At 39.2% G+C, this 58,103-nt stretch overlaps 2 protein-coding genes across 2 annotated transcripts; one reads left to right on the top strand and one right to left on the bottom strand.

Annotated features, from left to right (window-relative positions):
- Positions 1–9,580: 9,580 nt before the first annotated feature.
- On the bottom strand, positions 9,581–10,206 carry LOC109213257 (auxin-induced protein 15A-like). The gene has a single exon (XM_019377040.1). The coding sequence runs from the start codon at positions 10,086–10,088 to the stop codon at positions 9,780–9,782; it is 309 nt and encodes a 102-aa protein (XP_019232585.1). The 5' UTR covers positions 10,089–10,206; the 3' UTR covers positions 9,581–9,779.
- Positions 10,207–11,879: 1,673 nt separating this feature from the next.
- Positions 11,880–13,736, top strand: LOC109213251. The gene is made up of 2 exons (XM_019377033.1): positions 11,880–12,182; positions 12,228–13,736. The coding sequence occupies exons 1-2, from the start codon at positions 11,880–11,882 to the stop codon at positions 13,734–13,736; spliced, it is 1,812 nt and encodes a 603-aa protein (XP_019232578.1).
- Positions 13,737–58,103: the final 44,367 nt, after the last annotated feature.

Here is a 58,103-nt window from a genome sequence, read left to right as displayed (position 1 = left end):
ACTTCGGACTCATACACTCTTCGTCTAGGGGGGTCTCTCTTCAAATCAGGTCCTTCCTCCTCATCCTCTGCATCACCATCCTCACGAGCAAAGGGTGTCTCATCCCCGGATTCATCCGCATTGTTATCGTAATCACTGTTCTGTTCCTGACTCTGTGCATCTGCCAGGTCCCGATGTAATACATCATTTTCGGGCAATTGAGTGAGTTCAACTTGCTCGTTTTCACTGCACAACCAACAAAAATATAAGCTACTAAATTAATAAATAATTTTCATATTTTGCGTAAATCACTTCACTTACAAGTCGTAATGTGATAAAATTTCATGATGGACGTTATCAATTAGGTGATGACTACCGGATGGGCCACTTGTAAAATTCATATCCGGCTGGTACCCCCTATTAAATATGTGAGTGTTAAGACAAATTCAATACAACAAAAATATACATAATTAACACAAATGAAAATTAAAATTTACCACTCGTCTTGTGAGTTATGGAAAGCAGGGTATAAATTATTTTCTCGCTGCTCATTCACCGGCGGTGATAAGTTTAAATCAAAGATAACTCTTTCATCCGGAACTTGTCCGGCAAAAACTGTTCCAGAATAACCCCCCGATGACTGGGGGTTATCTCTACTACGCACAACCTCATTTTTTGGAACGTCTTCGACCTTCACGTACATCTCCAACGTTGTGATTTCAAGAAAATCCCGACATTCGTCCGGAGTCCTCAAAAAATCACTCAAAGTTTCATCATCGTCGATGTTAAACTCCGAGTAAAAAGCAACCCCTTGCGGAGTGACGGAATAAGGATATCTTCCGGTTACTGTAAATATCACCGAACGTTTCCTCACACTCATTTTTTTGCATAACAACGATATCAATGTATCGTACTCCATTGTCAGTGGCAATTTAACATGACACTTAGCAGGTAAACTGTAGCCCACGGAGTTATTCTCCATCACAACCTCACCCCCCAATATAATGAAACTCTTATCCTACGCTCTTCAGACATAATAAAAAAATGCTGGAGAATTTAACAACAACAGACGTTTCAACAAGAGTTAAAAAAATTTTTGAATGCATTTCGATGCGATTCTAACCTCTTTATATAGAAAATGGGGAGCCGGGAAGTTTTTTTTTTACATATATAGCGCCAAATAAGTTGGCGCTTTATTTTGAATTATTGTACTGGTCAGGAAAAAAAGGATATAACGCCACTATTTCTGGTGCTATATCACTGTCAGTGTATAACGCCACTATTTCTGGCGCTATATCACTCTGACAGTGTATAACGCCAGATATAGTGGCGCTATATATTAACGGTGCTGTTACCGTTAATATATAGCGCCACTATTTCTGGCGTTATATGTATTATGATTACCTTTTTTTTTACACCTATTTATGTGTTTTGAATCCAAAATAGCAACATTTTGGTTCCGGACTTCATAGTTGAAGTTGCCTAAACCTAGCGCTTGTAAGGTTTTTCACCTTCTCACATAGTTTAACTGTCAGACTTTTAGTACAAACGTCGGTGCTATGTGATTTCCTCTTTCAAGTCACATCATCTCTGCAACTTGTGTTAATATTAAATGACTTTTCTCATTATAAACTAGTCGTTGTCAAAGTTTCATAAACATAAAGGTGAATTCGCCATCAATTGGCGCGGCTTCATAAACTATCAGATGGAAAGCAGACATTAGTCTCTTTATTGCATGGGCTAGCCACTATTTGGATATGCATTTAAGGTTTAGCCAAGTTTTCAAATGTTTTGTAAAAGTAGCATTATTTGAATTAGATTTGACACTGGGAGCATGCTCAAATATGTACTGTTGTCTTTTTTCTCAGTATTTTTGTCTAGATAATAATTCATTTAATACCAATTGGCTAGATTTCAATGGGCTCTATATATTTGAGTCGTAGTACTGGAATGTAAGGTCGAATTTCTGTTGCGCCCAAGTTTCCTGTATATTGGGCTTCACCAGTTGACTGCTGTTTCCATTTGATGCCACTACACAATTAGTACAGTGACACATCTCTATGATAACATCCCTATATAACAGTCACTCACTATAAAAATCAAGTTTTTCTCATAACCGATTTATTAAATTATATTTTATCTCTCTATAACAGCTTTTTAACTATAACATCAACAATCATATTTATAGCAGAAGCTCTTTGTAAAATTCCACATCTATAACATTCATATAGAATCTTTAAGATTACTCTCTTTCCATTAAATAAAGTTTCTATCTTGCATAAGATATAAGATTTGAAGATTTGCACATGATATTTTTTTTATTGGACAAATTCCAAAAAATGTTTAGATTGAAAATTTAACTGTTAAGCTCTTAGATTGTCTTCAACGGAAAATTATTGGATACCTTTTTGCTGAAAATTTGGACATGAATCTTCGCCAATTCAAGCGTTATATCGCTAGTAAGAGAATGAAATCTACGAAACAAGCTACGATTACAAAGTTCTTCCATCAATCTTAAAAAATATAGTTTTTAGGTACCTTTAAAATGTCTGCCTTAGAGTTTCAATCTTTATACTTTTAGTTAAGAATTTATTAGTAATGTATTTGCTTTCTCAATATTTAACTAGTAAAATATGCATATCTTTTGAGATTATAAATTTGAATAATTTTCTTATTTTTTATACGTAACATTAAAAAAGAAAATATAATTAATTTTGGATAATTTTTATCTATAATAACCAAAAAATATTTAAACGTCAAATGTTGTTATAGGTGTATAAGCTCTCACTATAAAGCCAAAAAATATCGGAACAAACGAGATTGTTATAAAGAGGGTTGATTGTATATCATAGTATACCAAGCTCGATTGCACTTTTTCAATCAGCTTCAGATTAATGTTGATAGAAGCAAGACAAATTCATACCAAACATCCCCTCACTCAATCGCTTAAACTAAAAATAGCTATCGGGTGTATAATATATGTATAATCCATATACAATATATGTATAATCATGTATAATCTATTATAATCTATGTATACTGGCTGGAAAAAGTAAACAATGAATTTAGCCTGGTATTTGTATAAGAATCCCTAACTTAATAAGTAATACTAAAGTTGGTAAAATAATGACTCAAAGCATGATTCAACTTTTTCCATTACTAGCACGATTACTACATTTGCTCTGACTTGGGAAATGTGCCCCATTTCTCTTTCTGAATTTCTGTCCGGCGAACATGTCCGGCATCAATTCCAGTTTTAAATATGGGGAAAAAAGTTTTCTTTATTTCAGGAGATAAATCTTTTGAGCTTGTTAATATCGGAGATGTCCAGATTAAATGGTTTTCTCTTAGAGAGTGTGGCAGGCGATTCACAACTAGCATTACCATTGACAAAAACAATCTCATATGGGTTTTGCGATGCTATGAAACAAGCATCAAGGGGGAGAGGAGATATATAAAGAAGATGGGGGAGGAAACAAGAACAATATCTTTACAGGGTATATCAAAATTACAACATATAGGGCATTTTATTCCTTCAAGTCCCACAGCTCTAAATGTGCCTATTCCTTCGACACCTTTCCATGAAAACATGGGGAAAATGGCTTATTCCGCATCAACCTAAGCCGGCTTATTTCGACTAAGTGATCCATTGGCAAAAAGAGGTCCTTCCTCCTTCTTGCTTGATGGCAGATACTTAAGAATAGAAGTCTGGGAGGAAGACAAGAAAAAGTGGTGATTGTCCCGGAAGCAGAATACAACGGCGGATGGGTGGAGATAGCAGAAAAAATCCTACACTTTGTTAGGAAGAACAGAAGAACCATTCTTATACAACCACCACCACAGGACACGTCTTACTATGATGCAGCCAGAATTTCTAACTGGCCAGATCTCCCCACGGTCACTTCGACTCCCATCATCGGTCGAGATCAATCATCCATTAGCCAGAAGCTTAGTTGAATTTTTAATGATCCTTTCAACTTCAGCCCAGATCGTGAGACCATCCAAAAGTGGTTCATAACTAGATGGAGAACTGCAGCCTGTCTCAAAGTCACTCCCATGGAGCATAACAAATTTCTTTTTGAACTACCTTCAAGACAGGAAGCGACAAGGATTAAAGTAGGTGAATGGTTCTGGAACGACAGACACTTATTTCTCGATTGGTGGTCACCAACAACGGGCACACTCTCAGAATGAAGCAGACCGGAAAACCTCTGGGTCAAAGTCTTTGGGATCCCTCTGCATGCTTGGACATTAGACACCTTTAAAACATAGGAGAACGGTGTGGTAGATTTGTCGGAATAGACGAAGAAACAAAAAATAGAACACGCTTCTATTGGGCTCGAATCTGTATTAGCGGCAAGAAGCCACCGGCGACTATGTTCATCAAAGTTGGGGATTGGAGCTTTGAAATTTCAATCCTTCAATATACCCGGTCACACCCAAAACCCACCAGTCAAAACCAGAGTTAGGTACAACATCTTTTGCAAAAAAGTCGATCTCTGCAGTTGCCTGTGACGTTGCATCCACTAGTCAGTCAATGAGGGCCAACGTGAAGGGGACAAGTTTTAATTCAAAAAATTTGGATCATCCATCTACAGACGGGGCAAACCGGCCCAACACAAGCCAAATAAAAGGAAGGGAGAAAAAAGGGAAGCAAAAGTTGCGCATGAATATTGGGTATTATGCAAAAAGCCCAAAATTGTCCAAGAATAAAATATACTCAAGGCCGAAGCCAGCTACTTATTGGGGAGAAGTCGGCTACGCATACGATCCTTGTCTTCACAAATCTTCAACAGTGCATCTGACGAATCAATTCGATCCACTCTCAGAGGAAAAACAAGCGCTTAAACCATATCGCCTCTGACAAAACTCTCCACTCCAATCTGATGCTGATGATGAAGCAGAAAGAATTAGCCCTAATTTATCATAATTGCTCATGCAAACAGTATCCCCAAGGGTCAGCGGCTCGGAATCAGGATTTTCTTCTAAGTCTTTCAACAATTTCCTACCTTTCCGTGGGGGATAGATATTCTATGCTTACAAGAAACAAAAATAGATGAGTGGAGAAATTTCTTGATTAGTCAAATATGGGGGGGAATAGATGGGTGGCATGGGCTGAACTGAAGGCGTATGATAGCAAAGGGGGATCCTAATTATATGAGATAAAAGGAATTGGAATTGTGTAGACCCTGAAGTGGGGAACTTTTCAATCTCCTGCAGATTCAAAAGTTTATTAGAAGATTTCAATTGGGTATTCACAGGAGTGTAACCCTTAAATAACTGTTCTTTGGCACGCACTTGCACCAATCAGGGGGTTGTGGTCTGACAAATGGGTAATTGGTGGAGATTTTAATGTATGCAGATTTGAAATTGAGAGATTAAATTGCATAAAAAGATCCAGGGCTATGTTGGGCTTCTCAGACACAATCCAAGAGTTAGGTCTGATTAATCCACCACTTCAGGGAGCTTTATACACATAGTCAAGAGTTGAGGCTTCTCTACAAGCATCAAGGATAGATTTCTATTCTCAACTGAATGGAATGAAATGTTCAATAATGTGTACCAAATTGCTATGCCCAGAGTAATTTCATATCATAAGCCAATCCTTTTAGAGAGTGGAGATTGGAAAACTACACCTTCTTATTTCAAATCTGAAAATATGTGGCTCAAATCAGAGGGGTTTCTGGACAAGATAAAGGGATGGTGGCAATCTTATTCAGTTACCGGCAACCCAGATTTCATCCTTATCCAGAAACTAAGGAGCCTAAAGAAGGATCTTACTAGATGGAACAAAGAAGTCTTCGGTAACATGGAAACCAAAAGGAACAAAGCTCTTGCTGATTTGCAATTACTAGAGCAAACAGCAGAACATAGAGTTCAAACACTAGAGGAAAAGATGAAATCATTCAACTTGAAATTGGAACTTGAACAGTTGGCAATTGCTGAGGAAACCTCCTGGAGGCAAAAGTCCAGGTGTCTGTGGCTGAAGGAAGGACACAGAAACACAAAGTACTTTCAAAAAATGGCAAACTCAAGAAGAAGGGGTAACTGTATTGATAGACTCAAAGTGGGAGAAGAGATAATTGAAGATAACGGATTGATCAAGTAGGAAACTCTGAGCTACTATCAGAATTTGTACATAGAGAAGGAAGCATGGAGACCTTCAGTAGAATTTACAAGGTTACACACAGTCAGCTCAAACGACAGAGAGGACCTGAAAATCTCCTTTTGAGGAACCAGAGGTCCTTGCAGCCTTAAATTCCTGTACCCCAGACAAAGCACTAGGCCCAGATGGTTACACCATGGCATTTTTTCAAAAAATGTTGGGAGGTTCTCAAGTCAGACTTCATGAGAGCCCTTAACCATACCACCAACATGGTCATATGGTTATATCTTGTAATGCTTCATTCATAGCGCTCATCCCAAAGAAGAAATGTGAAATTGAGCTTAAGGATTTCAGACCAATTAGTCTAATAGGCAATATCTACAAATTAATGGCGAAGATCCTTGCTGAAAGAATGAAAAGAGTTATTGGGAAGCTGGTCTCTGGTCAACAAAGTGCCTTCGTCAAAAATAGGAAATCACATATGCATCCTTGATTGCAAATGAAGTTTTGGATTGGGGAATCAAAAATGGGGGAAACTGGCTTACTGTGCAAACTCAATATTGAGAAGGCTTTTGATCAATTAAACTGGTCATACCTTATCAACATGCTGAAGATGATGGGATTTGGTGACAGATGGATTAGGTGGATTTATTTCAACATTTCTTCAGTGAAGTATTTTGTGCTGTGAATAGGAGTCCGGTAGGTTTTTTCTCCCCACAAAAGGGCCTCAAGCAAGGAGATCTTCTTTCTCCATCCCTCTTTTTACTGTCCATGGAGGGCCTTACACAAATGCTGGTCAGAGCCAAGGAGATGAATTGGATACAGGGGTTTCAAGTGGGCAGAAATCCAGCTAATTGAGTCACTGTCTCCCATTTGCTATATGCAGATGACACACTGATCTTTTGTGGAGCAGAGAGACTCCAAGTATCTCATCTCAATCTCACTTTGCTCATCTTTGAAGCCATTTCTGGATTACACATCAACATGCTTAAAAGCACCATATACCCAGTCAATGAAGTCTCCAACCTAGAAGAATTAGCAGAGATCTTGTGTTGTAAAATAGGATCTCTCCCCATTACATACCTAGGTTTACCTTTGGGTGCTAAATACAAATCAATCGGAGTATGGAGTGATGTTGTAGAAAAAGTGGAAAAGAGACTCACAACTTGGCAAATGCAGTATCTCTCAATGGGTGGCAGACTCACTTTAATTAGCAGTGTTCTTGACAACATCCCTACTTACTGTATATCCTTATACCCTATGCCAAGCTTAGTTCTGAAACAGCTAGACAGATTGAGAAGGAGGTTTCTATGGGAGGGCAACAACACAACTCACAAATTCCCTTTGGTGAAATGGGCCAAAGTTATTCAGCCTAAATCTGATGGGGGAATGAGACTCGGGAACCTAAAGCTCCATAACAAAAGCATGTTAATGAAGTGGTTATGGAGGTATGGGTGGTGCACTAAAGAAAACAATGCCCCACATGGGTGGAAACATATCAGGTCTCTTCATACTGATTTTCTCCAAAAAATAACATACAGAGTTGGCAATGGCTCTCATGTAAAATTCTGAGAGGACATATGGATTGGTAACACAACACTGAGAGAATCATATCCTGGATTGTATTAGATAGCTAGTCGTCAGAATTCATTGGTTGCTCACAATAGGGAGGGGAACATTTGGAATCCTCTATTCAGAAGAAACTTCCAAGACTGGGAAATTAATGATCTGCTTCTACTATTTTCCACATTGGAAGAATGCAAAATTGAAGAGCATCAACCTGACAGACTCATCCGGGGCAACTCAACAGGAGGAAAGTACACAATCAAGGCCAACTATAACCTCCTATGTTCACAGAATGGGATGCTTGAGGACTGGCCTTGGAAACATGTCTGGAAGGACTAGACAACCACTCAAAGTATCTTGCTTCACTCTCAGAGAAGCTTGCTTAACACAAAATAACCTAAGAGGAAGAGGTATTGTACTAGCTAACAGATGCTATCTATGCCAGCAAATTCAGAGAGTGTCAACCATTTGTCTCTTCATTGCGCAATAGCAGGTGACATCTGGAATTTCTTCTACTCTATTTTTGGCTAAGCATGGGTGATGCCTTTCCACATCAAAGATGCATATGTTAGCTAGATTTTTTGGAGAGTTGATAAAGCCATCAAGAGGATATGGAGAATGATCCCTGTTACAATTTTGGTGCTTATGGAATGAAAGGAACCGCAGATGTTTTGATGGAATCTCAACTCCATTACACTCTTTAAAAGCTATCTTTTTAGTTAGCCTGTTTAGTTGGAACTTCCATACTCCTGTTAATAGTGTGGATACTTTTTTGGATTTTGTTAGCTCCCTGATCTTAGCTTAAACATTGTACATGAGCTAATTCAGTGTCTTCTTAGACACTGTGCACTTTTGTCATTGTAATTTGCGTCTTCTGGATGCCTTATTAATACAATCTCTTACTTTATCAAAAAAAAAAAAAACACTTTTTTCACTACTAAAAACTTATTCTATTTCCAGCATTCTTGTTGTCAACATGAATTTAGCTCATTTTTCTCTAATCCCTTTGACATCTATAACCAAAAATTAAGCATAAATTAATGAATCCAAATAGATCTCTGTTTCAAGTCTAAAGATAAAAAATTGAATTATTTACGATCCGTAGACTCAGCTATATCTAAATGTCAGAATGTGCCATTGGATCAACTGTCATATCTTTTCGAAGATTTTGCCAGTGATAGTTAAGTTACACTTTCCTTTCTTTTGTTGTCTTACTCTTACACCTAAGATACCAAATGAATTTTTTTTCCCTTTTTATCTTTCTACCCAGTGGCGGATCCAGAAATTTTAAGTGATGGGTGCTCGCGGATAAAAAATCCGAAAAAAGAGGGAAAAGGAGTTTAGTTGTGGGTGCTCACTCTATATTTATCTAACTATTTTTATAATTGTCTATGCAAATTTACTAAATCTGGTTAAAAGTAATGGGTGCTCAAGCACCCATAAGTGTCCATGTACATCCGCCACTGTTTCTGCCTTGAAGGAAACCTTGGAGTAACGGTAAATTTGTTTTCGTGTGTTTATAGGTTACAGGTTCGAGCCGTGAAAGCAGCACTAACATTTGCATTAGAGTACGTAAATACGGAATACCTTGTGTACCGGACTGCTGTTTTTGCCATTCTAATTCGCGTATGCTTTTCTCCATCATCCCTATCCAGTTAAAAACCACAGGTTATACAAGCAGAATAGCAAACAATAAATAATACATACACTTCAATCTCAAGTAAATTGCAATTGATTATATGAATTATCACCATTTGTGTCGTCCATTTAAGCTTGTCAAAGTCTAATATTATATTATAAGAAACTAGGTTATCTAACACTAGAATTTCTCTACATATACAACTGGTCTATAAATCTCTAACAAGACTAAAAGATCTCTAACCAATATTTGACCTCACGTAAATGTACTAACGTAACTGCCTAGCAAAGTAAGACAAGAGAACATTTTATTTAGAAGAATATTTGTATGTACAAATTACAACGAAGATGTATACGAGACAAACTTGACACCAGCCAATATTTCAAAATTATATTGAAGAGAGTTAACTTAGTCATTTCTCTTTCAGCCATATATATTTTCCCATATAGAAAGCATAAAAAAAAGAGAAAAATAAAATCACTGTTATGCCTATGATGACTTTAGTAGGGAAGTGAGACTAATGAAGTAATCTTCACTGCATGGAATTGTGAGACCACCCATTGGATGGTTATATCCAAACTCTTCTTTAGCCCAATGTAACAAATCTTGAAATAAAGGTTGGTTCAAATATGCTATTGGAACAACAAATCTCCTACATGTTTCACCAACATACACTGCAAAATGCCCCTTTGGAACTTGATTAGTTGTTGCTAACATGCTTCCATTTCTATGTGAAATCGATTTTCGAATTCGAAGCTTGTCTTTGGCATGAACTATACCAATTAAACTTCTTCCCATCTTTGCAAACAGAAACAACAACAACAACAATAACAAACTCAGTATAATCTCACAAGTGGGGTTTGAGTAGTGTGTATGACTGACTGTACGCAGACCTTATCCTTACCTTATGAAAATAGAGAGGTTGTTTTTGAAGCTGTGAAAAAAGAAAGTGAATTGGAAATTTTGAAGTGTTTGCAATGGTAGCTTTGAGAAGTAGAGTTATTATATATAGAGACACTCAATTCATCAAATTGTGAATAAAGAAGAGTAAGTGAATTTGGTAAACATATGGGTAGATATTAGCAAAAGATCACATGGTATTGTTAATATATTATAAGACAACATGTGCTACCACTTTAGGGTACAAAGAAGAATAATAAGAAGATTTCACTACTTAAAAAATGTGATATGCTGATATTTGTATCTGGCTCTATACAAATAGTTCACTCACTACATTTCAAAATTTACGATTGTTTGTTGATATACCTAATGGTTTTTCTCTATAAGTGAGGATCCCAAAGAGGTTGTTCTCTATTATAGGAGCATTGAATTTGGACTTGCATTATTTTAGTCGCAAATTTACAAGAAAAAAATGAGTGGGGTCATTGGGTTAATTATGCAGATTCTTGAAACTAGAACCTCACCTCAGCTTGTACATTTTTTCCTATTAAATTTGGTTAGTTACGTTGATCAAGAGTTGTGCTTATACGTTGCTGTGTTCAAGAATAAGAGGCCGTTTGGCCATGAAATTTTTTTCACTTTTTTTGCAAAAAAAAAAAAAAAAAATCACTTTTTTTTTTTAAAGCAGTGTTTAGTCATAAAATTTTCAATTTTCACTTGGAGATGAATTTTGGAATTTTTCAAAAATTTAAAAAATTCCAAAAAGCTGTTTTTCAAAATTTTCACTCACAAAACTACAAAAACAACCCAAAATTATATTCATGTCCAAACAAAACTCTAATTTTCAAAGATCATTTTCACTTGAAAAAAGAAATTCACTTTTTTCGGATTTTTACAATTTTTTTGTCCAAACGCCCACTGAATGCCTTAATTGACAAAAATTTATGCTCAAGAATTGGATTTTAACTTTTGAAATTTGAAATTTGAATTTTGAACCTGTTTAATTTGTTTCTGAAGTGGATTTATTGTTATGATTCCTAAAAATAGAATTCTTCTTCGGCTAAATTTAGTACATGACTTAAAAATCATTGTTTCGTTTTCACTTGTATATTCAAGTACACGTTGAGGAAACTGTATATGTTTTTTCTGGTACATTAAAAAGATGTTAGGATTGGGAAAGTTGGTCTGAGAAATGAAATAAGAGACTAGGGTATTAATAAAAATGAGACACGTGGCAATACAAGGGAGATTCAAGATTAGATCAAAGGTCTGGATTAGAAGCTAAATCAACGGTAGAGATTAGAAGCTCAATTCCATCCAAGGGTCCAGAAAATAAGAGCAGTTACAAATTGGGTTGTTATAACCAAATTTGGGTTGGCCCAGCATTTCAGTTTTGGACTGGTATTCTTCTCTCTTCTCTCTCGTTCCTACTCTCTTCTTCTTCATTTCTTTTCCTCATTCTTCTTCTTCCTATCCTAATTCTTTTCTTCATTTCAGGTTGAAGTCATCAATGGAGTTGCAGATTAACTCAGATTAACTATTAGATTTGTAATTCCATTGTAATTCAATTGATTGCTACTGAATTCTAATAAAATCCTTCGACCATTTCCATTTATTCTTTGATTACAATTCTAAAAATAGTAGAGTCCATTACAATTGGTATCAGAGCCCCTTCCTGGCCCATTAACGATGACAGGAGCAGAAACACGATCGAAATCTACAGACGAATCAATTAAGAAGTTGGAAACCCAATTGCAGAATTACATGTTATCTAATGATTCAAAAATTGATGAATTAGGTAACAAAATCGAGAAATTGATGGAGAAGATCATTGTGCCTCAAGGAGGAATTCTGGGTAGTGCACCAGCTGAAGGAATGCAAATCATGGGATCTGGTGGTCGAACTAGAGCTGGAGAAAGTGGTGAAACCTCATTTGGTCGATCCCAAGGGAATTATCTTCATTCCAAGTGGGAAATTCCCTATTTTGACGGGGTGGATCCTTGTGCTTGGTTGTGAAAATGTGAGAGGTACTTCCAGTACAATCACATAATTGATCCACAGCAGAAACTGGAGGAAGTTGTACTTCACCTTAATGGTAAGGCAGAGTCTTGGTTATTTTCCTATCATGTTAGCAAGGGTATTGTTAGATGGGCAGATTTTACAACAGAAATCTGTAACAAATACGAAGGTGCAACTAACAGTAAACTCAATCTAACTGGGAAATTTAAAAACATAGAACAAAAAGGTATTGCTAATGAATATTTGGAGCAATTTGAAGATTTAAAGGCTTGGGTGCTGATTCGAAATCCCACTATACCTGAGGATTTTTTCTTAGAGTTTTTCATTGAAGGACTCAAGGAAGAAATCAGACACCCTGTTAAACTACTAGAACCATACTCATTTAGTAAGGCTGTGGAGAAAGCTAGGCATCAGGAGAATATGATGGAGTACCTAAACAAGAAGGAAGGGACACAAAGAAATAAGGGCTTAACTACCAACTACTCTACTCAGATCACTAGAGCACCTAACAATTCAGTGAGTGGCCAAGGCAATAAACTGTTTGAGAATAGAAGAGCTCAAGGACTGTGTTACAAGTGTGGAGAGAAGTATTATCCTGGGCACCAGTGCAAACAGAGACAACTAAATGCTATCTTTGCTAGCACTGATCAGGAGAACATTGAAACAGAGGGCACAGGAATTGAAGAAATAGAGCCTTACTTCCAGGAAGAGGAAGTAGTAGATGAAGCCATTAGCTTAAATGCCTTATCAGGAACTGAGGTTCCTAATACTATCAGACTGAGGGGTGAATCTAAGAAAAATAGTATGTCAATTCTGTTGGACTCGGGGAGTACACACAGCTTTCTAGATATAGAAACTGCTAAAAAAATGGGATGTACTATCAAGGATACCTCCCCTATGAGAGTGACTGTGGCTAATGGAAACCATGTGATGAGTTATCACACTTGTCCACTCTTTAAGTGGAAGATCCAAGGGGTAGAATTTGAAGATTCAGTGAGGTTGATTAGATTGGGAGGGAATGAGATAATTTTAGGAGGGGACTGGATGAAGAAACACAAGCCTGTACTTTTGGATTTTATAGAGTACAAGGTGGAGGTGACTCATAGAGGAAAAAGAGTGGAGTTGAAAGGGATTTACAGCCAAGGGGAACTAAAAAGTATGTCTGCCTATGGGGTGAAACAGTTACTCAAGAAAGGGAAGACAGTTTGGGCTCACCTATTCACTATTTCAGCTACAGAAGAGCAAGAGGAAAGGGAGATACATGCAGCAATCAGCACACTCCTCAATCAGTTTGTAGATGTATTTGTTGAGCCTACTTCCTTACCACCCAAGAGGAATCATGATCATCACATTCCCCTGAAGACAGATGCTAATCCAGTCAGTATTAGACCATACAGGTACAATTTTTTTCAAAAGAATGAAATAGAGAAGCAAGTAAATGAGATGCTACATAATGGACTGATACAACCCAGTCATTCTCCTTTTTCTTCCCCTGTACTTTTGGTCAAAAAGAAGGATGGTAGTTGAGGTTTTGTATTGATTATAGAGAATTAAATAACATGACCATTAAGGATAAGTTTCCAATTCCTCTAGTGGAAGATTTAATGGATGAGCTATGTGGATCAAGTGTATATTCTAAGATTGATTTGAGAGCAGGCTATCACCAAATCAGTGGAGCCTTTTCTTTCCAAAATCCCGGAACAAAAATCGAGGATCTCCCAGAACAAAACCGTAGGGCTTTTCTTTCCAAATCCCGGAACAAAAAACTCGAGGAATCTCCCGGAACAAAACCGTGGAGCTTTTTCTTTCCAAATCCCGGAACAAACACCGAGGATCTCCCGGAACAAAAACCGTGGAGCTTTTTCTTTCCAAATCCCGGAACAAAAACCGTGGAGCTTTTTCTTTCCAAATCCCGGAACAAAAACCGAGGATCTCCCGGAACAAAAACCGTGGAGCTTTTTCTTTCCAAATCCCGGAACAAAAACCGAGGATCTCCCGGAACAAAAACCGTGGAGCCTTTTCTTTCCAAAATCCCGGAACAAAAACCGAGGATCTCCCAGAACAAAAACCGTAGAGCCTTTTCTTTCCAAATCCCGGAACAAAAACCTGAGGATCTCCCGAACAAAAACCGTGGAGCTTTTTCTTTCCAAATCCCGGAAACAAAACGAGGATCTCCCAGAACAAAAACCGTGGAGCTTTTTCTTTCCAAATCCCGGAACAAAAACCGAGGATCTCCCGGAACAAAAACCGTGGAGCCTTTTCTTTCCAAAATCCCGGAACAAAAACCGAGGATCTCCCAGAACAAAAACCATAGAGCATTTTCTTTCCAAATCCCGGAACAAAAACTGAGGATCTCCCGGAACAAAAACCGTGGAGCTTTTTCTTTCCAAATCCCGGAAACAAAACCGAGAATCTCCCGGAATAAAAATCGTGGAGCTTTTTCCTTCAAAAATCCCGGAACAAAGACCGAGGATCTCTCTACACATGCCTGATTCGATTGTTTAGATCCATGTCACAGCTAACTCACGAAATTTTCCTAGTGAAAACTTGGGCAGAAAATTTCGTTCGTTTGTTTGTTTTGGTATCATAAGCAGGTTAACCTCAAGACGCAAGGTGTGAGATGATCAATGGAATAAATCTCAATCCGGAATCAAGAAAAGGAGAAAAGAACAAAAGATAAACTCAAATGTGAAGCAAGCAAGGGCGCGGATTGCTCAAAATTTGATTGAAGTCACAAGCTCCTTTGGCCCTGTTTTGACTCAATGCTGCGAAAAGAAACAACATCACAACTTGCGAGCATCAGGATTCAGATCGGAGTCCACAGCAAAATCAGCTAAGGCTCAAGATCAAAGATTCAAGAGATCTATAAATAGGAATCTTGTAACCCATAGTTGATAGGCTTAGCTAGCTTAGCTTTTGATTTTCTTTTGGTGTAATAAGGAGGTCAGTAAGCAGTAGCAGCAGCAACAACAGTGAGATCACAGCTCCTGGTAGTCCCAGCTACCAAATTTTCCCGAACTACACTGACCTGATTCCTGTTTAGCCAAGGATATGTAGGCAATCTCAGAAGCAGGGTGCGGTCAACTCTTTCAAGATGCTTCACATGGAATATGCAAACTGGCAAAAATCGCTCATTTCCGCTCACTTGTCTTTGCACGAAAACCCTTCATGTTTCCGGGCAAAGAGGGGCAGCTGTGAGCACGTGATTTTTGCCCTAAGCAATTAATCCAAAGTTCAATATGATTCCTATATTTACAATTTTTTGTGATTTTTTGTTAAATTTTTGTGTTAATTGGTTGCATTTTTCATATGAAAATACAGAAAAAATATGCACATGCATTTAGGGATTTAATTTCACAATTTTAGTATTAATTAGGTATTAATTAGATTTAGAATAAAGTTTAAAGAAAAATTGCAAAAATAGTCTTGTTGCACTCTTAATTGTTAATTGTTGCGTTTTATTTCTAAATAGAGTTTTAAGTAATTTTAGGAAGTTTAAATAGTTTAATTGAGTCTTTGTTTTGTTTTAGCATTTTTTTTATAAAATTAAGAAAAATAAATAAATACAAAAATACAAAAAAAAAATACAAAAATAAAATACAAAAGAAAGGCAAAGAAGGCTGCCAAAATTGGGCCCAAATGGCTAAGCCCGAACAAAATAGGCACCAACCCGTCCCAAACCCGGTCCAACCTCACCCGGTCCAATCCCCCAGTTCATTTGAAACGATGTCGTTTGGACTCGTTCAATCAGGACCGTCGAGGTTCCTTGATCGAACGGTCCTGAAGCTAGGTTTAATTAGTATATATATGTCCAAACACACCCCCCCTACCCCCCAAACCACCGTCTCTCATACCCCGCTGATTCCGGCGTAACGCCGCCCATCACCACCGTCCCCCACCGTCTGCCGCGGGCCGGAAATCGCCTCCGCCGGCGGCGATCGTCCAAATGACCCCGTTTTCACACCCCAGAATCCCCTTTACCTCCCCGTTTCAAATCTCTGAACCCCAGCCTTTAAATCCTAGCCAGTGTCCTCGAATTTTCAATCGAAAAATCAACCAAAACCCTACTTTGTCCGATAGCCCTAAAATTAACACCATAGCCTCACCTTTATCTTTTCAATCCAAACGTCCAAACATCCTCCCTCGAATATGCCTGGAATTCGTCGAATAATAAATTTTAAACCAAGAACCCTAGCGCCGACACAAGATCCCCTGGTGGCGGCGCAGTCCCAAACCACCATAGAACCATACCCTGGACCCGTATCACCCGTTCTTCACTAATCTATGCTTAAATTGTTTCCAAAAAAGCCCCAATCGTTCTGGACCGTGGACTTAGGGTTCTTACCACCAAGACTGGTTTCCCTCAGGGTCAATCAACATTCGAGGGGTCTTGAAATCGTGTTAGGTGTTTGTTCTGGTTAGGAACACACACGTAATACTATTTCAAGACCAACTTCGAGAATAAGCGAATTCTGTGGTCTCAAAAATTAGTAAGTTCTCTTTTCTTGGCTTGGTTTTCTTCTTATTTTGCACATAATAATTTCATTTAGAACTTGTAGGGTTCTAGTTGATTTTGTTCAGATTAATTCTTCTTGGTGTTGTGTAATGTGGTTCTGTTTGGATAATTCAGTGTTTGCTTTCAATTAGACGAACCATGAATGTTCTTTTTAGTCTCAATCCTCTTGGTTGCTGTTAAATATTTGTGCATCACTGGATTAATTAGTCTGGCTTGTTTCTTTTTGGAATAATAAGGAAAACAATAGGATCCTTAGTTCAATAATTCACATTGTTTGGATATAGCTGATTTAACCTAGCAGTTTTGGTTTAACCATAGTTAACCCCAACCAAAGTAATAGGACCAGGTTTAAAATGGTATAGGCCAGTAATTATGGTACAATTAAAGGGTAATCTGGGCATAGAAAAGGGTAGTTTTATTAGGAATAGTAATTGTAAAAGTAGGGGAAGGGTAGTGTAGGAATTGCAATAGGTGTAGGACCTTCTAGAATAGACTTTAGTGTAGTTTTTAATAAAATAAGTGTTGTTACTTGGGTAATAAGTCTTAAAAATAAGGGACTGAAAACTAAATAGGAGAGGGACTAAAAAGAAAACTAAAATCTGAAGGTAACTTTAGGTTTTGCCTATAAAAGGCACCTACATTGCCTTGTGCAGCAAGTTTTGGAGACCCTTGGAAAATTCCCTGGAAGTTTTGGAAAGACCAAAAATTTTTTCCTCAGAAAGTCCCCTCTGTTTTCAGATCTGATTTAGAGATTTAAAACCTTCAAAAATCCAAAAAAAAAAAAGAGAAAACCCAGTAGAAAAGTTAAAATTACTGTTTCATTAGAAATCTGAGCTTAATTTTCATTTTTAGGAATGAATTACGTTCTTCTAGCTTAGTTTCCATCCGCTGAAGTTCCAAAGGTTTATTAGACTTAATTTCACATGGATCTTTGAGTGTAATTGAGTCAATTTTGGATCAAATTGAATGCTGTCTTGCTGTGCCATGGTGCTGGGTCATTTTTTGTGAAAATTTTGGTTCAAATCACTCTTGTTGCTGCTGAGAGTTCACTGCCGTGTTGCTATTACTCAAGCTGACTTCAATTTTCTTTCTCTTTCAATAAATTCCAGGTATTCTTCAACCTCACTGAAGTATGAAGGATTAAATCTGCTAGTGTATCCGAGCCGTTGAATCAATAACAAATATCAGTTTCATGTCTAGTTTGTTTGCGTACATGTTAGCTTACATGATAGATTACGTAGTAGTAGCATTTGAAGCATCGACTATCTGGACTTTTGATAAATTGTAATAATTGGACTGTTAAATTAGCGTGTATTTATTCAGTAATTTAGTTCTAGCATAGGTTAATTCAGAAGTTTATTTAGATTTAACCTCACGCTGAAGTATTTGTATTTGTAACTGATTTTGAGACCATTACATATTTGTGTCCATGTAACTGTGGATTAATAGGCCTGAAGAATAGTCTACACGGACCGCATTTGAGGATTAATTTTACATTTATACCGCGAATTAACTTCTGATGGCGATTGTAGCTTTAAAACACTAATGTCTTATTAGAAACAGGATTTTTGTTGTAAGAAAAGGACACTCAGTTTAGTTGTGAATGCCTGGGCTGTTAGAGCCATGAAGAGCAATTTAACAGGCCCAAAATCAATTTGGAATCGGTCCTTTAGGTCTGTCACAGGCCCAGGCTGCCCAGCTTTGGTGAATAAACTTGGGCTTATGCCATGGCTTGGTATTGGGCAGCCTTGCAGCCAGGCTTATGCCCCAAGGACATAAGAAGCCCAAAGCTGGGCTAATCTTAAAATTAAGCTGGGAGTTAATTCACAAATATAAATACGGGTTTCAAATTAGGTGGTGGGTTCAAATTAAGAGGGTCTTCCCTTTTGTTTGAATTCAGACTTGAATTTGAGGCCCTGATTTATAAATGCGAATCAATTAGGGCCTGTTTAGGGACAACACTGTAATAGAAATCATAGTTTTCTTTTAAGATGTTTTTTTTTAAATAAGGCATGAGACGAGCCTCGCCGCATAAAACATATAAACTGCGGGGCCCTCATTAAATACTATAGTAAAATATTTTAGAAATTGGGTGTGCCATTTAGCGAATTTCCATGGCTCCCGCAAAGTTAATAACACGTTAGTCGCTTTAGGAGCATTCTTTAATAATATTACTTTCCTAAAGTCGGGTGTGCATTTCATGTGACCCAAATCCAAATCCCAAAACGTTGAATAAGAGGTGTTGAGGATCCGGGTGCATTTTATGTGACGTGATCCAAAAACACGCTCTTAAACGGTGTTCACTTTCGTAAAAAGTAAATAAAAGCGGTAAATAATTTATAAAATTGCACTATAGGTTTGAACTTGTATAAAAATCAGATTTTTAGCCATTTGTAATAATTTAAGCGACCGTGCTAGAACCACGGGATCCGGGGGTGCCTAACACCTTCCCTCGGGTCAACAGAATTCCTTACACAGAATCTCTGGTTCGCAGACTCCAATTGGGAAGTCGAAATATTCCTCGATCTGGGATGTAAATTAAATCGGTGACTTGGGACACCAAAAGCCCGTCCTATCCCAAGTGGCGACTCTAAAAAATCAAATAAATAATCCCATTTCGAATAATGTCACTTTAAATGGAAAAACTCCCTTATATATTTATCCTTCGGGGTGGGTGTGTAAAAAAGGAGGTGTGACAAACAGCGGTGTGAATGTTACCTGTTGGGAGAGGAGCGGGAGCAGGTTGCTCGTTGGCGGTTGTTGTGGATGCTCGTACGGCGCTTCTACTCGCCCCTGGAATGGGTTTGTCGAGTATGTTGTTTAGAGTACTTGTCAACCACGTCTCCAGTATTTTTTTCACTGCCGGTGGCACTTCCTCAGTTATGGACGTGGAGGCTATCCTTTCGCGTGAAGCGGTTACACTTCCATGAGGGGGAGGTGAGTCACTCCGCCTGGGTGTAGCACTCAGCGTCACATTCTCCTCGTCTTCTCTGTCAACCTCGTTGATGGTGTTCAAAAGGTTGGCAGTGACGCCCACTACTGCTTTTAGTCTTTCATCTCCTTTTCCTGCCATTGTTAGTCCGTGCAAACGAGAAAAAGATAGCTGTTGTCGTATATTTTTTTGATCTAGAAGAAACTAAAATTTTAACTAGAAGTCCCCACACGCGGCGCCAAATTGTTTGACCAAAAAGTATTAAGCTTTTTGTTAAACTAATTAAGTATTATGATAGTGGGCAAATCCTAGTTAAACGTAATAAATTCTATATCTAAAACTTTGGTACATCAGTGATATGGGACCGAGTTCAAGAATAATAAATATCAAGTATATGCTCAATGATTGTCAATGAATATGAGTATAATGGCATGCAATAGATGTGACAAATGGCACTAAATGTAAATAGAAGGGATTTATCACCCAAATATTGAATGAGGTGGATGATTCCTTCTTCTGACAGCAACATGTGACAATAAACTATGAAGATGGACAAAGTGTTCTTGGATCTAGTGAGTGGAAAAATAGAACAAACAATGAAATCGAACAGGAGCGACAAGACAAGCTTTTGTATATATTCTTGATAGTCAACTTCTTACAAATCTGTTCTTATCCGAATAGTGAAGATCCTTTGTTCTTTATCTCTTCCTATTTATTGGGGATATTCCTAAAAACCCCTAAAAAGTGTTAGGTGTTTGCCATAATTTTCTTACCATATTTCGTTTTCCTATTTGTTGAAGAAAAGGGCAACATGTTTACCTTAATTGGGTTTTCCTTCTTGTAGAAGGAAATTACAAATATGCTATATTTGGCTAGTCCTTTTTCTTGTAGGAAAAGGTTTGGACTTCTATAAATTGAGGATCCTTCCTTCTCATTCAGTAGCATCCACAATGTAGCCATATGGGGCTTGAGAGTCTTGTTTAGGGGGAGATCTTTACGGGACAAGTGCTAGTGTGTCACTTGTGTTTGCTTCTTCGTGAGGTTGTTCTCTCGATATTTTGTACTCTCTTTTATTATAGTGGATTGCTCATCTCCGTCGTGGACGTAGGTCAATTGACCGAACCACGTTAAATGTTTGTGTCTCTTTTGGTATATTTCTCTTTTGTTGTAGGACTTATCGTCGTTCAAGGTTTGCTTTGCTAGATTCCGCATGCCACCTGATTTTTTCGGTCCTAACAAGAAGTACAGCAGAAGGAATATCCAATGGAATATTTCTTTCTATTCTAAACTTATTCTATCATGACTTCCGTACAATTTCAACTTGAGCTCGGCGCTAATCCTTCTTAAGATGACTCCTCGTCATTGTGCCGTGGTCGGCTTAATCCTCGGCCATGCTCTTTTGCAGTTATTAAGTCGTCCAAATTTTAACCAATACAGTTACTCCCTCCGCTTGTTGAGGTCGTGATCTTGGACGTCCTCGATGAGCCGACTCTGTGCAACCGTTCAGGGGAAATTTGGTCGTGTTGATTGAATTGAATCGACCGAGGTCGAACTGGCGGCATTGTCAACGGGGCTGCGGTTGGTGTGGCTAGCGTAGGATGACGTCATGGCCGGGCGTCATCATTACGCGTCTGCCCAATGCAGTGTCTGTGCTTCTGTCACTTCGATTTTGGTGCCATTGAAGATTCTTTACCTCGATTCTGGTGTCACCCAACCCTATAAATAGAGGAGAGGGGCTTCATTTTCGAAACTTTCAGCATTTCCCATTTTGTATGCATATTGTTCTTCTTCGATCTTCTTCTCTGATCTCCACTTCTGATTTCTTGCAGCTTCTTCAATTCCAGTCCCCGATTTCTTTCCCAGTTGATATCTTCTTTTTCTGACTTTGCTGTACACATTTTCACAACGGAAATATGTCAAATTTCCCTTATATTCACGACGGAGTCTCCGATGCCACTCCTTTATCGGTGGCCATTCCTCCCGGCAGTGAGGAGTTCACAGTTGAGGAGGAAGAAAGCTTTCCCACCGGGGAGGAGGTGATTCCTAAGAATCCTTTGGTTAGAAATGATTTCCCAAAGGAACCTGCTACCGCTCCTGCTCAGGAGCTTTCTGAGACGGGACCGCATCAAATAGCCGACCTCCCGTCCAAAATCAAGTCGTTCAATTTTTGACCAATACACCATGCATATTTATTCTTCCTTCCGCCCCACATCAGTTATCGGACAATGCCCAATGCATGTGGCATGCACTTTGAGAAACAGAGCATGTTACATTAACTTTTTCCTTCCAAAAATTTCAAGGATCGGCACGGTTGTTAGGAATGTTTGTCGTCCACTTTTTGTTTTGCTTTTGAGAGATAGGGAAACCAATTCAACAAGCATATTTCAATTTTGTCAGCTAACGAAGTCAGCATGTTTTGTTGACAAAAATATAAGACACATGCAGCTCCCGGCCTTGGTTGTGAAATTGGTACTATATGAATATCAAACACATGACTAGTTTGTCACCCTTAGAATGATTCCGGCCAGGCCAAGCAAGAAAGCTTGAATTCAAGACAACATTAAGAAACCTTAATAAGTGTGAAGAACCGAATCCAGCGCTCATCTGATTACCTATCCTTTTCAATCTCACCGTCTCATCACCGACCAAAAATTTCCAAGTCAAAAAAGTCCAACCAAACCAAAACCAGCTCTTATATAAGCTCCAACTAAAGTATATATTTGCCACAACCACGCCATTCCAAATACCAGCTTTCTACTCCTAATTTCCTGCAACATTTTATTCCAACAGATTAACACAGAGCTTATACCCACTTTCACCTCATTTAATCTCTCTGTTATACTAGCTCGTCAACTCCTATAGAGCTTTTCATCCCTCCTTTAATTTCTGGTTAGCTGGAAAATTTGCTGAAACCATGAAGTGCTCTTCTTTTCTGGTGATATTTCTGATGTTGCTGATTCGCATCACCCTTTGGAGTCTGGTTGAATGTAGAGTTCACCTATATGCCCCTGCGACTAAGGATAACAAAAAGGTGGAGAGCTCCGAAGTCTATCACGGTGCCGGAACTGCAATAAATGACGCTAATTTGTCTAAATCGTACACTAGTACAAGAACGAAAAACATAAGCAATAATAATACGAGGAATCAAAGACTGTACACGTTAGCTTCTGGCCCCAGCAGTAAGGGCATCGGCCATTAATTAGTGAAAAGCTTAATTTTCAAGTTCTTGCACCTTGTCTGACATGCATGCATTGTATGCAATACAGTGGTAGGCTAGCTAGCTAGGGCAGTTTGACAACTTTACATATATAATACCTCAATTCTTTTGTGCGTTTCTAATGTGGGAATTTTTGATGGGGGAAAGTTTTTAACACCATTTCATCACATGATCACAAGTTCACGAACTACCGTGTTAGTTTGAGTGCCGTATGAATTACCAAAAAAATCTTGGTTCTTTACCGTATTCCTTAAGCGTAAAGTAAACAAGCAATAAAATGATCACATTAATTTTTACATAGAAAATCACCCGACTCAAAAGGTGCAAAAATCACGACCTACCACGTTGGATTTTCAACTCCAACTCCACTAGAACAATGAGCCAAAATATATCAATTACAAGACTGTAATTCAATACTCTCCAGTACTCCTACTACTCCTATTTGATTCATAAGTTACTCTAACTTGTAAAACAAAATACTTTCTCCAACACACTACTTGTTTATAACACTTGATTACAACTCGATTTTCTAAATACATTTACTAGACTGACTCAGGAAGAATACAAAAAAAGTAATCAACATGAGTGAAAAACTTCTGACGCTTTAGTTGATGTGTCAGAGGATATTTTGGAAGTCCAAAGTCGATCCTATTTAAAACGCACTTGAGATCTTCTAGGAGTCCTATTCATAGTCAGCTTCCTCTTTGATAGGACTCCTTCTGTTCCAAGGATTCCACAAGCTTTGGGACTTTTGTCTCCGACTGAATTATCCGCATCTCTTGAGCAACGACCCTTAACACTTATAGCAGCCATCTTCCACCAAACTCGGACCTGGGTAACTTTGAGATAAAGTTACTGTGTTGTATATACGTACAAGTATCAATCATGAGGAGCTGATCCTTTATGCTGAGGAGCTCGTTCTTCACAACAGTTAAGCAACTACATTGAGGACCTGGTTCTTTGAGCATTTAATCACACTTTGTTAATCATTAAAATTTTAATACTCAACAAATTTCCCCTTTCTGATGATGACAAACTTTGTACACAGAGCTAGGTAATCACATTAAAGAACCAGATCACAACAAGTACTAGTGACAGACATGTATGTTCACAACCCACAACCTCCAACCTTATCTTCCTCCTTTTGGAATCATCGAAAACACAAAAAAAGTCAGACATTAAGAACAGATAATGCAAGATTCAAGGCCAAACAGGCGATAACACAAGCATAAAAAAAGGCAAATAAACTAGGACGATGGTCCAATAGAGTACAAAGCAGTAAAACAAAGTGATAGGAGACAATAAGTAGTGCCAAAAGAAGCCCAGGGCCTTGTCTTTATCATTAGAACAAAATAAACTAAGCATACTGCATACTACTCAGACTAAGACAAAAGAAACAAGAGATAAGGCATCACTAGAAAGCAAAAAGAACTAAGGACACTAGGAAGGAACATGTTCAAGGGAGAGGCAGAGGGGGTCGAAGCTTTCACAAGGGTAGAAATATGCTGAGAATGGGCCTCCCTGTCTCTTCGGAGCTCTTCCCTGAGTTGCTTTGTTTCCTTTCTCGGCTCATTATTGTCTTCACGAAGCTTGGCATTCTCTTCCACAACCAACTCCAACCTCTTGCTGAGTTCTGCAACCCTACTGCTCCCAAGAAGAAGTCAGATCATGTGGTCCTCTAGCCTTGATCTCCTCATAGCCACATTGATTGAGGGTAACAATATCCAAAACATCATTGTGGTTTCCAAACTTAAGCTCAGGCAAGACAATGTTGAGCTTTTCAAATAACTCAATATGAAACCATATGGCATAACATGCTTTGGTTTGGAGATATCTACAGCTCTTGCCATGTGTTGAATCATCAGGCTAGGAATATTTATAGGTCGACCAATGTCAAGCAGCTCCATCACTGCCATGTCCAGCAGAGTAGCTTTATGCCTTCTCTCAGACCTTTGAAGAATGTAGGAGTTCACAAAATGAAACAGTAGCTTGTAAAATAGAGTCATATCAGTCTTGTAGACTTTCTGGGGAGCATCTAGTTCAAAATTTTGGGAGAACTTCCTGGTGACCACAATGCCAGTGTCAACATCATTGTCTATGGCTGGCCACTTCTTCTTCAAATAATTGTCAAATCCCAAAGAAGGATATTCAGAAGCAGCCCCAGTTCCTCAACATCAAACTCCATGTCGAAGCCCCCTACTTTACTTTTGACTACCTTCCCATCAAAAGTCAAATTTGTGTAGAACTCTACCATAACAGAATTACATACTCGGGGGGGGGGGGGGGGGGGGGGGGCTTTGACGAACATGTGCTTCCACCCCTGTAGCTCAAGTTTCTTAACCAGTTGAGCCATCCCCTTCTCATTAGTGTTCGCAAAAATCTTTCCATTTAGCACTTTTCTGTTCCTGAACTCTGTGAGTCGATCAACTGCAGCTGGCACATCCTTTCTTGTCTTAGCCCTACTTGCTCTTGCAGAAGAGGTAGCAAGTTTGGTGAATTTGGCACCCCTTTTCTTTGGAGTAGCAGACTTCGCTAGCAAGGTAGAGTCAGATTCATATTCTCCATCTACTTCAATAACAGGTTCGAACATTTCAACCTTCTTCTTTGGCTTCTTTGTACTTCTGGACTCCTTCATGATTTTTTCATCAACAGCCTTTCTTTTACTCCTTGTGAGGGGAGTTCTAGCAGGAGAAACCACTACTTTCCTTGTTGGAACCGCTGATTTGGTAGCTTTCACAGTAGTCTTCTTGAATTTTTTCCCTACCTCAGATAGAGGCATATTATCTTCATCATACTAACTTCTTCATCTCCAGTGAAAGGAGTTAATAGAGACCCAGTTTCTTGAGTCCTTATCTCTTCACTAATTTCTTCTGAAGGTGCTATGACAGTGTTTCCAAACGTTAAGGAACCTTCAGATTCCTCACTCACATTCCCTCTTTTTCCTCACTTTCGTCATTACCTCCTTCACTCGCACTTATCTCTTCCGGACCCTCACCCTAACTTTCAAAAACCTCCTCTTCTTCACTCTGATTCTCTTCTTCTGCAGAATCATTAGCCTTTTCACCTGTCTTATCCTCTGTATCACTCTCCTTCTCATCTCCAGATACTCTCTCATTCTCACTTTTTACTTCTTCATTGGGTATGTTTGAGCATCATGTTCCTCATGACTATTCACATTTTGTTGTTCTTTTTCACCTTCATCACCTTCCTAATCCTTAGTCCAACTAAAATCAAGGCCATCAGAAGCCTCCTTTTGCACTGGTTCTTTACGTCCTTCCCCCTCAATCACAGGCTCCACAGCCATTGTATCTACCTGCTTTCCCAGGTCCCCTGCACTCTTTTCTACCATAAATATCTCCACTGGTGCCTTCTCATTCGTGGGTGAAAGTATATCTAGGGTGAAACATCTATAGCAAAAACCAAAACATCTAACATGGAAGTAGAATGTTGTACCTGATCAGTAGTGACCAAAACTAATTCCCCCTGAATTCCAGGTTTCTTGACTCCAGTGTCACCCTGCTTAGCAGACTCAGCCACTTTCTTGATAAATTTTCTTGGAGTTGCTTTAACCTTTGTCGACTCATGAGTAGTTGTTTTTGAAGGAGGAGATACAGTGGAGGTGGGAATGATAGGAACCTCATGAGCAGTAGGAACATGTGAGGATGAGGTAGGTATGGTAGAGGATATTGAAGGAGAAGGAGCAGGTGTGGGTGTGGGTTATCTTGAACGCTTGTCATTTTTCTTCGATTTGGGCTTCAAGATTTTGGTTTTTGCTTAAGCTTTGGTTGATGATTTAGCTTTAGAGGGTTTTTTACTGGCTTTAGGCATGGTGATCAGATGAGAGACTCGAAGAAGAGAAAGAATAGATTAGTTCTTGATAATTGATTTTGATTTTTGCTTAGAGTTTGAGACGAACAGTGAGGTTAGGGAAGCTGTTCATAAGAGCCTTTTAAAGATGTTACTCCTGATTTGACTAGAAGAGAGAAGGTAACTGAATTTGAGTTCTAATGGGACTTTTATAACGGTTACTTTGACTAGAAGGTTTTTGAGAAGTAATTGATCACTAATTGTACAAGGATTCCCCCTTAGTCTTTGACTAAAAGACTATTAGAAGTGATGCCAATGGAATTAAGAGTCTGAGTATAACAATAATTTTAGAATATAAAGTCCTAGTGATTTAAGATAGTATGGCACATACCTGAGTCAAAGAACCAACTCCTTAGCAACTCCTTATTCGATTCTACAATAAAGCTTCAACACTTTATATTAGTATCATGCAATACAATTATCAACCAGATTTTCTAAGCAAGTGTGTGAGTTTAATACAAGCACAAAGCTGAATAAATCATATTGTACTTAATTGTCTACATCTTGTTAAGCCTTTTATAACCAATTGCTGGGAGTCAACTTAGTGGGGGGATTGATTAGACCTAGTTCTAGTCTGTTCCTTTCAAAGTGGTCCCTACTCAGAGCTTTAGTAAAAATATCAGCAATTTGATCTTCAGTTTTACAAAAATTAATTGAGATATTCCCTTTTCAACATTGTCTCTGAGAAAGTGATGTCTAATGTTAATATGGTTGGTTCCTCTAGTGCTGATATGGATTCTTAGCAATGTTTATGGCACTGGTGTTATCACAGAAAATGGGAACACAATCAACAAATATACCATAGTCTCTTAGTTGTTGTCTTATCCATAGTAACTAAGTACAGCAGGATGCTGCTGCCACATATTCAGCCTCAGTTGTAGATAAGGCCACTGAGTTTTGCTTCTTGGTTTCCCATGAACCTAGAAAATGAGCTGTTCCTGAAGTGCTTTTCCTGTCAACATGAAAACATGCATAGTCAGCATCAACATAACTAACTAGATCAAAGTTATATCCTCTGGGATACCATAGACAGAGGATAGGGGTCCCCTTGAGATATCTTCGTATTCGTTTGACAGCCTTCAGGTGAGATTCCTTGGGATTTACCTGCAATCTTGCACATAATCCCACACTAAACACTATATCAGGCCTGCTTGTTGTGAGGTACAATAGTGACCCAATCATTTCTCTATATTATGAGCAGTAGGAACATGGGGGGATGAGGTAGGTATGGTAGAGGATATTGAAGGAGAAGGAGCAGGTGTGGGTGTGGGTTATCTTGAAGGCTTGTCATTTTTCTTCGATTTGGGCTTCAAGATTTTGGGCTTTGCTTCAGCTTTGGTTGATGATTTAGCTTTTGAGGGTGTTTGACTGGCTTTAGGCATGGTGATCAGATGGGAGACTCGAAGAAGAGAAAGAATAGATTAGTTCTTGATAATTGCTTTTAATTTTTGCTTAGGGTTTGAGACGAACAGTGAGGTTAGGGAAGTTGTTCATAAGAGCCTTTTAAAGGCGTTACTCCTGATTTGACTAGAAGAGAGAAGGTTACGGAATTTGAGTTCTAACGGGACTTTTATAACGGTTACTTTGACTGGAAGGTTTTTCAGAAGTAATTGATCTCTAATTGTACAAGGATTCCCCCTTAGTCTTTGACTAGAAGACAACTAGAAGTGATGCCAATGGAATTAAGAGTCTGAGTATAACAATAATTTTAGAATATAAAGTCCTAGTGATTTAAGATAATATGGCACATACCTGAGTCAAAGAACCAACTCCTTAGCAACTCCTTATTCGATTATGCAATAAAGCTTCAACACTTTATATTAGTATCATGCAATACAATTATCAGCCAGATTTTCTAAGCAAGTGTGTGAGCTTAATACAAAGTTGAATAAATCATATTGTACCTAATTGTCTACATCTTGTTAAGCCTTTTATAACCAATTACTGGGAGTCAACTTAGTGAGGGGATTGATTAGACCTAGTTCTAGTCTATTCCTTTCAAAGTGGTCCCTACTCAGAGCTTTAGTAAAAATATCAGCAATTTGATCTTCAGTTTTACAAAAGTTTATTGCGATATTCCCCTTTTCAACATTGTCTCTGAGAAAGTGATGTCTAATGTCAATATGCTTGGTTCTCTAGTGCTGACATGGATTTTTAGTAATGTTTACGGAACTGGTGTTATCATAGAAAATGGGAACACAATCAACAAATTTACCATAGTCTCTTAGTTATTGTCTTATCCATAGTAACTAAGTACAGCAGGATGCTGCTGCCACATATTCAGCCTCAGTTGTAGATAAGGCCACTAAGATTTGTTTCTTGGTTCCCCATGAACCTAGAAAATGAGCTGTTCCTGAAGTGCTTTTCCTATCAACATGAAAACATGCATAGTCAGCATCAACATAACTAACTAGATCAAAGTTATATCCTCTGGGATACCATAGACAGAGGATAGGGGTCCCCTTGAGATATCTTCGTATTCGTTTGACAGCCTTCAGGTGAGATTCCTTGGGATTTGCCTGCAATCTTGCACATAATCCCACACTAAACACTATATCAGGCCTGCTTATTGTGAGGTACAACAGTGACCCAATCATTTCTCTATATAGCTTCTGTTCCACACTTCTCCCTTCTTCATCAAGGTCCAACTTTGTTGCAATGGTAATTGGGGTATCAATAGACTTAGAGGAGTCCATGTTGAATTTCCTCAGTAACTCTTTGATATATTTCTGCTGATGTATCATGGTTCCAGTAGGTGTTTGCGTGATTTTCAGCCCCAGAAAGAAGTTCAATTAACCCATCATGCTCATTTCAAACTCATTTCCCATCATCTCAGCAAATTCCTTGCACATTGCTTCATTGGTGGCCCCGAAGATAATATCATCTACATACACTTGCCCAATCAGAATATTCTTCCCTTTGCTCTTCAGAAATAGAGTGTTGTCCACCTTTCCTCTTACAAAGTTGTTGGTTAAGAGGAATTTTGAGAGCCTTTCATACCAAGCTCTAGGGGCCTGTTTCAGACCATAAAGAGCTTTATCCAGTTTGAACACATAGTCAGAAAATTCTTCACTTTCAAATCTAGGAGGGTGGTTGACAAACACTTCCTCCTTCAGGTACCCATTCAAAAATGCACTCTTTACATCCATCTGGTATAAAGTGAATTCCATGTGGGCAACAAAGGCTATCAACATTCTTATAGCCTCCATTCTAGCTACATGTTTAAATGTCTCATCATAGTCAATGCCCTCCTTTTGATTGTATCCATGAACTACCAGTCTGCCTTGTTCCTTGTGATATTTCCTTGTTCATCCAACTTGTTTCTGAACACCTACATGGTACCTTCTGTTCTTGGGTTTCTGTACCAGGTGCCAGACCTTGCTTCTCTCAAACTAATTTAGCTCCTCTTACATGGCTATGATCCAGTCTGGATCCTTTAGAGCTTCTTTGATGGTCTTAGGTTCAACCTGTGAGCGGAATGCTGTGAGTGCATATAGATTTCTTAGAGAAGACCTAGTTTGCACCCCTGCATTTGGATCAGAGATGATATTCTCAAGAGGATGTGAGCTTTGATGCTTCCATGGTATGATCTGTATACCCAGAGAAGATTCACCGATGAGTGACCCAAAGGAGCAGGTTTAGTAGGTGTGGCTTCATTATTCTAATCAGTAGTTAGAGTAGTTCTTTCTTCTTCTGTTTCCTCATGATCACTTGTCAATTTCTTTGTGGTTTTCAGATCCATCTTCATCATATTTCTTTGTATCTCCATCACCAGTGAATCCTCTGTCATAATCTTCATCCTGCAGACCTTTCTCACCCAAATTGTTAGATTCATCAAAAATAACATGAATATTTTCTTCCACACACATAGTCCTTTTATTAAAAACCTTATAGGCCTTACTATGTGAAGAGTAACCCAAGAAAATTCCCTCATCACTTCTGTCAACAAACTTACCTGGAGCTTCTTTCCCATTATTGTGCACAAAACATTTGCACCTAAAGGCTCTCAGGTGAGTGATGTTGGGTTTTCTTTCTCGAAGTAATTCATAGGGAGTTTTCTCAAGAATGGGTCTGACCATGCATCTATTTAGCAGATAACAAGCAGTATTGATTGCCTCAGCCCAGAAATTCTTAGGCAGTCCATTAGAAATCAACATGGTCCTCCCTATGTTTTCTAAGGATCTATTCTTTCTTTCGACAACCCCATTTTGTTGTGGAGTTCTAGGTGCAGAGAAATTATAGTCAATTCTATGTGAGCCACAGAACTCAAGGAATTTTGAATTTTCAAACTCAGTTCCATGGTCAATTCTTTTACTTAAAACAATACATCCTAGCTTTTGTTGAATCATTCTGACAAAAACACAGAAAACATCAAAGGTTTCATCTTTGGATACCAAAATAAGAGTCCAGGTATACCTGGAGAAGTCATCAACAATCACAAACACATACCTCTTACCTCCTCTGCTCCTTATTCACATTGGTTGACAAGCGCAAAACACACACTTAAATATGCTCGCTAGTCGAATATAGTATAATATAATATCGTATCAACAAGGATTAGAGTTAAAAAGTATTATCGTAGTTTGAAGCTAGATTGTTATCCAAGATGATCAACAATTTAGAGTTTTGTGATTAATACTAAAATTAACTAAGAATCTAGAGCTAATTGACTAATGACAATCGAAGCAATGAATAAGCAAAGGAAGATATCAATTGTCACGACCCATTTTCTGAACAAGCCGGGACCGGCACTCGATCACTAAACATGACCGAGCGAACCATCTTTGCTTATTAAATCTATTATAACTCCAACCTTATGTGCAACAAGGCAATACTCTAACCAAAAACTTTTGATTAGTTTAAATATTTAAATAAATCAACTCCAAAACTTTATTCGTAGTAACTACTGAATTACTGTTAAGTTGTTATCAAAAACATCTGAATCTTAACCCAACGACTATGTCAATGAAGCCTCTACTGATAAACTGACGCACTGCTCAGGACATGAGATTTCCTGGCCAGTTCTCTAAGTAAACAAAAAATAACTAAATAAAGATGACTTAAAGGAATACTCCACGAACAACAGCGGAGCTCACCAATAACACTGGAAGAGAAGGAAGTCCTAACCCGTAGCCTGCTCGCTTGCAAAACTGGTTCCTACGTTGTACCGCAGACCAACGTAGGTTCCCAAAAGAGAACGTCAGTACCATCCATGGTACTCAGTGAGTCTCAACAACAGCTGGCGAAACTTTAATAACATATACATTACGAGCCAAGGTCCTAAATGCATGTAAAACGTAAAGCTTATAAGAATAATTCTAAAATAATTGCATAATAGCAGTTTATGAATATTCTAAAAGAATTCTTTTCTTTTTCTTTCTTTAAAAAAAATACTTCACTTTATACTTTGGGAGTTCCAACTATCCTAACTTAATTCTGTCTCAGTCACCGTGTAATCGGCACGGGTTCGATCCCAACCTGATCGAATAGGCCCAATCCACGAGGTGCCACTCGCTTCATGGTTCTCAGCGCTCATGCCTCATACCTTAGCATGGATAAGTAAATTCTCAACAACGAGACCCTCGGCTCGTGTGCTCCCTACTTTGGCACAAGTAGTTTTAGGAAGTCAACGCCATGGTCAGGACCCTAGGCCTGGACGATGACCCCTTCTCATAATAAAGGATACTCCCAAAAATCTTTTCTTTCTAAAACTTCTTCTTGTGACTTTTCAAGTCTAAATCTTTTATACATACTCATACCAGTATCCTTAAATGTAAGGCATGGCATGAGAATGAAATAAACATTCAAAAGTATTTATAAAGATTCTTGATCCTTCATGAATTTTCAACATGAAAATGGCATATAAGAATAACATAAAAATCTGAAATTTATGCACATATATCCAAATAATCATCTAAACTTTAGCTAGAAAATAGTTCTAAGCAAATAGGTACTTACTACTCCCATTAAGTATATATTAACTCTTTTATGCTATTCATCAAACACCTTGTGTGCGTGCTTTTGTGAGTTAAACCGCTTTAGTAAAGGGTAATATCAACTTACCTCAAAACTTCTCGAGCCAATACGTAGGCCCCAGTCGAATTGACACCAGTCAAACAACCGATTCTACAACAACCAATGCATTTTAATTAATTTTAAGGTTTCACACCTAAACATGGAAATTATTGTTGCTATAGAGGAAGAAGAGAATTAACCATTCACTTCTTACCAATTTCCACTGTAGGGTAATTGACAATAAGGAATTTTACATACCTGAGTTCAAGAATAAGTGAGTTGTGAAGAACCCTAGAATTTTCCGTGCGTGAGAATTTTCTGCTGCTGCCGTTCGTAAGGTTGCGTTTTCTATGTTTTGTGCCGTGACTGTTCTGTATTGCTTTTAAGGCCTTAAGCCTTTTCTCTTTTGAATGGAGAGGCTTAAGGCTTTTAAGGCTTTAAGCCTTTTCTCTTTTGTGCCGTGACTAAAACAGAACAACACAGTTGTTCTATATTGTTTCTTACCTTTTCCAAGGCTTTAGGCCTTTATTTTTATTCTATGTTTTATTTTTATTTTTATTTTTATTATTATTATTATTATTATTATTTATCTTGTTTTGTTTTCGCTTAACTAATAATTAATGATACCTACTTTTACTAATTAATAGTATTAAAATCATTAATATTCTCCTAATTATATATCCAATTATTTATAAATAGAGAAGTAACACAAAATCAATCACAAGGGTTTAAATCCGTAATAGAAGTATAATTTAAGATTATAAAAATGAAATTCTTTATTTAGCGTGTCTTGAAACTTTCATAGATTTGAGGAGTGTTACAATCTTCCCTCCTTAAAAAAAATATTCGTCCTCGAATGTTGCTAGGGCCTTATTCTTAAGCTAACAATCATTCCTTAGGTCCTTGAACCTCTTAAGTTTTCTTAGCATTACTCACTCCTCCAAGGGATTCAAAATTTTGGCTAACTCCCTAAATTTTCAAAAAATTTTGGCAGAGTTTCCCTTGTAAATTGGACTATCCAAAAAAATATCCCTGTCACAAATACCACAACTACACCAACAACAACCAAATATACCATAACAGGCCATTCATAAGCACCATACACCGCTCATAAACTAGTTACACACACTCCTGCAAGGAGGTACCACAATAACCAACCAAATTCTAAAGCACAACACTTTACAAAAAAGTAAATAACTTTAATGAATTAAATATACTCTGATGAAAACTAAATTACTTCAACAACTAAGTATAATCTAGCAAGGACATAAACACATGCTAACTTGTATTTAAAAAATAAAATATATGTCAAACCAAACCTAGGTTCACATACCTTTTTCCTCAAATAAATATGGATATTTCTTCCTCATATCTTCCTCGACCTCCCACGTAGCCTCTTTTGAATCATGATTACCCCACAAAACTTTTACCGATGTTATATCTTTTGTTCTTAACTTTCTTACTTGCCTATCGAGGATTTCTATAGGTACCTCTTTATAAGTCAAGCCTTCTTTAATTTCTATGGTATCAGCAGGTATTATATGCGACTCATCATGGATGTACTTTCTAAGCATAGACACATGAAAGACAGGATGAACGGAGAACAACTCAACGGGTAGCGCTAGCTCATAAGCCACATTTCCTTTCTTTTCTAGAATTTCATAAGGTCCGATAAATCTAGGGCTAAGTTTCCCTTTCTTACCAAACCTCATAACTCCTTTCATTGGTGAAACTTTCAAAAATACCTTATCACCAACCATGAACTCCAACTCACGATGCCTCTTGTCAGAATAAGACTTTTGACGACTCTGATCTGCTTTCAGTCTTTCTCTAATTAGCTGAACTTTCTCCAAGGCCTCACAAACAAACTCTGGACCAATCAACGACACCTCTGTTGGTTCAAACCAACCCATTAGCTGTTATTGTAAGCAAATTCTATAAGTGGCAAGTGATCATCCCAATTACCTCCAAAATCTATAACACGCGCACGTAGCATATCTTCGAGAGTCTGAATGGTCCTTTCTGCCTGGCCATCGGTCTATGGATGAAAAGCGGTGCTTAAATTGACCTTGGTACCTAATCTTTTCTGAAATGCCTGCCAAAATGCGCCGTGAACTGAGGGCCTCTGTCAGATATGATTGAAACTGGAGTACCATGCAATCGGACTATTTCTTTGATGTACAACTGCGCATACTGCTCAGCGGAATCTGTCATCTTTACTGGTAGGAAATGCGCGGACTTTGTCAGTCGGTCTACAATAACCCAAATCGAATCATGTTTACGGTACGTGCGAGGTAGACCTTCTATGAAATCCATATTAATCATCTCCCACTTTCACTGTGGTATCTTTATATCTTGAGCTAGGCCACCAGGCCTCTGATGCTCGGCTTTGACTTGCTGGCAATTCAAACATTTAGCCACATGATCTGCTACTTGCTTCTTCATGCCTTTCCACCAATATAACTCTTTCAAATCTAGATACATTTTGGTAGCACCTGGGTGGATAGAGTACCTCGAACTGTGAGCTTCTTCCATTATGGCCTTCCTAAGACCATCTACATCAGGCACACATAACCGATCATTCAACTTCAAAACTCCGTCACTTCCTAGAGTGAAAGCAGTGATTTCTTTGTTTCTGACTCCTTCTTTTAATTTCACTAAGTACGGATCTTCTCTTGCTTAGCCTTAACATGCGCAACATGGGAGGATTGTGCTAAGGCATAAGCAGTTATATCTCCTTCTTCGGTCTCATCCAATCTAATTCCATCATTTGCTAGTTTTTGAATTTCTGGACCTAAAGATCGCCTTTGTACTGCAAGATGGGCTAAGACACCCATTGACTTCCTACTAAGTGCATCTGCTACCACATTAGCTTTGCCCGGGTGATAAAGGATATTGATGTCATAATCTTTCAATAGCTCGAGCCACTTCTATGTCTCAATTTAATCTTTTTGCTTGAAATGTACTGGAGGCTTTGTGATCTGTAAACACTTCAGAATGCTCGCCATAAAGGTAGTGTTGCCATATCTTTAATGCAAACACCACTGCTGCAAGCTCCAAGTCGTGTGTGGGATAGTTCTTTTCATGATTCTTTAACTGCCTGGAAGCATAAGCAATAACTTTTCCATTTTGCATAAGCACACAACCGAGACCAACCTTGGAGGCATCACAATACACTGTGAACCCACCCGAACCTGTCGGTAAGGTTAATACAGGTGCAGTGGTCAAACTCTTCTTTAACTCTTGAAAACTCTGCTCACAAGCGTCTGACCACTGGAACTTAACTGCTTTCTGAGTCAACTTAGTTAATGGAGTTGCAAGTGAGGAAAACCCCTCTACAAACCTTCTATAGTAGCCAGCTAACCCCAAGAAACTCCTGATTTCAGTTGGCGTTGTCGGCCTAGGCCAGTTCTTGACTGCTTCTGTCTTCTGAGGGTCTACTTTTATTCCTTCACTAGATACCACGTGGCCTAAGAATGCCATTGACTGCAACCAGAACTCACATTTTGAAAATTTGGCATAAAGCTCATTCTCCTTCAAAGCTTCGTCTGTTATTTTTCCGGCCCCAGGGGAGTTTATTCGACCCATTCCCCAGTCTCCTTCAAGGTCTNCTTTGCAAACACACGGATGTAACGACCCGACCGGTCGTTTTGAGTTTTTGCACTTTGCTCGCCAGTTCTCAGGCATGACTTGCCCCGTGTAGTATGTTATGACTTATGTAAACCGTTGGTTTTGGTTTTCAGGGTAATCGGAATGAATTTGGAAGAACAGTTCTCAGTTTGAAGCTTGAAATTTGAAAGGTTTGACCAAGATTTGACTTGTTTGTATATGATTTCGGATCGGAAATTTTATGAATTGGTTAGCTCCGTTAGGTGATTTGAGACTTGGGAGTGTGATCGGAATGCATTTTGGAAGTCCGTGGAAGATTTAGGCTTGAATTGGCGAAGTTGATATTTTGGCGATTTCGGTTGATAGGCGGAATTTTGATATAGGGGTCGGAATGGAATTCTGAGAGTTGCAGCAGCTTCGTTATGCGATCTGGATGTGTGTGCAAAATTGCAGGTTATTCTGACGTGGTATGGTTGGGTTTTTGATCAAAAACAGAATTTGGAAGTTTTTAGAAACTTAGGCTTGAATCCGGGGTGTTTTCGTTGATTTAGTGTTGTTTGAAGTGTTTTGATGAATGGAACAAGTTTGAATAAGGTTTTTGGATATGTTGGTGCCTTTGGTTGAGGTCCCGGGGGCCTCGGGTGAGTTTCGGGTGGTCAATCGGACTATTTGAAGTTTAGAAGCTGCTGAAGTTTTGCTGTTGCTGGTGTTTTCGCACCTGCGGTTTAGGGACCGCAGGTGCGGTACCGCACGTGCGGAAGAATAATCGCAGAAGCGGAAAAGAGGTCAGGCGAGCAGAGACCGCAGAAGCGGTAAGATTAATCGCATCTGCGATGCCGCAGATGCGGGAAAGCAGCCGCAGATGCGGCCTATGTGAAGACCTTCAGGAACCGCAGAAGCGGTGTCGTGGGCGCACCTGCGGTAGCGCAGGTGCGAGTGTAAAACCATAGATGCGAGAATTGTCATTTTAATGAAGACCGCAGATGCGGTAGAAAAGTAGCAGAAGCGGGACCGCAAAAGCGGTAATGGAACCGCAGGTGCGGGAATACCTGGGCCAGTAAGTATATAATGTTCCTTCGTGAAATTCTGCTAAGTTCTCCATTTTTGAAGATGGGAAGCGAGCTAGGGCAGTGAATTCAAGGGAGAATCAAAGAGAAACAGTTGGGTAAGTTCTCTAAGCCTCATTACTCATGTTTATGATCATTTTTCCATTGTTTAATCATGGCATTAGTGGAAATTAAGGAAGAAATTGAGGGACTAGGGCTTTGGATTAAGAGACCATTGAGTGGGAATTTGAGGGGCCATTTGAGGTCCGATTTCGATGTTCTTGATATGTATAAACTCGTGTGAGGATGAGGATTCTATTGATGTAAAAATTTCTAAGTTTCGAGAAGTGGGCCCGAGACTCGGGTTTTGCTAATTTCGGGATTAGTGCCCGTTATTGATTGTTTTTGCTTGGGCTTTGTTCCCTTGGCATATTTTGACATCCTCGTTCTGATTTTGGATAGATTCGACGCGCGTGGAGGCCGATTCGAGGGGCAAAGGCGTCACGAGCTAGAGATGTAGCCGGTTTGAGGTGAGTAATGGTTGTAAATGATGTTCTGAGGGTTTGAAACCCCGGATTGCACATTGTAGTGCTATATTGAGGTGAGGCACATGCTTGATGACGAGCGTGGGGTTGTGCACTATTGGGTACTGTGACTTGGTCCGTCTCGATTGATGATTTTATCGTGTATTTGACTGAACTCTATTTGTTATCATCATTATTTGAGCTGCATGCCATATTTGGGCTTCATGCCAACTAGTTGAACCCTTCGGGGATTTTTGTTGATATTTCCTCACCGTTTTTACTTTAAACTTGAACTCAGTCATGTTATTTTCCACTGCTTTCAAAACTCAGCCATTTTCACTCAGTTTTAATACTCAAATGATATTTAAATGATGTTTTGGGCTGAGAAACACTTTTTTACTGTTGCCCGAGAGGCTTATGTGATTTTTGACTGAATAAGGCTGAGAGCCTGTGTTGTGAGGATATCTTTTGGGTCGGGCTGCACGCCGCGGCGGTGATACACTGATACTGATCATGAGGCTGAGGGCCTAAGATTGTACGCCACGAGGTGGCTTGATAGTGATATGAGGTCGAGGACCTGTTTATGATGCCACGAGATGGCTTGATATTGCGCTTGGGACGTAAGGGACCCCTCCAGGAGTCTGCACACCCCCAGTGAGCACGGGTACCCAGTGTGATGTGAGATATAGCCCGAGGGGCTGGTATTGTTCTATGTGATTACCCGAGGGGCTGGTACTGTTCTGAGATATTGCCCGAGGGGCGGATTTGTTGACATTGTGCCCGAGGGGCGAACCTTATGTGCTTATCTTTCTTATTTGCCTGTCATTTACTTGCTTAATTGTGTATTTGTGCCCGAGGGGCGGATTTCTCTGCTTATCTGCTCTAGTTGTTATGCATTCATTTGCGTAACTGTTGAAAAAGTCATTTTTAAAGTGTTTTAAACTAAGCTACGATGTTTTAAGGGATTTTACAGCTTCATTGCTTTCTTAGTGGTTTTGTACCACTTCTATACAGCATGTTGATGCACTTTTCGTGATTTCTTATCACTCAGTCTTTATTTATGATTATTACTCACTGAGTTGGAGTACTCACTTTACTCCCTGCACCATGTGTGCAGATTCAGGTATTCTACACCCGGTAGCGGGTTTTAGCTGATCGGAGGCAGAGTTATCGGAGTTTAGCAAGGTAGCTGCCGGCGTTCGCAGCACTGCTTTTCTCCCTCCTTATTTTATTAGTTTGTACTTAGTACATTCCAGAATTTGTCAGTTGTATTTAGACTTAGTAGATGCTCAAGACTAGTGACACCCCGGTTTGGGCTGTATTTGGGGTTGTACTTCCGCATTGTTATGATGTTATCCGTTGTTTAGCGTTATTAAATCATGTTTAGCCTGTTGTATTGCTGCTTAGCTGTTTAACTTCAAATTGGAAATGTGTCGGCTGGCCTTGTCTTCACGAGAGGCGACATCACGACCGGGTCTGGGTTTAGGGTCGTGACAAGTTGGTATCAGAGCCTAGGTTACATAGGTCTCACGAGTCATGAGCAGGTTTAGTAGAGTCTCGCGGATCGGTACGGAGACGTCTGTATTTATCCTCAAGAGGCTGCAGAACCTTTAGGAAAACTCCATATTCTTGAAATTCTTATGGTGCGTCCTTTATTCTGCTTGGAAAGTAACTCTTGAAATTCCTTCCACGCATTCGTATGCGCGAACGAGCGCTCAGTATCAGATGTGCATTGATGGCTTGTGATTCCCTAATTGAGGGGCGAGATGTGATCTTTATGTGCTGATGTTGGGCCATTCTGGAGGACTCGAGGCTGGATTTTGCCTATAGCTGGAGCACCGAGGTACTGATTATGTGAGCACGTGTTTCTGGATCTATATGTTCTGTTGAGTCCCTATTAAGGGAAGTAATGACTGGTTAGTACATGACGAGGGTGATGCGACTGCGAGATGTGATCATATGATTTGGAAGCGACGAGAAGGGTCTGCTGGAGGATAGATGATCTATTAGGTGTTTGATTTCCATTGTGATTGGATGTATAGCCCCGAGTTATGGGTGTGTGAAGAATATTTTCATGTTTCCTAGTTGGGAGTGAAGTAAATTTCATGTTACGATATGAGTTCAGGCTCAAGAAGACTAAGTGACTGCGTAATGGTTATGACAGTGTAAGGTATACATAAATGTTAGTTTAAGGCGAAGCAGGTGGGTTATCTCCTGCGAAGTGTTCTGGAGTTGTGTGATCCTTATGTTGTCTGTTAGAAGATCCCATTTACAAGTGAAATATATGTGTTGAAATTTAATTGGGGTCGCTTAAGAGAGTGGATTTAATTGTTACGTGAGTAAATGCGAGAGTTGCAGAAGATATGAAGTACCAGATGGTCTGTGTTCCATGAGCTTATGAAGGATTGAGTTAATCTCACTGTGGTATTATGGCAGCAATAAAGTATATGCGCTATGGGTTATGGTGTGTGTTTTGATCTATGGCTTCGATCCAAGTGAGGGAGTTTGCTATTAATTAGCTGATTGCACGGTTATGTGCTATGTCGGTTCTAGTTTGAAGTGTTCGGGTGAATCAGTTATGGACGGCAGAGATTGAGACCGAGGATGGCTCGAGTAAAGGAAAATTCTTAACAAAGGTTATATTATGCTTCATAGGTGTTTGAGAATCACGGAATATCTTAAGTTGTGGTTGATAAAGAACGCTCAGTGCATAGGAAAGGAAAGTGGCTTGGTTGCATCAAGGTAAGGTTATATGCTGCAGTGTCAGAAGTGCTAATGAGGCGCAGGTTGTTCGGTCCTTTTGATCGGGCTAATTGCAGTTTGGGTAGAGTGGATGACTATATAGAATGGTTCTAATGCGTTCTGGGTTTTACATGTAACAAGTGGAAATTTACAAGTTGTACTTGTGGCTAGAAACTGAGTTTTCAGTGGAAGATGGCAAGACTTGTGGTATTTTCTATATTAATTATGGGATTCTATATATCAGTATCGGGAAGGTGAAGGTAATGGCTTTAGATTCGCAGTAAGTCCGTTCAGGGTAGGTATCTTGAATGTGGTTCTTTTGGGAATACTTAAAAGAGCATTCAGCGGGTTATGAGCCTTAGGCTGTGTGGTATTATGCTTGGGTCTCGTATGGTGAGTTTGGGGTGAGGAAATGTGATGTTATGGCAAGAAGGAGTATCAATTGAAGGTAAATCAGAAGGGAGCTCGGATAGATGGGATAGCTTGGTAGTAGGCCAGATCGGTATAGTAAGGATATGATTAGTTCTTTGGGTATTTACGAGGTAATGAGTTCTACAGGTATTTCGCGGTGATGCTCTTAGGTTTTAGTGGCTTGCGTAGGTTGATTGAGTTAGGAGGATTCAGTCCTGACAGACTTGGTTTTTGTGCAAAGGGAGTCGGAGAGTTCTTGTTGATTTCTACCGCGGTTAGAGATGTATGTTTTCTGCTGGCGTGAGGAGCTTGAGATGTATAGTGATTTTCTTCTAGAACTGGATCAATGGAAAAGTTCTTGGTTGGTTGAGTACATAGTTGCTTGTGGCTCGGAAGGGATATGAAATTCCCATGTTATTTTAGGATGGATTGGTATATGCGGTATGTGTGGAGGTTGAGATTTGCGTGTGTAAGGTTGCGGTTCAGTTCTGAACGGAAGGCCATAAATTCTCAGGCAGCACGGGCGGTTTCAGATAATTGGAGGGATGATCTTCAGATGATTAAGGAAATGGTATTGCGAGTTGGAGGTAATTTGACGAGGGTATATATTTCAGAAAAAGGCAATGTGATTAAGTTGATGGTACTTCGGTAGTATTGCAGCACTTTTTTGTTAGATTGATTGCTGATGTACGAGTTTGCTTGGAGGCACAGAAGAATGTTAGAGTATCTTTCGTGGAGTGACTGGATATTAGAGTTGTGGTATGTGCTCGGACGGTGGAATTGGAATCGGATATGTGAATCGTGTACTATATGGAGTTAGAGACTGGGAGTTCTCATATTCAGGGTATGTTGTGGTTGTGGGCCGTGTGTATCGGCACTGTTCAGTGACTATCGGGGTTTGGAGACTCGAGGGGATCTTTTGCTGCTTGGTACGTTAGATTTTGGAGGTGATATTGGGTATGGACTGCTTGTCTCAGTGTTGTATCATTCGCAGCTATTGCGCTAAGGCGGCGATGTTGGCTATGCCGGGTATGCCATGGACCGAGTGGCGAGGTTCGACGGATTATGTCCTTAGTAGGGTGGTTTTATATTCTGAAGCCCAGCAGATGCAGGGAAGGATTGGCTTCATTATTTTGGCTCTTGTGATGGATATCAGTGCAGAGGCTCCCCATCTTGATTCAGTTCCGGTGGAGAGGGACTTTTTGGATGTGTTTCTTGTGGCCGGGCATGTCGCCAGGCAAGGTTGTTGATTTCGGTATTGGTTTGATGTCGGGCACCGTATCGTATGAAGTTGAAGGAGCAGCTTCAGGATTTCCTTGATAAGGAGTTCGTTGGCAGGCCAATGTGGATGCGTGTTCTAACTTGAGTCGGCTTGGTTGGCTCCGCATTGTATTATTGAGGGATGTGTTGATTCGATTGTTATTGAGCTTATTAGTAATTTGGGGAGATCTATGAGTTACATTTTCTGTGTTGCGAGGCGTTATGATTTGTTGGGTATAGGCACAGATGGTGCGGTTCCATTGGGGGTTCTTAGTGGAAGTCGAGCGGGAAAGAGTATTGGATATTGCTCGGCGGATGGCGTATTGGTTATATTCTTTTGGGTTGAGTAGTGTTATGTATTTGCTTCACTGTGGTCATGATGATTTGCTTTGGTTCTAGACATCAATTGCGTGGTCGTCAATTTCGAGCAGAGTGACTTGAGGTGTTTCATGTGGAGCAGTATTTGGTAGGATCGCGCATTGCAGCGAAGTTATGTGGAGATATGACCTTGCGGGTTAGATTCGTGTGTTCTATTTCTACGATGTGAGACGGGTTCTCAGCCTTGTGTTGTGGTGGTACCGGTGAGCTTGAGGTACAGCTCTTTCATTTGAGTCATTATCATGAGTTGAGTATGTTCAGATTGTTTCTTATTGGTGCGCGAATTGCGCAAGTTACGACTTTAGTCTGCATTGAGGTGTCATGTCAACAGAGTGGTCGTGTGTGATTAGATGAGATTGTTAGGATCATTAATGAATACGAACGGATTCAATTTTAGCATGTTGGAAGGATAAATATCGAGGGTTGGCTCAAAAATTTGCTATGGTTTTGCCAAAGGAGAAGAGGCTTCATGAATGGTTGATCTAAGAAATGGTTATGGCTTACTGTGTGTTTTATTTATCATTGGCAGTATATGAAAGTTTTGGAATGAGACTTTAGTGGATTAGAGGTTTCTACCGGTATTCGGTTGTTGTGTGTAGCTGCTGTGATTAGAAGTTATCGCCGCCAGTGTTGAGTTATGTGGTATATCATGTAATTGCACCTGAGGTTGCAGGTATGGGTTATTACGACTTGTTCGGGCTTATTCAGAGTATAGGTGTGAGATTCTGATCTTGTGGATGATTTCCGAAGTAGAAATGTGGTTCTAAGGTTTGTGGGCTAGATTGGATTGTGAAATTTTAGTTACAATGTGTTATCAAACCTATATGAGATAGGGTGACGTGGGATCACCCCGGGATATGTGCATGGTAAGGTTATTCAGCAATTGGTCGGCTTTTGGAACAACTCTGGGCACATTCGAGGGCGAACGGATGTTTAAGTGGGGGAGGATGTAACGACCCGACCGGTCGTTTTGAGTTTTTGCACTTTGATCGCCAGTTCTCGGGCATGACTTGCCCCGTGTAGTATATTATGACTTATGTAAACCGTTGGTTTTGGTTTTCAGGGTAATCGGAATGAATTTGGAAGAACAGTTCTCAGTTTGAAGCTTGAAATTTGAAAGGTTTGACGAAGATTTGACTTGTTTGTATATGATTTCGGATCGGAATTTTTATGATTTGGTTAGCTCCGTTAGGTGATTTGAGACTTGGGAGCATGATCGGAATGCATTTTGGAAGTCCGTGGAAGATTTAGGCTTTAATTGGCGAAGTTGATATTTTGGCAATTTCCGGTCGATAGACGGAATTTTGATATAGGGGTCGGAATGGAATTTCGAGAGTTGCAGTAGCTTCGTTATGTGATCTGGGATGTGTGTGCAAAATTGCAGGTTATTCGGACATGGTTTGGTTGGGTTTTTGATCAAAAACGGAATTTAGAAGTTTTTAGAAACTTAGGCTTGAATCCGAGGTGTTTTGGTTGATTTAGTGTTGTTTGAAGTGTTTTGATGATTGGAACAAGTTTGAATAAGGTTTTTGGATATGTTGGTGCCTTTGGTTGAGGTCCCGGGGGCCTCGGGTGAGTTTCGGGTGGTCAATCGGACCATTTTGAAGTTTAGAAGCTGCTGAAGTTTTGCTGTTGCTGGTGTTTTCGCACCTGCGGTTTAGGGACCGCAGGTGCAGTGCCGCACGTGCGGAAGAGAAATTGCAGGTGCGGAAAAGAGGTCAGGCGAGCAGAGACCGCAGCAGCGGTAAGAGTAATCGCATCTGCGATGCCGCAGATGCGGCCAATGTGAAGACCTTCAGGGACCGCAAAAGCACTGTCATGGGCGCACCTGCGGTAGCGCAGGTGCGAGTGTAAAACTGCAGATGCGGAAATTGTCATTTTAATGAAGACCGCAGATGCGGTGGAAAAGTCGCAGAAGCGGGACCGCAGGTGCGGGAATACCTGGGCCAGTAAGTATATAATGTTCCATCGTGAAATTTTGCTAAGTTCTCCATTTTTGAAGACGGGAAGCGAGCTAGGGCAGTGAATTCAAGGGAGAATGGAAGAGAAACAGTTGGGTAATTTCCCTAAGCCTCATTACTCATGTTTATGATCATTTTTCCATTGTTTAATCATGGCATTAGTGGAAATTAAGGAAGAAATTGAGGGATTAGGGCTTTGGATTAAGAGACCATTGAGTGGGAATTTGAGGGGCCATTTGAGGTCTGATTTTGATGTTCTTGATATGTATGAACTCGTATGAGGATGAGGATTCTATTGATGTAAAAATTTCTGAGTTTCGAGTAGTGGGCCCGGGACTCGGTTTTTGCTAATTCGGGATTAGTACCCGTTATTGATTGTTTTTGCTTGGGCTTTGTTCCCTTGGCATATTTTGACGTCCTTGTTCTGATTTTGGATAGATTCGACGCGCGTGGAGGCCGATTAGAGGGGCAAAGGCGTCGCGAGCTAGAGATGTAGCCGATTTGAGGTGAGTAATGGTTGTAAATGATGTTCTGAGGGTTTAAAACCCCGGATTGCACATCGTAGTGCTATATTTAGGTGAGGCACACGCTTGGTGACGAGCGTGGGGTCGTGCACTATTGGGGACTGTGACTTGGTCCGTCCCGATTGATGATTTTATCGTGTATTTGACTGAACTCTATTTGTTATCATATTTATTTGGGCTGCATGCCATATTTGGGCTTCGTGCAAACTAGTTGAACCCTTCGGGGATTTTTGTTGATATTTCCTCACTGTTTTGACTTTATCCTTGAACTCAGTCATGTTATTTTCCACTGTTTTCAAAACTCAGCCATGTTCACTCAGTTTTAATACTCAAATGATATTTAAATGATGTTTTGGGCTGAGAAATACTTTTTTACTGTTGCCCGAGAGGCTTATGTGATTTTTGACTGAATAAGGCCGAGAGCCTGTGTTGTGAGGATATCTTTTGGGTCGGGCTGCACGCCGCGGCGGTGATACATTGATACTGATCATGAGGCCGAGGGCCTGAGATTGTACGCCACGAGGTGGCTTGATAGTGATATGAGGTCGAGGACCTGTTTATGATGCCACGAGATGGCTTGATATTGCGCTTGGGCCGTAAGGGGCCCCTCCAGGAGTCTGCACACCCCCAGTGAGCGCGGTTACCCAGTGTGATGTGAGATATAGCCCGAGGGGCTGGTATTGTTCTATGTGATTGTCCGAGGGGCTGGTACTGTTCTGAGATATTACCCGAGGGGCGGATTTGTTGACATTGTGCCCGAGGGGCGAACCTTATGTGCTTATCTTTCTTATTTGCCTGTCATTTACTTGCTTAATTGTGTATTTGTGCCCGAGGGGCGGATTTCTGTGCTTATCTGCACTAGTTGTTCTGCATTCATTTGCGTAACTGTTGAAAAAGTCATTTTTAAAGAGTTTTAAACTGAGATACGATGTTTTAAGGGATTTTACAGCTTCATTGCTTTCTTATTGGTTTTGTACCACTTCTATAAAGCTTGTTGATGCACTTTTCGTGATTTCTTATCACTCAGTCTTTATGTATGATTATTACTCACTGAGTTGGAGTACTCACTTTACTCCGTGCACCATGTGTGCAGATTCAGGTATTCTACACCTGGTAGCGGGTTTTGGCTGATCGGAGGCAGAGTTATTGGAGTTTAGCATGGTAGCTGCCGGCGTACGCAGCACTGCTTTTCTCCCTCCTTATTTTATTAGTCTGTACTTAGTACATTCCAGACTTTGTCAGTTGTATTTATACTTAGTAGATGCTCAAGACTAGTGACACCTCGGTTGGGGTTGTGTTTGGGGTTGTACTTCCGCATTGTTATGATGTTATCCGTTGTTTAGCGTTATTAAATCATGTTTTAGCCTGTTGTATTGCTGCTTAGCTGTTTAACTTCGAATTGGAAATGTGTCGGCTGGCATTGTCTTCACGAGAGGCGCTATCACGACCGGGTCTGGGTTTAGGGTCGTGAAAACGGGGCAAGTTCTAGACATCCAATGTAATGTACGGAATAACATAAAAACTCACACACACATGGCACATAATTTATTCAGGATTGGACTCATCAAGACACTCTAGTCAAAACAGTTAAGCAAAGTTAAGATCATACAATTTAAGGTACTTATACAAAAGTAAAAAACTGAGCCTAAGCGTAATAACTAAAGCACTCACTATTCTCAAAGTATAATAAAGTCAAGAGATATTGCTTCAATTCAACTCATAGCACAAGGTTTCCTACCTCTAACAAAAATAAATACTAACTACACCCGGTTCAAACAAAACCCTTGGAAAAGAACTGCGACACAAAGAAAAACTAAGGGGGAATTATTACACTACTCACAAAATAAAATATTTTTGTCTTTTTTCTTCGACTTTAATCCCTCAAGAAACCTGTCGATATGATATCCATCATCGGGAATAGTCGAATTTTTTTAATTTTTTTATGTTTTTTCAATTTTTTCTATGTAACTACTACAACTAACAAAAAGAAACTAAAACTAATATATGTACAACATACAAATATCCCCCACCCACACTTTAAGTTGTGGAATGTCCCCATGGCACACAATTAAAAAGCATAAGGTAGAGGAAACTTTCTTGAACATCTAGTCGGGATCTGAATCAAAGTCGGGCTCCATTCTTCGTGGCCGAACCAATGCACACATCCATGCAGACAGCTTCTTCTCGCCCTTCTTGGGGTACACCCCAAACTTATCTTTCTCATTCAGTGCAGCTTTTTCTTTCAAGTTCTTCACCTTCCACTCAACACATGCATCCGGTTTCTCCTTTTTCATCCAGTTGCTACATTCATCTCAAAAGTCACAGTCTTCTCACCCACTCTAAGCATGAGTTTTCTATCGTGTATATCCAATATAGCTTAGGATGAGGGGGACCTCCTTGTTTTCCTCCATATTCACCACTATGAAATCTATAGGAAATACGAACTTATCTACCTGAACCAAAACATCTTCCACTATCCCCTCGGGAATCAAAGTCGTTTGATCAGCCAGCTGTAAAGATATTGGTGCTGACCTTATCTCTCCAATATCCTTCTCTAGTTTCCAGTAAATAGACAATGGTATTAGATTAATTTAGGCACCCGAATCACATAAAGATTTATCAAAGTTAAGAGTGCCTAAAGAGCAAGGCATAGTAAAACTCTCTGATTCTCCACACTTTTGTGGGAGTTAGTTTTACAAGATTGCACCGCAATACTCTATGAGCTTGACCATTGATGTCTCTTATATCTTTGTTACACCCCATGTTTTCGTACATAAAATTACGCCATAAGTAAATTGATGAAATCTCAGAGATGAGATATTACATCCTGCATTTTCGTACGTTAAAGTTTCGTCATAAGTTAATCGACGTAAGTTCGGGAATGGGATTAATTTGAGATTATAAGCATTATGCTATTTCAAATAAGTGATGAGTAAATTCGTGAAGTTGAGAGGGTAAGTAAATCGAAGAAAGTGAATTTCGTCGAAGTTTGATATTTTGGGATAAAATACGGCCCGAGCTAAAATACCCGGTATTTATGGACTAGTGCCATACAAGGTACCACATGACCATGATAGTGAGGTGTATAAGGTATGCTAAAAGTGAGTAGTATTTTACGTAATTTGAGATAATTCTTAATAATCTGAGTAATTGGTTAATTATTGATTAGTGGGGAATTACCAAGTTAATAAAGAAATTGGTTATTATCTAAGATATTTTGGATAAATCTTGAACTTTAACGTGGCAGCAATATAAGTCCTATTTGATGACTCCTAAGTCACTTTGAAAAGGTGGCAACATTTGAAGTAACACCTACTTTATCTCAATTAGTTAAAGAGTGTTATCAAGAAGCCAAATATTACGGCCAAAATATTCCCTTGCTTATATTAAGCAAACCTTCCATTACTAATTAATAATCTTGATTCATAAGCTTGCTAAAGCTCACGGGTGAAGCTCAAAATTTCAAGAGTCTCTTTATTCACTATAAGACTTCTAATTCACAAAGGAACGTGAATTAAAATTTAGCAAAGTAACGGATTTTGAGCAAAACATTTATACAAAGTTACACTGCATAATAGCAACGGGATTTGCAATTCTAAGACAGCACGGTACAATCTTTCTCACGAACATCATACGGATTTTTCCCTACTTCGACCCGCCATTACGTGTTGTCGCAATTGACGTGTGTTGGAAGGATTGTCAAGAGAATGGGCTCAGGAATGTTAAGGCTATCCCTTCTTTCTTTTTGGCATGATCTATACGATACAAACGAAACGAGCAAATGCACAACTTCCATAAATGACTCTATTCATAGGAATACTAAAGGTTCCTATGTTCTTGAATTCCCATATGTCTTATTATTATATCGTCTGGTCATAGGTCTCAGAAAATATGTAAGTTGATAAAATTTATTTCATGATATTAATCAGAGGTATGATGATCTTATGATGTTACGAGAGACTTCTCATGCATTACATTCATTTATACATGTACATTGGCCCATGACTAGACAGCTTTATATACGCGTGTCTGTGTGTGTGTGTGTATATATATATATATATATATATATATATATATATATATATATATATATATATATATATACATATACATATATAAGGTTATGGCGTTATATACGCACCACCACCTGATCAGTTGGTATACGTTGATGATTTGCTCACGGTGACCGAGATGATATGATGGGATGCCCTCAGAGGCTTAGTGATGTTATGAACGCATATACCCATGCATGGTATGACATTTATATGCATATGCATGATATTATAATATTAAAAGATTCATAGAGTTATTCAGATATAGATGTTGAGTTTTTTACTCCATGTTTCTCTCATGTCTATTGTTTACTAATTTTCATTCCTTACATACTCGGTACATTATTTGTACTGACGTCCCTTTTGCATGGGGACGCTGCGTTTCATGCCTGCAGGTCCCGATAGACAGGTTTAAAGTCCTCCAAGTAGGCTATCGGCTCAGCAGAAGATGTTGGTGCGCTCTGTTTGCTCCGAAGTTGCTTATTTGGTCAATATGATTTAGACATGTATTGATTAGTATGTTGGGGCCTTGTCCTGGCCTTATGACGTTTATGTACTCTTAGAGGCTTGTAGATATATGTCATGTATATGAAAGATTGTATGCCCTTGTCGGACTATGTTCAGCGTACAAGTGATTATTTTGGCCTTATAGGCCCGTACGTCATATGTATAAGTCAGTATACCAGGTTGGGTAGTTTTATGTCGAGTGTTCCCTCATGCTTTGTTCTTGTTACCTCATACGGCCCTTCTGTCCCATTTACCCATGTTGATGTAATGAGAAAAATACGTTACGTTGGTACTCGATTGAGTAAGGCACCGGGTGCCCGTCGCGGCCTATCGGTTTGGGTCGTGACAATCTTCCTCTTCTTTGTCAGGATCTCCTTCAAGAATTTGGCATAAGCTGGCATTTGTGAGAGCACCTCTGTGAATGGCAGATTTACATTAACCTGTTTCAACACATCTAGAAATCTCCCAAATTGCTTGTCCATCTTCTCTCTATATAGCTTTTGCGGGAAGGGTAGAGCAGACATATGCTAGCTCACATCATGTTCCTCCCTTCTCGAACATTCCTCCTTCTTCTTTTTGTCTACTCCCTTCTTGCCTTTCTTCTTCTTATCAACTTCAATTTCCAGCTGCTCCCCACTTTCTTTTTCAGGTATCACCTCTTTTTAGAGTGGAGTGGGATCTTTCAACACTTGCCTGCTTCTCAATGTCACTGCAGTCACCCTTTCCTTGGGATTCTTTTCAGTGTCAGCTGGCAGAGTACCTAGGATTCTCTCACACAATATAGTTGCGATTTGTCCCACTTGCTTCTCTAGATTTCACAAACTCGTGCCATGTTCTTTGATAGATGCACCATGAGCATGTAGCCTCTCATCCGTCTTGACAATGAAAGAATTCATTAGGTCTTTTAGACCAGTTGATTGGACTATTGAGGCTGAAACTGTGGCCTCGGCTAATTCACAAAACCAGGAGCTCCTTGTCCCTGAAATCTGGGGTTGATTTGTTTCCATGAATTTGCAATACCCCCAGGTGAACTCCATGAAAAATTGAGGTGCTTCTGACCCATTGCATTGAAGTTGTAATTTCCCACAGCATTCACTTCCTCCATTGAGGCTTGACACTCATGAGAAGGGTGTCCTCTTCCACATATATCACATGTTGCATGAGGCTCATGGTGTATTGAGGCTAAGGTCATCTTTATTATTTCTTTGGCCATGGCATCAAGTTGTACCTGCACAGATGTGTTAGCATCAACTTGGTGAACACTAGTTGATCTTCTTCTTTCAGCAATCTCAGAGGGCCACTGATTTGCATCTTTTGATAACTCATCTAGAATTGTGACTATCTTCTCTGGAGTCTTCTTCATCAATTAGCCTCCAACTGCATTGCTCAATGTTCTGCGTGAGGCTGGTGTCAACCCATCCCAAAAATCCTGGAGTTGCATCCAGAGTTCAATTCCACTGTGTTGACACTTTCACACTATCTCTTTAAACCTCTCCCAAGCTTCAAACACAGTTTCACTCTCGTTCTGGCAGAAATTATAGATTTCCCTTATAAACTGGCCCGTCTTAGCTGATGAGAAATATTTATCAAGAAATTTTCTGGTCATCTCATCCCATGTTCTAATTGATCCATTAGGCAAGCTTCGAACCCAGTGCCTTTGAGTGTGAATGGGAATGTCCTTAAGTAAACCGCATCTTGTGACACACCATTGTATTGAAAGGTGTTCATAATCTCCTCGAAGTCCATTAGATGGTTGTTTGGATCTTCGTTTGGCTTTCCTCTAAAGACACAACAATTCTGAAGGTTTTGAAGCAACCCTTGCTTCAACTCAAAATTATTAGCTGCAACTGGGGGTGGTCTCACACTTGATAATCCGTGGTTGTAGAAAGGTCTAGCATAATCTCCAAGTGGTCACCCTGCATCGGGAGGTATATTTCCTAACTAGTCTGGAATCGAAGGTTGATTCTGAACAATTCCACGTGCCCTCTCCTCTTCGTAGACATTTTGTGCATCTTTAAGAGCTTCTTCCTCAGCATCTCGTGCAGCTTTCTCTCATTGTTGGGCTGCCTCTCTTGCAGCCAAATCTACATTATCATCATCTCCAGACATATTTTTCTTTGGTTGAGGATTGCCCAACCTTATCTATATTCTCGGAGAGGTTTCTTTCCTTCTTCAACTATCGCTCCAGCCATATTTTTGTTGTTTGAGGATATCCTAACCTTCTCTATATTCTCGGGGAGGTTTATTTCCTTCCTCAACTGTCGCAGTTGTTTTTCGATCTCTGGTCCATATGGTAGCACTTCCATCCTAGAAGATCGAGTCATGCACCAATCTAACATGTAGCCTGCACACACTCAAAGAACACCAACCGTAAAAAGAGAAAATAAAATAAAAGAAAAAATTCCTGAATTAGCACTACAAACTATTTCACACACTATTGATTGCCAATCCACGGCAACAACACCAAAATTTGACGAGCGCAAAACACACACTTAAATATGCTCGCTAGTCGAATATAGTATAATATAACATCATATCCACATGGATTGGAGTTAAACAGTATTATTGTAGTTTGTAGCTAGATTGCTATCCAAAATGATCAATAGAGTTTTGTGATTAATACTAAAATTAACTAAGAATCTAGAGTTAATTGACTAATGACAATCGAAGCAATGAATAAACAAAGGAAGATATCAATGGTAGAAGATAGGGTTTTGATAGGATAGGTGCAAGATAATTGTTTGGGATCTAACTCTAGATAATTCACTTCTAATGTACAAGTGAGTCTCTCGAATTCACTAAATTATTAGTTCAACCATTTAGTAGAAAATCCTCTCTCGATTAAGTCTCAACCTCACAAGATGAACTAAGTTAAGCTCGGTGAAGATATGCAAGAATTCGTAGTGGATTGGTCTTTAGGAGAACCTCTCTCGATTATCCTCCTAACTAGGTTTAATCAACAATTCATAGCCTTTTTCGATTACTAAGAAGAATTAATGAATTCAACCAATGAAATAGAATGCAAAGATATCACAAGTTATGCCTCTCTCGATTACATTAACAAGTGAATATAGATGCAACGATTAAAACATCCAAAACGATTCAATACATAACACTAGAATATAATCCACAAACAAATATCAATACACCAAATCCATCAAACCCTAAAAAAACTACTCCATGAATATGGAGCAATTCATTACAAATATGTTTAAAGTATAGAAAAGCATCAAACGATCCAAACTCGTATCTTGAGTAAGGATTGAATGATGAATTCCTTGTGCTTTTGCTTATTCACTCCTCTTTAGCCTCCTTAGGTCTTAGATGTGTCAAAAGTTCAGAAAATAACGTTTTTCGTGTATATATACCAAGTAGGGTCGGGCCCAGATGAAAATACCTTTTTCTACGCAAAATAGGACAATTACTCTGTAACAATTGTACAGGCGCGCCACATGGGGCAACGCGCCACGCGGGGCAGAAGTGGAGTTTGTCAGGAAGTGTTTAATACCAAGGCAGTAGGAAAAATGGGCAGCCGCGGTGCCCCATGCGCCGCTCCACGCACCGCGACTGTGGAGATTTCTCAGAGTCCGGAATTTTCTTGACTTTTTGATATCCAGATGTAGTCCTCGACCGCCAAACGCGATCCCGACTTAATACCTTGGGCTTTTACTCCGACTCCAAAGCTCCAAATAGCTCGAATTAGCTCCATAACATCTACATCACTCGAAATCACTCCTACAAGGCATAAAATACGCAATTAGTGCAAAACACTAGTGATTAAAGCTCAAAAAAAATTAAAGTGCAGTAAATTAGAGTGCAATAAGCGACTAAAATACGAGATTATAGCCTACCATCATTGGTCCACATAGATCCATATGAATGAGTTCCGGAGGTTTAGAGGTACTTACAAACTTCTTAGATTTAAAGGATAACCTAACATGTTTCCCTCTAACATAGGCATCACATACCTTGTCAGATGTGAACTCAACTTTAGTTAGCCCAAGGACTAAGTCCTTTGCTGCAAACTTGTTGATTTGAGAGAGACTGGCATGTCCTAGTCTTCTATGACATAGTAGTGGATCGTCTTCCACTACACTCAAGCATGTGTGCTCACTCTGGAGAATTGACATAATCGATATCTTGTAGACATTGTTATGTCTCTTGCCCTTTAGCACAATTTCATCAGTATCAAGCTTAGTGACAATGCATATTTTGGAATTGAATTTACCTCATTTCCTTTGTCGCACATTTGAGAGTTGCTATTGTTGATACTCAATTTTTCCCTATATATTCTCAATATGCAAAATACTTTCAAAATAGCATGTGTATGCATATATAAGTGTGTCCAAATGTTTTATCATTTTTTCTTATTTTTTAAAGATTTTTAAACCAATTTATTTCCCTATTTTATTCATAAAAAACCCAATAATATTTCCAAAATTGTCATTTTTGGTGATTCATTTATTGGATTCTCATATTTATACTAAAATATGGCTAAGATATTTTTTGCATATTTTTACAAATTTATTTAGTATTTTTAAAGCTAAATTGCATATAATTGCAATATAGCCTCTTTTAGGTTTAATTGCGTTTATATCAATAAAAATTCGAGTCCAGTATTTTTAATTTGATAGTTATGTACTATAAATAATTTTAGTCCCTTTAATTTATTTACAGAAATTATTTTATTATTTTTTATAAATCAAAATAGGAAAATTGGCTATTTAAATGTTAGCCCCATTTTATTTCGATTATAGCCCAAATTGAACCCCAATTTGAATCCCAAATACCCTGACCCAATTCCCATTCAAACCGACCCACAACCCATTTAAATGACCCACCCGGACTCCCATTTAATCCCAACCGTTGATCGTTTAGATCAACGGCTCCCATTAATCCTTTCCTAATTAAACCCAAAGACCCCCAAACCCTTTTCATTCTTCATAATCCGCAGCCTCTGAAACCCCTCCGAAATTCTCTCTACAACCCCCATCAAACCCTAGCCACCTCCACCCTAATCCGCCCTAATCCATGGCCTTCCAAGGTCATCGGAGACCTGCATCATCCTCCCATGGCTTCTACGTGTTCGTTTCTGTGGTCTCATGACCAGATCCTGAAGGTGTTTTGTCCAGTCTTTGCTCGATGACTGTTCTCCGGTCGTCTCTGACCTTTCTCCGGCCAGCCATGGCTATTCGAGTTATTCGAGTCAGAGTTTTGACTCTCCTGCTTAGATCGATGGTTTTCAAGGCCTTTCTTATCATTTGGGGTTCTTCTGAAACCCTATTCTCTAAGGTTCTTTTGATTTCTTTTAGATCTGCTTCGGATCTATGTTTGCTTTGAACTTCTAAGCATTTTTCTTGAAGTTTCTTTTAAAACTCTGCTTTCAAAACTCTTTATCTTTTCCGATTAGGGTTTTCTTGTTAAGTTATTTCGAAACTTTTCTCTGATTTTCTGGACATATTTTGCTATGTTTGCTTATATCGTTCTTCTACCTGGGTTTGCATGTTAAAAGCCCTAATTTCTTTTGACTGTTTATTAGATGAATTCTTGTTTGTTTGAGTTTTGTCTGATTCGCTTGTTTATCCTCTTTTAAAACTCTACTATTGTTGAAAACCCTATGGCTTTGGGTCTGAGACCGTTCGTTTAAGTACATGACTCGATTTGAAGTTCTTTATTTCAAAATCTCTTATTCCTTTATGCGATTCTTCCGATTCTAGATTTCTATCTTCTCTAAAACTCGATTATGTTCGAAACCTTAAATTTTAAAAGGGGGTTTTCTTCACCTGGTACTGTGAGATCTTCGCATGCTTTGATATTCTATGTTTCTTCATTACTGATTCAATGTGACCTACATGACTATCATGCTTCGAATGTTTACTGTATGCTAACTTTGTGCTATTATTTCATGCTGTTTCTTTTTGCCAATAGTTTGGCCTCGCATGTCTAGTGTTTGTGCACTCTATTTATGTGTTGAGTTTCCTTCTTTGATTGACCTTCAATTTTGTGACTGATTTCAAACTTTTCCTTTGTGAAATTCTGATTTCACTCGCCTGTTAAGGTTAATTGATTTCTTTTCCTGTGTTGCCTTACTGAATTCTTTCCAAAATTAGTGTATTTCTGTACCTAGACTCGATTGCTTACTTAATGTTTTACTACTTCTCTTATGGCAACTATCAGCCTGCTTACAAATTGATTTCTTTCCTTATTTTGAATCTGTCACTGCCCGTTAAGCAAGCGATCCCTTAATTAAAGGCAATTACTTGTATAATTGATTCTGAATTGTGATTGTTTCCATGTTTGTAGCTTATTACTTCTCTTTTACTCGTTTTCAGAAAGCTATAAATACCCTATACTTCTTTCTTTCAAAACATGAACACAAGGCATAAAACACTTGAGTTCAGACACACACTCCACTAAATCTCTCTCTTTTCTCTGTTACTACTTGTATTGCTGCCTTACCTAGCCGGCTGAAGTCCAAGGCTAGGCTGTGGAAAACTTGCTTATTTTTTCTCTGCATCTGCATTTTACTGGGTATGTTCTAATTAAGCTTCTGCACCAACAACAACATGCTTATTTACTGTCTCTCGCATCCTTGTTTGTCTACTGTTTGTATTTAACCCAGTACCATTATTAAGCATGCTGTAATTTCCCCTTTTTCTGTTAATGTATCATGACTTGTGGATCCTAAACCCCTACCCCAATGTGTTTAATACTTGTGGTTGGTTTGGGGCATGACATCATTGGACATTGCTGTGCATGACCCAAACTTGATCCCCCTGGGATCATAACCTTCATGTTTTTTCTGGTTGTTGTGTGTTCTGGTTGGCTTATAGGCATGCCAGCATCTTCTATTGTTGTGCATGCCCAAAGCTGACCCTTGCCTAAGTACATAGGCTCCTTGCAATGAATTCTCAACCCCTGACCCCCTTGTATGAAGTTATCAACTCTGTATTTTACTAATTACTGTTTCCCTACCACCCTTTACCCCTCTCCTTTACCCCCTCAGTTTTAAAACTCTATTCCTGCACTTTCACCCCTCTTAGACTTAGGTTCTGCCCCTCTTGTGTGAGCCTTTCCTTGGGAACCCTCTAAACTTGGACACATAAGGGCTGGCATTTCCACACTTCATCTCTATTCTGGTTATGTAACTGGGGTGTGAGCACTGCCTGGGGTTCTCTTGAGACCCTTAGGAAACTTTGACACACTCAAGTCTGAGAAAGGCTTTGGATCAATGGCATTTGAGGTGGTTTATTCCGTAACTCAGAGAGGAAGTCAAGAATCAGGCTTCCTCTGGTTGTAACCTTTCTTTGTACTTTTTTGGTGTAATTCATTACTGGGTCTGTAATAATTTCTGTAATAAACACTGGGGTTGGCTAGTGAAAAGGGTCGGGAATTATGCATACTTGAGGGTAGATATCATGTCTATAGGACTTAAGATTCTGTATGTTTAATTCTGCAATTTAGAAATCATGCCTATAGGAACTATAAATGGCCACAATAGAAATCATGTCTATAGGATCTGTTGTTTTAGATTATGCATGTTTAATTCTGCATTTTAGATACCATGTTATTAGGATCTAAATGGTTAAAATCAGATATCATTAAAATCAGTACCCCTTCGTAGAAATCATGCCTATAGGAACTCCCAAAGTAAAAAAAAATCTTGGTCGTTTCTATTCACATTCAATGTTAGACATCTTGTCCATAGGGTTTAAAACCAGCAATAGTAGATACCATCGCCTGTAGAATCTGAAACTAGTCTGTTTTAAAATCAGCTTTATTCTGAATCAGTTTTAAATAATCTAATTTCCTTATTTAACGAGGTCTAGCAAGCATGCCTATAGGGTCTCAAACCATTCATTTAAAAGTTGTTCTGCTTTGCCACACTTCTAAATCAGTAAGTAGATACTATGTTCCTAAGAGCTCACCCAAACACTTAGGCAAGCCTTAGGGTAATAACAATAAAATTGAATCCGCCTTTTGAAATTGCTACAACCAGCAGGCAGGCCTAATTCGAACTTCTTATCTGAGTTATGTATTAACCTGGTCTGCTCCAACAATTGAACTCCCCTCGTCTTTAGTATTTTTAATCAGACCTTAAATGTATGTGCAAGTCATGCTATTTATGTGTTTGTTTGAGGAGGTATACATGAGCCTTTACTTGTTTACATGTTTCCCTTAACATGCCGTATTATTTGTTTTGTATGTCGCCTTAGATTTTTACCTTTTGAAACCAAAATCAGCCTAATATCCCTCCCCTTTAGGAATAGTAGTCCTAAATTCCTCCGGGACTTATAGGAGTGGGACGGGTACTAGCATGCAATAATGGTCGA

The sequence above is a fragment of the Nicotiana attenuata genome, unplaced genomic scaffold, assembly GCF_001879085.1.
Source record: "Nicotiana attenuata strain UT unplaced genomic scaffold, NIATTr2, whole genome shotgun sequence".
In the NCBI taxonomy this organism is placed as follows: Eukaryota; Viridiplantae; Streptophyta; class Magnoliopsida; order Solanales; family Solanaceae; genus Nicotiana; species Nicotiana attenuata.
Note: the sequence above shows the minus strand (reverse complement) of the source record. Positions and strands in the feature narration are given on the sequence as shown.

Coding starts and splice junctions, on each gene's coding strand:
- LOC109213257 (XM_019377040.1), bottom strand. CDS start 10,088: ATGGGAAGAAGTTTAATTGGTATAGTTCATGCCAAAGACAAGCTTCGA.
- LOC109213251 (XM_019377033.1), top strand. CDS start 11,880: ATGACAGGAGCAGAAACACGATCGAAATCTACAGACGAATCAATTAAG. Junction 12,183..12,227: donor AAATTCCCTATTTTGACGGG/GTGGATCCTTGT, acceptor AGGTACTTCCAG/TACAATCACATAATTGATCC.